Source organism: Malaya genurostris, chromosome 2 (assembly GCF_030247185.1).
Source record: "Malaya genurostris strain Urasoe2022 chromosome 2, Malgen_1.1, whole genome shotgun sequence".
NCBI classification, from domain to species: Eukaryota; Metazoa; Arthropoda; class Insecta; order Diptera; family Culicidae; genus Malaya; species Malaya genurostris.
Window position 1 is genome coordinate 159,940,931 of NC_080571.1, and position 72,089 is coordinate 160,013,019.

The 72,089-nt window shown below is 38.6% G+C and overlaps 2 protein-coding genes and 1 pseudogene across 2 annotated transcripts; all 3 read right to left on the bottom strand.

Moving 5' to 3' along the window:
• Positions 1–15,746: 15,746 nt before the first annotated feature.
• LOC131428938 (uncharacterized) lies at positions 15,747–17,309 on the bottom strand. Its single transcript, XM_058592997.1, has one exon. The coding sequence runs from the start codon at positions 17,307–17,309 to the stop codon at positions 15,747–15,749; it is 1,563 nt and encodes a 520-aa protein (XP_058448980.1).
• Positions 17,310–29,117: 11,808 nt separating this feature from the next.
• Positions 29,118–30,818, bottom strand: LOC131430590 (uncharacterized). Its single transcript, XM_058595674.1, has 2 exons — positions 29,483–30,818; positions 29,118–29,417 (listed from the first exon to the last, which is right to left on the bottom strand). The coding sequence occupies exons 1-2, from the start codon at positions 29,997–29,999 to the stop codon at positions 29,161–29,163; spliced, it is 774 nt and encodes a 257-aa protein (XP_058451657.1). The 5' UTR covers positions 30,000–30,818; the 3' UTR covers positions 29,118–29,160.
• An 18,701-nt stretch (positions 30,819–49,519) lies between these two features.
• Positions 49,520–52,043, bottom strand: LOC131430588 (uncharacterized; annotated as a pseudogene).
• Positions 52,044–72,089: the final 20,046 nt, after the last annotated feature.

Genomic DNA, 72,089 nt, shown 5'->3' on the forward strand with positions numbered 1-72,089 from the left:
AAAAGTCTCAAATCAGTATCGTGCGGCAAGAACAGATGGGTAGAAATAGACTCGTGATCATTGTATGTGTTTCTGTTGAATTTGTTGCCGTCGATACGGGACTGTAAGTGAATACCGTAGTGGCTAAGTAGAGCGAAGCATGCTTAGTTTCGTCCAATCAATTGGACTTTCTCTTCATGTGTTTTCATATGCAGGGTAGTTTAATTGGTAAAACAATTTCCCCGGTTAGGAGTTAGCTACGGGTTCGAGTCCCGTCTCTGCGGTAATATTTTCGCGGTTTTCATTACATCATTGTGTTCACATGTCGGTTTTCCAATCTGTTTCCCCGTTAGATACTGATCATATTTATAACCGCTGGAAGTCCATGTTGGTGGAGCTTGTCTGAAAGAACATCAACGGAAACTGAATCAAATGCTGCTTTAATGTCTAAAAATACAGAGGCCATTTGTTGTTTTTGAGCGAAGGCAATTTGGATGTCAGACGAAAGTAATGCAAGGCAATCATTCGTCCCTTTAATTCTTCGGAAGCCAAACTGAGAATCTGACAACAAACCTATCGTTTCGACCCAAGTGTCGAGACGTCGTAGAATAATTTTTTCGAACAATTTTCTGATGCAGGGCAACATTGCAATGGGTCTATATTAGTTGTGATTGGAAGCTGGTTTACCCGGCTTTTGAATGGCGATAACTTCCACTTGCCTCCAGTCAGGTGGAATAATATTTTTCTCAAGATACTTGTTGAACAATACAACAAACGTCTTTTTGCGAGGTCGGGCAGATTCTTCACCAAGTTGAATTTAATTCTGTCCAACCCAGGAGTGTTATTGTTGCAAGACATGAGTGCTATGGAAAATTACATCATTGAAAAGGGGCTATCAATGGTACCATTGTTTGGAGAAGACTCCCTAATAACGCTATGCGTAGGAACAGAATCTGGACAAACTTTCCTCGCAAAATCAAATATCTATCGGTTCGAGTATTCCTCGCTCTCATTTCCTACGTTACGATTCCTCATTCGTCTGGCCGTATTCCAAAGAGTGCTCATTGAGGTTTCTCTTGACAAACCTTCGACAAAATGTCTATAAAAGCTACATTTCTTGGCCGAAGTATGCTCTTACACATGGTTTCTAAAACCAAGAAATTTTCAAAATTCCTCCTCCTCGTTTTGAAAACGTCTTGAAAGTATTTTGTTTCGCGTGTTTAGTATCTGAGCATTCTTTGTCCCACCAAGGGTTTGGAGGCCTTCTGTTAGACGATGGACCGAGAAATCGTTTGATTTGTGCTTGTTCTGCGGCCTCCAGAATCGAACAAACGAGGAAGTCATATTCTTCAAGTGGGGGGAGCTCTTCCATTGAATTTAAGATACTTTGGAATTTAATCCAGTCAATATTTTTTGTCAAATCATATGGAATATTAACTGAGTTAACAATGCCTTTGTTACTGCTTATTGAGAGGATGATTGGTGAATGATCGCTACCGTGCAATTCAGGAAATACTTTCCAGGTGCAATCTAGTCGAATTGAAGTCGAGCAAAGAGATAAATCTAATGCACTTGGACGTGCAGGAGGTCTTGGAATCCGTGTCATGCTACTCATATTCAATACTGTCATGTTGAAATTGTCACAAATATTATATATTTAAGATGATCTGCTATCATTGTAAACGAAACCCCACATCATTCCGTGCGAATTGAAATCTCCTTAAATCAAACGTAGAGGAGGAAAGGCTTCGACAATGTCATTAAGTTGTCGCTGTCCAACTTGAGCTCTTGGAGGAATATATACCGAAGCAATGCAAATGCCCTTTCCTTTAATATTTATTTGACAAGCAACATCTTCTATACTAGAAGTCGAAGGAATGTTTAGTGTATAAAAGGAATAACATTTCTTAATTCCTAAAAGCACTCCACCATACGGGGAGTCTCTATCAAGACGTTTAATGTTAAAGTCATTAAAATTTAAGGCTGTGTTTGATGTAAGCCATGTTTCGCACAAAGCAAATACATCACATTTTTTACTATGCAACAAAACTTTAAATGAATCAAGTTTTGGCATGATGCTTCGACAATTCCACTGCAGGACAGTGATTGAATCATTTGTGGTGGATGATAAATTATCCATCAAAACATACACACCCTGAGACAATTGGCCATTGAGCTGATAACTGCTTCAAAAAAGTTTTAGCTATTGGAAGGAATGCCGTTATGAGGGTCAGAAATGGTTAGAGGTTCAGAAATGGTGAATGCTGCGAAAATCCATTCTAAAATTTCCGAAAACTTCAGTAATCCTGATGGTGGCTGTGAAACGGACCCAACTGGATTATTGTCTTTTCTTGTGCTAGTTGCTGGATTGGTTTATGAATTTGACAAACCAGGAGGCACAGTTTTGGTTGTAAATTTGGCTTTTTATATTTAACACGGGGGTCTTTTTTAGAAGGTGTAATTTAAGGTGTTTTCTTTTGGTATTTTATGGTTTGGTAATCTCCTCTTAACGGACCCTTGAGGATTGACAAACGAGGTATCTTCACTATTTCCGTGAGAGTCAGATTCCTCTGGCTCCGCAAGATTTGAAAAACCGTTTTCTATTTCGAGTGGGGGGACATCAATAATTGTTTTTAGCATTTCAGCATATGTGCGCTTAGACCGTGTTTTTAAAGAAAGCTTCAATTTGCCCTCACGCATCTTAAATGCAGCGCATACTGAAAGATCATCATTCGGACTCTCCCCACAATAAACACATTTTTCAATATATTTATCGCAAAGATTATCCTTATGAGGCCCTTGACATTTTATACATTTCGACTTATTACTACAGTAAGTAGCTGTGTGGCCAAAATTTTTGCAGTTCGTGCAATTCATAACATTTGGTATGAAAAGCCGAACAGGAAGGCGAACTCTATCAATGTGGACATTGCTAGGCAAGGCAGATCCAGCGAATGTTAAGGATGCTGAGTACAATGCCTTTTACTCGAGTATCCTTACTCCCTCAAGCATAGAGGGAGCAACGTCCAACTCCATGCTCAAGCAACTCTTTAACCGAAAGACCCGCTTCGGTGAAAACACCGTCTATTTCAAGATCTTTCGAAGGAATATATACGCGATATTCGCGGATAAATAATTCACAAACAACAATCTCGTTAGCCTGCTTTAAGGAATCGACTACAACGCGGATCTTGTCTTTATGGACTCTTACTACCTCTTTGGTGGCGGTAAATCGTGATGTCAATTCTTTCGCTATATGAAATAAATTCAATGCCTTCATTTTACGCCGAAAATAGACTATCCATGGGCCCGCAGAAGTTTCATTGTAAAACTTCATTCTATGCGAGTTAGGAACTGTTAAATTTTCGCCTGGTGGCAGAGATGGATCTCCTGAATTCTCATCCATTAGATCATCCATTACTTAAATATGTTTAAATTGATCTCAAGTGAATTATATAAACGAGAATATAGAAAGAAGTGAAATAAAATAAAATTAAAGATGTACCTGTTAGTCGCTTTCTGCTTTTCACAGGTACTCAGCGGGAAGCTCGCTCCAACTATTTCAAATTTTCTGTCTTCTATCTCCGTTGCTCTGCCGCCGTGGTCTTCGCTGAGCTAGGTGTGTACGCTGCCTGTATATTTGGCCTTAGATACTGCGTTGCAGATCTTGTTGACAATTAAGTTTGATGCTTCTTGTGTAGCACCACACGATAATGTTTCGTTTTGTCATGAATACGACTTGCTTTACTATGGGGCGCCTTTTCAAAATTTACCCTCTGAGAGAGTGATAAGTTTTTGATCGTGAACATCTCATGTTATATCTAATGAATCAACATAATTCTTGCTACACGCCATAGGAAATATGATCACAATTTTATAATAAAATTTTCAGTTCTGTGACATACTCTCAAATAGTTCAAAATTAAACTTTTCTGAAATGTTTGGTATAAACGAGTATCAAAGAAGATGATTCATAAGGCGCGTTTGCCTTTCTCGTATTTTGAAAGCTCATAGCTCAGTGATCTGAAGAAAGATTTATATAATCTAACTACCAATAGAATCGAACATTTTTAACTTGAACGTGTATTGCAACAACATTGAAGTTTTTCAATACTACTTTATTCAAAGACCTGTTTGATTTAACCCATGAAAGCACCAGCCAATCAGAACGCGTGATGTCTGAATCTATACAAGAGCCTTCATATAAAAGTTGAGTGGTTCATTTTACCTACCATTTGCTGAGCAACTGTTCCCGAAACAAGACACACGAGAGCAACATCGAGGACCTGTCGTCTCACTGTTTCCCGATCTGAATGCACGAGACACCGTCAGCACAATGACACCGAAAATCTGTAGAAAGGCAGCCAAAAAGTCCAGCAAGGCCCATTGCTGAAACAAGACACACACGAAAACCATATCAGATCTCAATATTTCCTACCAAAAGATTCATCAAGATGGAAGCTAAATTAATTTGCACCGTCACTAACACATTCAATTACGAACGGCAATGCGAAAGCGAAAGTGATGATTTTGAACACATTTTTATACTATTTTACAAATATGCCGTGCGAAACAGAGTTGAACAAATTGAACAAATGAAAGAGATGAACAAATGTTTCCACTTGATTTGCGCATTCTACTTTCCAGGCGTATCAGAACTGGCTAAACTTAAGCAATCCTAAATATTTCTTTATCACAGTGATGTGGTCGTCCTGAAATGGACGGGGTTTTCAACTCCTCATCGTTACGGATGGTCAGCTGCAGATGGCGAGGGATGATTTTCGTTTTCTTGTTGTCACGGGCAGCATTACCGGCCAATTCCAACACTTCGGCAGCCAAGTACTCCATCACTGCCGCCAGATAGACCGATGCACCGGCACCGACACGCTCTGCGTAGTTTCCCTTCCGGAGCAGACCCTGGATTTTGCCAACTGGGAACTGCAGACCAGCACGGTACGAGCGGGACTTTGCCTTGCCCTTAACTCTACCTCCTGTGTGCGTGCTTCTGCGTGAAAATTCCACAAGATGCTGTTAACAGCTCGACAGCCAATTCAGTATTACTGGCTGCTGCTATACTAACTCTCTCTTTTATATCGTTTCACTGTTTCCCGTTCTGCCTACTAGAAAGGAATTCTAACAAAGGGGACGTCCCTACACCGTTACCAGTAGCAGGTATAAAATAAAATGTGATGTGAGAATTAGCGTCATTTAAGTTAAAGCAGCTACTCTGAACGTACGAGATACCGTCAGCTAGATGGCACCGAAAACTGGAAAAAAGGCAGATTTGTACCGTAACTAACACATTCAATTACGAACGGCAATGCGAAAGTGAATGTGATGATGTTGAACACATCTTTATACTAGTATGGGGTCGTGTGAAAATATGCCATGCGATACAGGGTTGCCATATATACAGGTTAATCTGTATTCTATTTATACATACATATATGCACAGATTAATCTGTATTATTATTATTATCATTATTATTACTATTATTATTATTATTTAAATGACTTGCATACCGTAGATCGTCGATACATTTCAGACCAGGCCATTGCAATTGTTTCGTACTGAAATTTCGAGAAGAATCAGATATCTTCGAACTTCATAGCTTCAATAAAAATAAACTACAAATTTGTCGTACCTAGCCTCCTATATTGGCAAAATAAAAAGGAATTGTTTCAAGTTTGGAATATATAGTTGTAGAATAGTAGCTGTTTATTGTAACTAATCTGTACTTTAATGTAGGTGCATCGCTTCAAACTCTATTAGTGAAAAAGGGGAAAGCTTGCACAATTCATACAATCAATCAACTAACTGATAGTCGGAAATGTGATGGGAGCGGGCCAGTTTTTTCGTATTCACGACATCGAGTTATATCTGACATTACCCACTCGCCTTTTTTCCACCGCAACCGGTACTATACACCATACGAACTGATACCTGGTGGTTGTTTTTGCGGCTTTGCGCTGATGCGCCCTAGCACCTCTGTGCCTTAGCACCTCTGTGCCTTAGCACCTCTGTGCCTTAGCACCTCTGTGCCTTAGCACCTCTGTGCCTTTGCATTCCTTCGTCTCCGCACCTTTGTGTCTGAGCACTTCTATGAGTTCGCACCTCTGTGTCTCTCCATCTCTGTGCGTATGAATGGGATGGCCTTCTTCGATTGCTTTCAAGTCGGAAACGCCCCGTATATTGGCAGTACACCAGCCTTTGCTGCGTTTGCAATTGGCGCAGGCGGGGTTTGTTTACCTGCAGCTAAAGTTGGCTTGACTCGGTGATAGCCGTTAACTGACAAGCCAGTAACACAACCTATCTGCTTGAACGCTTTTTACTGAATCCGTTGAGAGTTTTGCTCCGTACAAGTCTCCTCGAAAGGATGGAGTTTTCCCAGTGTTACTGCAGAAATGGTATGAACATTTCAAACATGTTTTGAAGAAAATACTTACTTTTAGTCTTGCGACAGGATATATTCCAAGAGCCTGGCAGGAAATAATTGTCAAATTTATTCCCAAAGGCGGTCGCGAAACTTATGAGGAAACGAAGAGTTTCAGGCCTATCGGTCTTAGCTCATTTCTTCTTAAAACAGTGGAATGCATAGTCGATCACTATATCAGGAATGTTAGTATGGGCGTGCATCCGCTACATGGAATGCAACATGCTTACCAGCGTGGAAAGTCCACTACAACCCTGTTACATGATGCTGTGTACAACATTTGAAAAGCTTTCTCACAGAAGCAATCTTGCTTGGGAGTTTTCTTAGATATTGAAGGCGCCTTGGATAACGTGTCTTTCAATTCAATTCTGGATGCAGCCCGTGGTCATGGCATACCTTCAAGTATCACAAATTGGATACACGCAATGCTCAGTAATCGACTTCTTTGTTCATCGCTTCGGCAAGCGGAGATTAGAAAGCTGAATGTCTGTGGTTGTCCTCAAGGTGGTGTACTATCCTCACTTTTATGGTACCTAGTCGCTGATGATCTGTTAAGGAAACTTAATAACCTTGGATTTCCGACTTATGGTTTTGCCAACGATTATCATATATTGATGACCGGTATAAGCATCAACACTCTCTTTGATTTAATGCAGCAAGTCCTGCGATCTGTTGAACAATGGTGTTGTCAGGTTGGATTATCTGTAAACCCGGGCAAAGCATCAATGCTGCTTTTCACATCGTAGGATAATCACAGGAGCTCGTCCGTTACAGTTCTTCGGCTCAGAGGTCACTGCGGTCGATCAAGTTAAATACGTCGGGGTTATTCTTGATTCAAAACTGAATTGGTCTGCTCACATTGACTCCAGGATTAAAAGAGCTGGCATGGCTTCCGGCCAATGCAGATGAGCTTTTGGAAAATCATGGGGACTCAAACCCAAATACATTCATTGGATTTACACAACTATTGTTAGACCAATTTTAGCATATGGATGTCTTGTATGGTGGCAGAAAAGAGAAGTCGCGACAGTTCAGTCAAAGCTAAATCATCTCCAGAGGATGGTCCTAATGGCGATGACAGGAGCATTCACGACAACTCCTACTGCTGCTCTAGAGGCGCTACTGTGCATTAAACCACCACATGTGTTCCTAAAACAAGAAGCATTATCTTGTGCCTACCGTCTAAAGGTTACAGGGCTATGGAACAGTAACCCATTAGATTATGCTACCAGCCACACTCACTTGTGGTCTCAAATGGTTACGTGGGATGAGTATTTACTCGTTCCTAGTGACCTAGCTCTCACATGCAGTTTTCCTTTCAAAACATTCAATGTGAGCTATCCTCTTCGTGAGGAATGGTTGTCTGGTTGTCTGGAACGACAACTTGATGAACACATAGTTTGTTATACGGACGGTTATCTGTTGAATGGTGGTGCTGATATCTACTGTCGTGAAACGAGGCTGGAGCAGTCTCATTCACTTGGTAAATACTGTGCTGTATTCAAAGCAGAAATCTACGCGATTCGGTGTGGAGTACAATCGACACTTCAGCAGAGGATCTGTGGTAAACGAATTTATTTTTGTTCCGACAGTCAGGCAGCCTTAAAACACTCAGTTTGAATGACACACGGTCAAATCTAGTGATCGCATGTCGAATTTAAATTGAAGACCTCAGCATTTCAAATGCTGTTCACTTCTTATGGGTACCCGGCCATTCTGGTATTACTGGAAATGAATCGGCTGATGAGTTGGCTAGAGCTGGTGCAACGAATGATTTTGTTGGTCCTGAACCAGCTTTACCACTTTCAACTAGTTGGATAAAGTACAAGATTCGTTCTTGGGCTGCATCCAAACATGCCAGCTACTGGCGCAGTTTGCAAACTTGTGCTCAGACAAGAGCATTTCTAACAAATTTAAATCTGAAAATGTCAAAGTGTCTGCTGCATTTCTCCTAGCATCATTGCAGTATTCTGGTCAGAGTTCTAACTGGACATTGCAAACTCAATTATCACATGGCTACTATTAAACGTGTTGAGTATTATTCGTGTGATATTTGCGAATGCGATTACGGTACTTCATATCATGTGAAATGTAACTGTCCTGCATTGACGCCACTGCGTATCCGAGTTTTTGGTTCTCCATACATGGTTGAGTCTGTGTATGCGGAGCTAAAATTAAAGGATATTCTCTCGTTTCTCACCCAATGTGGTAAGGAGTTCTAGTCAAAAGGGTTCATCGTTCTTCCTGGAGTAAATGAATCCTTTCTGTATACACCTTAAATAGGGTTTAGCAGATTGTTTGGCATCCTTTAGGGGGTACCGAATTTACTTCTGCTCGTACATACTGCGAATCGTTCTGCATTCTTCCAGAAGTGCAGAATGATGTCGCTTTTGTAAGATCTCTAAATCCTCTTGGGGGTTGGAGGTTTTATTAACTGCAGACTGTTCAGGACCTCGTAGAGGTTCAGAATTTACTTCTGCTTCCACTAAATGTGATCCCCAGCAAATTGTTCAGCGTCTCTTAGGGGTGCAGAATTTACTTCTGCTTTTATGTGTTTTTGTGTCGTTAATTTTTCCCATCCTCCTAGTCCAACCCTTATCATTTCCTTTCAATCCTTCCCTCTTATATATCGGGAAAACGATGCTAAAAACAAATTGATGGCAAGGCACAAATCTCCAAATATAAAGGGGAACGTGCCATTTGAGCCAATTTGTTCGGATTCCTGATTCTCCCTTGGGGCGTGACGTCTTTTATGGACAGCCCCAAATACGAAAAGAGAAAAATATAATCTAAAGCAAAACATCTGATTTTTTGAGTAACACCCCAAGTTGCTCTTTAATAATAGCTGTAACACTAAAACCGTTGCAGATACTACTATGGTGTCCTCAGCAAAGCTGCTCGATATAAGTTTATCTACAATTTTGCCGAAGAATGCAGTCCTCTATCTCAATACATCCGAAAAAGTTCACAGTTTTGGATCACATTAATTATAAGAGCCACCCTAATACCATGTACATAGACATATGGCTTATCTTCACTGATCATTTGTTTTGAAGACATCATAGCTCTAAAGTATAAGGTTAAGCCACAAATGTTTTTGTTCACTCAGTGAACTTTACAGCGCAAGCCATCACGGAAATTCTTCTGATTTAAAACTGACACATTATTTACCTTTATTATTTATTATTATGCACTGTTTGAGATCAAAAACTTAACTAACTCTACATCGGAATGTGCGCGCTTTTTATACTTGAAAAGAAAGATGCTACAAAAGGCGCGCAGCTTGTTCTAGAAAAAATTGACGCTACAAAACGGCGCACTGCTTATTCTAGAAACAATTGACGCTAAAAAACGACGCGCTGCTTTCGCGCTACCGATCAGTTGTCTGTGGCAAGGCTGCCAAAACCTCAACGATCACAGTAGGCACAGGGGGTATACATCATTTTCACCTTTTCCTCGAGACGTCAAGTTTAGCTTAAACATCCTCTCCCCGAGAAGTACTAGTATTTTACTGGAAACATTCTGAGCCGTAGAATTGTCAAGTATTGGAAGTAACGCAAGCTTGTGAATTGGACGTCATAAAATTCCTGATTTGGTGCGAACATCAGCCACTCGTACTAGTCCATCTTCAGCTGGGAAAACCTTCGCTATCCGTCCAAGTTTCCATAACAGTGGGGGTAGGTTATCTTCCATAATCACAACCACCATCCCCGGTTGAATGTTGTCCATCCTTTTTGTCCATTTGGTTCTAGTTTGCAACTCTGACAAGTATTCTCGCGACCAACGTTTCCAGAAATCTTGTCGGAGTTGTTGCACGTATTGACAACGAGAAAGCATGTTAATTGGTATATTTTCATACTTTGGCTCTGCAATCGATGTTAATGGACGATCGATCATGAAGTGTCCTGGAGTAAGTGGCTCAAGATCGGTTGGATCATCGGAATGAGTATAAAGAGGCCGGGAATACAGAACCGCTTCGATTTGACAGAGAAGCGTACTGAATTCGATGATTTTTTGGTTCAATGGATTTCGAGTTGATAGAAGTTGCAATTTTTCGCTGTAGTGTTATAAGCCTAATAATAGTGTTAAACTACCGCAAACTTTCAGTTTTTCCACTGCGTTTAGTGTGATAACGCCTATTTTGCATTCGAGTCATATTTCTATCGATTTGCTGGACATATAGTGCGATATTGTTGAATAAATTATTCGTTGGTACTCAGAAGACAGCAGTTCTTGTTACGCTTGTCAAGGTTGCTACCACTCACACACTCGAGCGAGTATTTATTTGACATCTATCGTACGCCGCAACCAACACAATGGTTAAGAACAAATGTGATGCCGTCGTTTGTTTTGGTTCTTCTAGTACCCGAGGTACCAAAATAGTTTGCCGTTTCTGCTTTAAAATTTTCCACGGCAAGTGCGTCAATTTAAACAACTCGCTAGCTAATCCATTCGAGAATGTGCTGGAATTTTTTGGTTATGCACACGCCGTCTCACTTTCAGCCACCTGGTTGGGATGACTGGGTGGAAGTAGGTTCAGATGTCCTTTTCCTGATTTGCGCTGATCCGGCTCTGAGCGTAAAGCCAACCCTCGCATGGCCTCACTGCACCGCATAGGTAACCATGGGATCATGATAGCGACTACTTTCGGCTGGGTTTGACGGTAGCCATAAGGGGGACCCATATAAAATGAGTTTTACATCGACAACATCGGCGTCGAGTAAGGAGGTAAACCCTTTTGCAAGAGGGGGTTTGAGGAGGTCTCCATCCAGAACAAGTGCGAGAGAGGAGAGTGAGGCGGTAGCTGAGGAGACGAGCGACAGTAATGTCCATGTCAAACCAGTGGACCAGCCTGAGTACCAGGAGCAAACTAAGGAAGTAGTCAAGCCGAGTATGACAGCGGTCATACAACAACTCGACGCGATTATTGAATTCGCGCAGGAGAAATCCAACATCAACAAGGAGCTAAAGCTGAACTTGCTGAAGCTACGCAAGGCCGTGAACGTAGCTAAAAGGGACCAAGAGGCGTTGATAGCGCGGATAGAGGGTGGCGGAAAGTCGGAGAAGTGTTCTCAAACAGAACCCTTAACCTTCGATACCGATAAAAAACAGGATGCGGTCGACTATGCGCTCCGGCTCACGATTGAGCGGAATAAACAGCGCCGAAAACGCGCCAGGGATTCTCCTGGAAGTAAACGCCTGACTCCCAAGACCAAAAGGAGTAAAGACCATGGCGGAAATGATGGGGCGAAGGAACGTGGTGAGGGGCTCAACCCAAACCTCGGCACTCGACCCCCGGTTCCGAGTCAAGTAATCGAACCCGACGAGAATCCATGGGTGAAGGCCAAGAAGAAAAAGGTCCCAAAAGAGGCCGGGCCCATTCTCGCGAGGAAGGCTAGGGACAAAGGTGAGGCTCTGTTGGTTAAGGCCGACAAAGAAAAGTACGCCGATGTGCTCAAGGCCATGCAGATTAAGGCAAAGCTAGCCGAGCTTGGCAAAGAAGTTCGCAGCATCCGTCGTACGAAGACGGGAGAGATGCTGCTCGAGTTTAAAAAGGGAGCTCAGGTGGGCGGAACGGAGCTTGTTGCGCTTGCCCAACAAGTCCTGGGCGCTACGGCCGAAGTTAGAGCCCTGCGTAACGAGGTTGCCCTCCAATGCAAACGGTTGGATGAAATCGCCACCGCAGAAGAACTGGCTTTGGCCATCAAGGAGCAAAGAGGTGCGGACGTCCCACAGGAATCCATCCGTTTGAGAAAAGGACCGCAGGGCACCAAGATAGCTACATTTAAGCTATCGGCCACGGATGCTAATAAGGTCCTCAAAGTGGGCAGGCTAAAGGTCGGACGGTCGGTATGCCCAGTGACCGCTTACCAAGTGGAGGGAGTAAAACAGCATACAAGTAGTACAGCTGAACCTAAATCACTGTGCAGCTGGCCAGCAATTGCTGCACCAGTCAGTGACGGAATGGGGCATTGATGTCGCGATTCTCTCGGATCCCTATCACACACCGGTAGATAACGGGAACTGGGTGTCGGACGAATCCAAGACGGTGGCGATCTTGACGACTGGTCGATACCCAGTGCAAGAGGTGGTGAAAACACAAGCGGAGGGAGTAGCCATAGCTAAAGTAAACGGAGTTTACTATTGTAGCTGCTACGCTTCACCGAGATGGTCAATAGACCAGTTCACTCGGATGGTCGACATGTTGACCGCAGACCTGGTGGGTCGGAAGCCGGTGGTGATAGCCGGAGACTTCAACGCCTGGGCAACGGCTTGGGGCAGCCGCTTCACCAATAGGAGAGGACAGACGTTACTGGAGGCCCTCGCCAAGTTGGACGTCGTGTTAGCGAATGATGGACTGAAAAGTACCTTCCAGCGGAACGGAGTCGAGTCGTTTATCGACCTGACTTTCTGTAGTCCCGGCCTAGCAGGAGATCTCAATTGGAGAGTTGATGGTGGCTACACTCATAGCGACCATCTAGCCATTCGCTACACGATCGGCCAATTGGGGAGAAACACAAGGAGGAGGAATACTCCCAAAACTCTAGCGTGGAAGGTGGCTAACTTCGACCGCGAAACGTTTTGCGCTGCCCTTGAATTAGAGGAGCACAACACGAACCTGAGAGGGGACGAGTTGGTCACTATCTTGTCACGGGCGTGTGACGCGACGATGCCTAGAAAGGCTCAACCGAGGACCAACAGACCACCGGTCTCCTGGTGGAACGAGCAAATTGCACGCCTTCGCGCGTCCTGTCTCAAGACTAGAAGAAGGATGCAAAATGCTCGATCAGCGGAGATGAGGATGGAGAGGAACACGGCGTTCAAAACGGCGAAGTTAGCACTAAACAAGGCCATCAGCGCAAGCAAAAGAACCTGTTTCGACCAGCTATGTGAGGGAGCCAACTCCAACCCATGGGGCGATGCCTACAGGATGGTAATGGCCAAAACGAGAGGGGCGCTAGCACCCCCTGAACGTAGTCCGGCGAGGTTGAAGGAAATCATAACGGTTCTCTTCCCCTACCACGACACGTCCCCCTGGCAGCCAGCTCCGCTACCAGCGAACGAAGTTGAAAAGGTGACGAACGAGGAGTTGCTCACTGCAGCGAGATCGCTCGATACAAAGAAAGCCCCGGGGCCAGACGATATCCCGAACGTGGCTCTAAAGGCGGCTATAATGACAAAACCGGACATGTTCAGGGAGGTCATACAGAGATGTCTGGACAAGCGTATGTTCCCAAACATTTGGAAAAGGCAAAGGTTGGTACTATTACCGAAACCTGGGAAACCCCCAGGGGATCCATCGGCGTATAGACCAATCTGTCTGATCGACACTGTGGGTGAATCTCCCGTGAAAGATTTGGGTATCATTCTTGATTCCAAGCTGGACTTCAAAAGTCACATCGATTATGTGATTTCGAAGGCCTCTAAGCTCTTGGGTTTCGTCTTTCGTGTTACCAAGAGCTTTACTAATGTATACTGTCTTAAGGCATTATATTGTGCTCTTATCCGTTCGACGCTAGTATATGCAGCTGTTGTCTGGGCACCTCACTATCAAATCGACATTGCACGCATCGAAACTATCCATCGTAAATTTGTTAGATTCGCTCTGCGCAATTTACCTTGGAGGGATCCCACTAATCTTCCTAGCTACAAAGATCGTTGTAAGCTTATTGACCTGGATCTGCTATCTGTTCATAGGAATGTCTCCAAAGCCGTTTTTGTTGCTGATTTATTACAATCACGTATCGATTGTCCCGAACTTCTGCAGTTGATTAATCTGGACATTCATCGACGTAATCTACGCTCTCATCGTTTCTTGAGTTTACCCATTGCACGAACAAATTATGGTTACAATGAACCATTTTCCAGTATGTGCAGGACATTCAATAGCTGCTCCAATGTTTTCGACTTTCATCTATCCCGAAATATGATCAAACAATTGTTTCATTGCCACTTGTCAGATTAATTTTGGATCAGGTTTTGTCTGTAACCGTTTGTATTTTTGTTCAACCTAGTGATGGTTGAACAAAAATACAAAAATTTCTCCCATCACCGTTGGAAACTACTAAGATTCGCTCGAGGATATTAACCCTTCCGCTCCCCTTCTCATTTTCTTCGTATTCTTTATTTCTATTGGAAACTAATCAGATTCGCTTGCAAATACTAACCCGGTCGCACTTCCTTCTTTCCTCCGTCTTCCACCATCTTTTCGATTACTAATTAGATCTACTTGCCGATTCTAACCCCGTCTTTCTCTCCGTCTTCCACCATCTTTTCGACCACTAATTAGATCTACAAGCCGATTCTAACCCCGTCTTTCTCTCCGTCTTCCACTATCTTTTCGACCACTAATTAGATCTAAATGCCGATTCTAACCCCGTTGTTCGACCATGCTTACTTTCCACCCCCTCCACCTACCTTCATCGTCCATTTACCTATCCCCTTTTCTCCGCCAGTTGAAGCAAGAACACTATTGCTGCCCTGTAGTGCTTGGTGTCATCAAATAGATATAGGGTTATAGGTGTAGTTTTAATTATAAGTTTTTATTGTTAGTGTTAAACCTTATTGTATCTGTTGGATCATTGTAATCTGTTGATACGAAAAATGTGGAGGTTTTATGCCTGCTGGAGAGAGAGATTGCCAAGTTTCATCTCCATCAGGCTTTTCCCTGCTCTCAAAAAAAAAAAAAAATAAACAAAAGAAATGGTAAGTGATGTTGTTCGACATATCTTTCTAAGAATCGTTTTCGCACTATTTACGCCTGCCTCCCAAATTCCACCCATATGTGGAGAACTTGGTGGAATCATTTTCCAATTAATGTTTCTTGACTGTCAAAACTCAAAAAGTGTGCTCTCCGTAAATTCTTGCTTGAACATTTGGTACAACTCGTGCAATTGGTTTTTAGCTCCAATAAAATTACTCCCATTATTGGAGAATATGTCCTCTGGAACTCCTCGTCGAGATACAAAACGGTGCAAGGCTGCAATGATCGAATCAGTTGATAAGCTTTCAACTGCCTCGAAGTGTATTCCTTTCGTCACCATGCATACAAAAACACACATATATGTATATCCCTTTACTGTGGTTCCCTTTCGCCCTTGCTGCTTCAGAAGAAAGGATCCGGCATAATCAAGACCAACCATTTGAAATGCTGGCGCTCTTTCACCACGACTCACTGGAGGATCTCCCAATAATTGGCCTTGGATAATTGGACGCGTTTTGAAACATTGCACGCAGTCTCGAGTAATTTTTCGTATTGCAGAACGACCCTTTAGTATCCAAAATTCACGCCTACAAATTGCCAGTAAAGCCGTAGGTCCAACGTGCAGGTGTTCACGGTGAAAGGCAACAATCATCTTTAAACTCTTCATGCTGAATAACTCGAACAATCACCTTCATGGACTCTTTCATTTCCGAATAGAAGGAAATCGTTGTAGTGTACGACATGACGGAGATTTCTGTTGAACATACGCGAGAATCCTCTGTAACAACCTTGAAATGTTTTATTTCAGGAATTTGATCATCACGTAGCATAGTTGGCACCTCCATTTCATACTTTCGTGTGCCAGGCGAATCATTGCATTCAAAAACTTCCTTGAAATGACCAAGCTGTACATACTCCTCTATAAACTCGAAGTATTGCTGTTTCAATTCGGGATCCTGGTTCAATCTTTTTTCTAATGCGTAAAACCTCCGTAGCGCCAAAGATCTTGAATCACCAAGCTCGTCGAAGGTTTCTTTGAGTGGTAGCTGGACCACATATCTTTCAGAATTAATTCGCCGATAAATATTCAAAAAATGCTTTTCGCATTCCTCATCACATGAATAGTTTGCCTTATTGGAAATCTCCTCTACTTCCCAAAAACGACGAATAAGCTGATCCAAGTCATCCAACGTTACGGCATGAGAGTGTAACACAGGATCGGAATATGTATCACCTCCATAGTTGCCTCCTAATACCCAAAAAAATTGAGTCTCCTTCAGAATAGGAAGATTTTCAGCCAACGATATCTCTCCTGGTAGAAGTAGTTTGAGGAACCACTGACTTCCGATCAACATGTCAACTTTGCCACTATGATGAAAAGTCGGATCGGCAAGTTGGATACCTACCGGAAGCACCCAATCACTTACATCGAAACTTGTTGTGGGCAAATCAACTGTCACGTTGTCTGTAATCAAACACTGAATACTCGCCCTAAAATCGGAATAGTTGGAACGAATACGAACTACGCTGCAGGTTGATAAATGACTCTTTGTACTGTTAACACCCTTAACCGTGACATTCAACGGAAATTGTTCCAAGCCTAATGTATCTATCATAGAACGTGAAATAAGGTTAGCTTGTGATCCACTGTCCAATAAAATTAGGCATGGGTAAGGTTTGTAGTTTTTAACCATGATCTCTACGACGGCTGTTAGAAGCAACACCTGCTGCATTGGAAGTGTACTGGAGCAGCTAGCTGTTGTGAGTTGTGTTTGAGTATCTGACCTTGGTTCGCTATTTACTAGTCTTGGGGTATTGGAATCGATTTCACCCGATGGTTTTTTGTCCTCTGCTGCTGACGGTGGTACTCTTTCCTCGACGTGAAGAAGACTGTGATGCCTTTTCTTACATTTGTAACACGTTTTATCGGATGGACATTCTCTGCTGATGTGACCCTTTCTAAGGCAATTGAAACACGTGTTTCGTTCTCTAACCTTGCTCAATCTTTGCTGTAAGGAGAGGGCCCTAAACTCTGGGCAAGTATAATTTTGGTGTCCCTTGCCACAAAAGTCACATTTGTACTCGTGATCCGATGAAGTAGTGGTTACATGAGACTTGGCTGAGGATGATTTAGTTGCAATATTCGGTTGCTTGCCTGAGCTTGAGCTTGTTTTGGATTGATAGCTTCGCATCTCTCCAAAAAGAAGCAGAAACTTTAAAGTCATATCATATACTGGGAGTTCTCCGTGCCTTATGGTTGCCTCCCAGCGTCTTCGCGTTTCTTTATCCAAAGCCGCGGCAAGTAAATGGATAACAATTTCTTCTGACACTCCTATGAATGGTTGTTCTAAGAACTTCAAACTTTCAACGTGCCTTGTGCATTCGTCTATCAGTTTCCTCAGCTCGGTATGACTTTCTCTGGAAATTTTACTTAAATGCAATAGTCCATGTATATGAGTGTCAACGCATGACGTTTGTTCTCGTATCTCTCTTTTAATATTTCCCAGGCGTGAGCATAATTACCTTCGTTTATAGTTTTTGTATCAATTAAACCTGCTGCACTACCCACCAACGCCTTGTCCAAATGATACAACTTAACAGCTGGTGGATCGGGGCCCTTATCAACTAGGTCCATGAACATTGCCTTAAATTTGGGCCAGCTTTCGTATCTTCCGTCAAAGATCGGAATCGGCATTCTTAGAGGTTGATGAATGACCCTTGGCATGGACGAATTTTGCTGAATACTGGTTAGCTGCAGTTTCTTGCTCCTCCAGCAAGATTGAAACCTTATCGCACAAATCATCAAACACTTCAAAATGCTGATCGTGAGTGCCTATACTCTCGGCGGATGCCAGCTCCAAGATTTTCTACTGTAAATCTTCATATTTATTTTGGGCAGATTCCAGTCTCCTCTTGCAAACCTTTATTTGTGCTGAATTAAGGACTATTCCCTCTTCTTCTTCTTCTGGTTATATGGCACTTAGAATTTTGGTAACTTTACCTTTTGCCATCCCACAGCGATGGATGAGGACCATTGCTCGAAGCCTTTCTTGTAATTTCACCTTTTTCTTCTGCCTTTTGCTCACGGGAGTGGATGAATTTGATGCTAGCTGCCCAAGTGCAGCCCTAGCGTCAACAATTTTCGTTGGATTCTGCAGCCTTCCAGCAGAACCGGGTAGGTATTTCAAGCCTTATACTTGAAACTGTAGAAAGGTGCCAAATTATCTCTGTACTGCAATTTCTTCTTCAAAGACGATTGTATTCACTTTCTTTCTAGATTCTTCCACAGTTACTGTTAATTTCAAAGATCCGGTTCGAAGGATAAATTTTATGTTCACTGAGTGGACTTTACAGCCCAAGCCATCACGGAAATTCTTCTGAATTAAAGCTGACAAATTATTCACCTTTAATATTTATTATTATGCACTGTTTGAGATCAAAAACTTAACTAACTCTACATCGGAATGTGCGCGCTTTTTATACTTGAAAAGAAAGATGCTACAAAAGGCGCGCAGCTTATTCTAGAAAAAATCGACGCTACAAAACGGCGCACTGCTTATTCTAGAAACAATTGACACTAAAAAACGACGCGCTGCTTTCGCGCTACCGATCAGTTGTCTGTGGCAAGGCTGCCAAAACCTCAACGATCACAGTAGGCACAGGGGGTATACATCATTTTTCACCATTTCCCCGAGACGTCAAGTTATGCTTAAACAGTTTTTGTCCCCCTAAATTGTGGATCGGGACCACTGTGCAATGCAATTTAACTCGGAAATAATAAAATTCCCGATCTTTTACCTATTTTTTGAGATTCTACGGCAAACCTAAAACAAAATCAGAATTTTAGTATTTATCAATTGCGTTTGGGTTGTGCATAAAAATTGTTTAGATCGTTTGTCCAATACAAGAATATAACTATTTTTAGTGTTTTAGGTTAATTTTGTTTATAATAAATTTCCAACTAAAATAATAAAAAAATATTTGTCATAAAATTTAATGGTTTTAATTTTCTTTTGTTTGTCAAATTTTCCCAATAATAGAAATTCTCTGTATTTGTACCGAATTTCTTGAGCTTCTTTGAACGGATATATAATTTTGGTCATCAATACATTGTTTCTTGTAATGATTCCAATATTTTGAATAAAAAAAATGTACATGTCATCGCATTAATTTTTGAGTTATATACAAACATGTAAAAAAAATCAAAAATTCATAAATATTTATAAATTCATCGATTTCTTAATGTTTTCTTTTGATTGTGCAGGAATGGTAGTTGAGCGAAAATTGTAGCTGGTATCACTAGCAATCGAATAATGTATAAAAATATATAGGTCATCGCTTAGAATTTCGAGATATTTACGATCATTGTAAAAAGTCTTACATTTTTTTAGGTCATCTATCTACAGTTTTCATTATAACTTTGGGTGCATTTTATTTCTGGAAGTAATACCTTTGCAATGGTGAACCAATTTAGAAGATCGGTTGACTAACAACAAAGTTATGACTCTGTAAAGTTATAATTTCTCAATATCCGATTCGCGATGCAGGTGCCGCATGAATGCAGATAGGGCACATTTTGAGCTTGCAAAAAAATTTGGAACGGGAAAAATCAGATTTTCATTAGTTTTTCCGCGACGAAGTCTAAAAATATCTGTGTGTGTCTGTGCACTTTTAGAAGATATTTGTACGCGCTCAATTTTCTCAGAGATGGCTGAACCGATTTTAACAAACTTAGGCTCGTTTAAAACCTACTGTCGGGCCATTGATCAAGTTCATATATCAAATAGCTGTGACTTTTGGTTCCGGAGATATGATTGTATAAGTGTCGCAACCGACAAAAAGCGTTGTATTTGAACGCGCTCAATTTTCTCAGAGATGGCTGAACCGATTTTAACAAACTTGGGCTCATTTGTAAGCTACTATCGGGCCATTGATCAAGTTTAAATATCAAATGGCTGTGAATTTTGGTTCCAGAGATATGATGGTATAAGTGACGTAACCGACAAAACACGTCCATTTTTACCGCTATTATTTTGGAACCACCTCTAATTTCGTAAAGCGCTATTGTTCAAAAGTTTAAGTTTAATCTCGAAAAATGTCCTCATGCAAAATTTAAGCTAAATCGGACATGCGTAACGGGTGCTGCCCGGCGGTTAAGGTTTGAAAATTTTCGATCTTGAGAAAGCACCATAGGGGGAAGTACTTGAAATTTCCGAAATCGAAAATTTTTTCTGATGCCAAAAATCTTAAAATTGCATGAAACTTCGAGATTTTTTGTTTTCTCAAAAATAAATTTTTTTTTCGTCGACTTTCGATGAATAGTTTCATGCAATTCTAAGATTTTTGGCATCAAAATTATATTTTCGATTTCGTTGTCTTTATGAAATGATAAAGAAGTTTCATGTAAGAAAGATAAAGACAAGCAAGAATGTCTCGAACTGGGACATTGGATAGTCTACCTTGGGTACGCAAGGAATTTAATAGTTGAGATCTGACATCACGATACTCCACGCATGTCCAAACGGCATGATCAATATCGCGATAGCTTTGGCCACAAGCACAATGGTTAGTTTCGGAAAGTCCAATTCGAGCGAAACAATTTGGATGTCAGACGAAAGTAATGCAAGGTAATCATTCGTCCCTTTAATTCTTCGGAAGCCAAACTGAGTATCTGACAACAAACCTTTCGTCTCGACCCAAGTGTCGAGACGTCGAAGAATAAATTTTTCGAGCAATTTTCTGATGCAGGACAACATTGCAATGGGTCTATATGAGTTGTCATTGGAAGCTGGTTTCCCCGGCTTTTGAATGGCGATAACTTTCACTTGCCTCCAGTCAGGTGGAACAATATTTTGCTCAAGAAACTTGTTGAACAATACAACACACGTCTTTTTGCGAGGTCGGGCAGATTCACCAAGTTGAATTTAATTTTGTCCAACCCAGGAGCGTTATTGTTACACGACATGCGTGCTATGGAAAATTCCATCATTTAAAAGGGGATATCAATGGTACTCCCTAATAACGCTATGCGTAGAAACAGAATCTGGACAAACTTTCCTCGCAAAATCAAATATCCATCGGTTCGAGTATTCCTCACTCTCATTTCCTACGTTACGATTCCTCATTCGTCTGGACGTATTCCAAAGAGTGCTCATTGAGGTTTCTCTTGACAAACCTTCCCCAAAATGTCTCCAGTAGCTCCTTTTCTTGAATTGGTTTCTAAAACCTTGAATTTTTTAAAATTCTGAGGAGTTCCTCCTCCTCGTTTTGAAAACGTCTTGAAAGCATTTTGTTTCGCGTGTTTAGCATCTGAGCACTCTTTGTCCCACTAAGGGTTTGGAGGCCTTCTGTTAGACGATGAACCGAGAAATCGTTTGGTTTGTACTTGTTCTGCGGCCTCCAGAATCGAACAAACGAGGAAGTCATATTCTTCAAGTGGGGGGAGCTCTTCCATTGAATTTAGGATACTTGACATATTACTTTGGAGTTTAATCCAGTCAAAATGTTTTGTCAAATCATATGGAATATTAACTGAATTAGCAATTCCTTTGTTACTGCTTTTTGAGAGGATGATTGGTGAATGATCGCTACCGTGTAAATCAGGAAATACTTTCCAGGTGCAATCTAGTCGAATTGAAGTCGAGCAAAGAGATAAATCTAATGCACTTGAACGTGCAGGAGGTCTTGGAATCCGTGTCATGCTACCCATATTCAATACTGTCATGTTGAAATTGTCACAAATATTATAAATTAAAGATGATCTGCTATCATTGTAAACGGAACCCCACATCATTCCGTGCGAATTGAAATCTCCTTAAATCAAACGTAGAGGAGGGAGGGCTCAATGTCATTAAGCTGTCGCTGTCCAACTTGAGCTCTTGGAGGAATATATACCGAAGCAATGCAAATGTCCTTTCCTTTAATGTTTATTTGACAAGCAACAACTTCTATACTAGAAGTCGAAGGAATGTTTAATCTATAAAAGGAATTACATTTCTTAATTCCTAAAAGCACATACGGGGAGTCTTTATCGAGACGTATAACGTTAAAGTCATTAAAATTTAAGGCTATGTTTGATGTAAGGCATGTTTCGCACAAAGCAAATACATCACATTTTTTACTATGCAACGAAACTTTAAATGAATCAATTTTTGGCATGATGCTTCGACAATTTCACTGCAGGACAGTGATTGAATCATTTGCGGCGGATGATAAATTATCCATCAAAAGATACACACCCTGAGACAATTGGCAATTGAGCTGATAACTGCTTCAAAAAAGTTTTAGCTATTGGAAGGAATGCCGTTATGAGGGTCTTTAGAGGTTCAGAAATGTTGAATGCTGCGAAAATCCATTCTACAATTTCCGAAAACTTCAGTGATCCTGATGGTGGCTGTGAAACGGAGCCTACTGGATTATTGTCTTTTCTTGTGCTAGCTTCTGGATTGGTTTGTGAATTTAACAAACCAGGAGGCACAGTTTTTGGTTTTAAATTTGGATTTTTAGATTTAACACGAGGATCTTTTTTTGTAGGAGTAGTTCTAGTTGTCTTTTTTAGAATTTTGTAGTTTGTTAATCTGCTCTTAACGGACACTTGAGGACTGACAAACGAGGTATCTTCACTATTTCCGTGAGAGTCAGATTCCTTCGGCTCCGCAAGATTTGAAAACCCGTTTTCGGTTTCAAAGGTGAGACATAAATGATCGTTTTGAGCATTTCTGCATATGTGCGCTTAGACCGTGCTTTTAAAGAAAGCTTCATTTTATCCTTACACAACTGAAATGCAGCGTATACTGAAAGATTATCATGAGGGCTCTCCCCACAATAAACACATTTTTCAATATCTTTATCGCAAAGATTATCCTTATGAGGCCCTTGACATTTCATGCATTTCAACTTATTACTACAGTTGTGTGGCCAAAATTTTTGCAGTTCGTGCAATTCATAACATTTGGTATGAAAAACCGAACAGTATTCGAACGCTATCGATGTGAACATGGCTAGACAAGGCAGATTCAGCGAATGTTACTCGAAACGAATCTGAAGGTCGATAAGTTTTGTTTCTTTCTTCGAAAGATGCTGAGTACAATTGCTTGCACTCGAGTATCCTTACTCCCTCAAGCATAGAGTTTTTAAAACGTTCAACTCCATGCTCAAGCAACTCTTTAACCGAAAGACCCGCTTCGGTGATAACACCGTCTATTTCAAGGTCTTTCGAAGGAATATATACGCGATATTCGCGGGTAAATAATTCACAAACATTAATCTCGTTAGCATGCTTTAAGGAATCGACTACAACGCGGATCTTGTCTTTATGGACTCTTACTATCTCTTTGGTAACGGGAAATCGTGATGTCAATTCTTTAGATATATAAAATAAATTTAATGCCTTCATTTTACGCCGAAAATAGACTATCCATGGACCCGCAGAAGTTTCATTGTGAAACTTTGTTCTATGCGAGTTAGGAACCGTTAAATTTTCGCCTGGTGGCAGAGATGGATCTCCTGAATTCTCATCCATTAGATCATCAATTACATAAATATGTTTAAATTGATCTCAAGTGAATTATATAAACGAGAGTATACTTTGAAGTCAAATAAAATAAAATTAAAGATCTACCTGTTAGTCGCTTTCTGCTTTCCACAGGTTTTCGGCGTGAAGCTCGCTCCAGCTATTTCTATTTTTTTGTCTTCTATCTCCGTTGCTCTGCCGTCGTGGTCTTCGCTGAGCTAGGTGTGTACGCTGCCTGTACTTGGCCTAAGATACAGCGTTGTAGCTCTTATTGACGATTACTGTACACCATACGAACTGATACCCGGTGGTTGTCTCTGCGGCTTTGCGCTGATGCGCCCTAGCACCTCTGTGCCTTAGCACCTATTGGCTGTACAAAAGTCTTTGCTGCGTTTGCAATTGGCGCAAGCGGGTTTTGTTTACCTGCTGCTAAAGTTGCCTTGACTCGGTGATAACCGTTAACTCACAAGTCGGTAACACAACCTGTTTTTCTTGAGACTGTTATGAATGAAGAGAAAGGCATTATCACACCACTATATGGATTAAGAAGGGTTTTTTTTCATATGTTTTCTCTCACTATATATCTTCTCTGACAATGTAACCTATTGCACTATTTCCCCTCTGATATCATGTTCCCGATCTTGGCTGCCATCAATTTCACCTTATTTTGCTATTATTTTTATTATTATTTTTAGCCTATCATTATTCGTTAGTTCGTGTAGAACATTGTAATCTTGATGTAATCAGATATACCATATACCATTCGACTCAGTTTGTCGAATACGCAAAATGTCGGTATGTGTATATATGTTGATTATTGTTGTTCTTTATTGTGGAGCAAGGAAAAGCCCAGTGTAGCTATTTTAGCTAAAACATTCTCTCTAACAGGCATAAAACCTCCTCCATAAAACGTTTTGCATCAACAGAATACAATGATCCAAATGATACATTATACATAATAACATAAAACTAAAACTTAGAAATTATGCAATGACGAGAGAAAACTAATACTAAATACACTATTCTAGTTACTAAAATTTATTAGTAAGGAAATCTATCAAGACTGATAACTGAGAAACAGCTTTTTTAGAACATTACGAGAATGATGAAGGTCAAGTACATTGGAAAAATTATTAAATAGGTGGCCCACACTAGTCAAAGATTCGTAATAATCGTAGTAAGTTCTAGATGAGGGTATTCTAAGAAATGAGTGGAAACGAAGAGTACCACGTTGAATATCTAAGTGTACCTGTGTACCTGTAGAGGATCTGAACAGTCTATACGAGCTTGTAGGAAATCAGCGACATCAATGATCTTACGGACGTGACGTCGAACAGAGAGAAAATATAGGCCAATTAGCTTGCAACCTTTGTTACTCGGTAGGTTTAATGAGTCTTTCCACGGAAGACGACGAAGTGCAAAACGGACGAATTTGCGTTGGATTGATTCAAGGCGTTGAATGTCTCGAAGGTAAAAAGATGACGACAGATACATACTCTAGAGTCGAGCGTATCAAGCTACAGTAAATGGCTTTCAGATAGTAAATATCGTCAAAACTCTTGGAAATACGAAAAATGAAACCAAGAAGCCTAGAAGCTTTTGAAATAATTAAATTTTCTGTGCTCCTTAAAAGTTAATTTCATTTGCAAAAATTTACAGTCTTCAATGTTTCCAATAACGTTGAACAGCTTAAAATCATCCGCAAAAGATAACTGATTGCATTCTATCGAGAAATTTAAATCATTTAGATAAATTAAGAAGAGGCACACCAGAGCTGACGGTGAAATGTGAAGTCTTGCAATCACCAATCTTCACTATCATTTCATGGCCGCTCAAGGACGAGTGTAAGCAGTCAAGGATAGAGCCAGTTAATCCGAGTAATTAAAGTATGGAAATCAAAATTTGATAATTAATCTTGTAGAAAGCAGCGGAAAAGTCGGTGTAGATAGAATCAACTTACCGACGAGCTTGTAACGTACGTATGATGAAAGACGTGTAAGATAGGTACTACTTTTGTTGACGTTGATCGCTTAGGCATGAAGCAATGTTTGGTCTCTGACAGGCGCGTATACAGGGGGGTGTTTTAGGGGTTCAAACCCCCTCCGAAACTCAAAAAAGTATGATATTATGTAAACTCTTTTTTTCAAATAAGTAAAAAATAAAATGAATAATTTTTCAACAAACGACTTCACAATAAAAAAATTTCAAATAATTATATAAAAAGTTCCATTTGTATGGAAATTGATCAACATGTTCTGAAACACCCCCCGAAATTTTTTTCTGGGTACGCGCCTGGTCTCTGATATATAAGCTGAGCAGTTGTGAGTAATGAAATCGAGAACGATAATTTCAAACAACTTAGACACAGCATATAAAACTGCTACTCCACGGTAATTAGATACAACGTTTTTGCTTCCTCTTTTATAAATAGGCAAGACATATGACTTTTTCCATATATCAGGAAAAGAGCCAAACTGTAGAGATGAATTGAACAATAACGATAATAGAGATAAATTATTTAAGCACTTCTTTATCATAATGGATGGAATTCCATCTGGTCCAGCACTCGATGAAATTTTAAACAGGCTGATCTGACAGTGTAAGGTGTGATGATAGAGTGCCGACCTATTGTAGAACGAATGGGGACATTTTTGGCAGCTTCAGAGACTTGTTGAAAGGTTAAGTGCTCAGCAGAAAAACACTACTGAAGTGCTCACGAAATAAGTAGCAGATGTCGAGTGTGGTGAATTCTTCAGCATCGTTGAGTCTCATAATCAAGGATGCAAACTGCCTCCCATTTTTTATTACCGTAGTCTGCTTACCCACATCTACATTTTTTATTTTTCTTACTGTACCGTCTTGATGCATCCAAACTAAAATTCTATTACAGTAGGCGTGCGATGCAGTATCGCGTTAAAAACTACGGCTGGAACCACAGCCGTTCGAAGTAGGTAGAAATTATATTTTCCCACATTTTGCTGCCTCCTTGTTCGCGCTACTGTACCACAAAAAAAAAGTAGCTCGTGGCGGTAGAAAAATGTACTTTGCCGTTGTAGAAAAATGTACATGAGTGCGATAGAAAATGTACTTTACGGTAGGCGCTGCACATTGCCTATTTCGTTCATTATTTTGAAGATGACTTTCACGTATTCGTACGTGTGACTAGTCAATGAATGCTTTAAGGGCTTGTTGGTTGGACAAGTAAACTGAACTCGGCTATACCGGTTACCGTTTTCCTATTCGGGAAGCCTAAAAAGTAATGGTTACAAAAGATTTCAAATGAAACTAACATCGATATCTTTGATGTGGTTAGATCGCTTCTCGCAGTCTTCGAATCAAATAGAAGGGCCCTTCGTTCGGAAATAATAATTTAATCGTTCTCCGGTGTGAAATAATTTTAACCGTTATATAGGGTAACAAAGGTATTTTGGCCACTTCATATATTTTCGCCCACCTAACAAACTTTATCGATTTTATCGAATTTAATTGATGTGAAGTAACTCATGTTACATAAATTTGAAGGTAAACACATTAAATTACCTATTGCGGAAGGGTTTTTCAAAGATATTACAACATTTGATGGATGTTTATTCAAAGTGGGCCAAAATAAAATCATTCCTAAAGTGGGCCAAAATACCTCTGTTACCCTAAATGAAGATAAAAAAATAACAATTTTTTTGGTATTTAGATCAAATCAAAGTTTTTAGATTGAGTGAAAAATTTCCATTTTCCGCATTTCGAAATGTTTTGATTGAATGTAAAAATTGTGATTCTGCACTTCGAACGAGTGATGTTTTTTTGTATGGAAAGCTCGAACTTCATCGAAATACACAATAGGAATGATTATTTGTTTATTTGATCGATTACGCAGAGAACAGGATTCAGCATATTATGAAGTAATACGATAGTCTATGATTTTTTCATCCAGTTTAGATATATTTAAGTAGTATTATATTTTATATCACAGTGCAGTGTCATCATTCCTGTTCTATAATTGAGGAATTGTCACTGATAAAAGATCATTGTTTAGTTTTACAACTAAAATATTCTCAAGCATAGAATCAGAAAGATTTGTTCTGTGTTCGGAAAGAACTAGTGCTACACTGAAATGAAAATCTTATTTATATTCATTAGATTTGTCATATGAATCATATGAAGAATATAATTCATAGAAATTATATGGAAACTTATAATCTTTATTTAATGTGTACGTCAAATCTAAATGGACGTTATCATAATGAAAGTTAAAAAAATATCCCATATAATTTATATGAAAATCCGATAAAAGTCGTGAATAGTTGTGTCCTCGATAGTCATCAACTGCTCCAGACCATTTTTTTCAGGAAGTTTCGCATCTCAATGTAATTTTAAATCGCTGACAAGACAGCTCATCCAACTTCGTTCAAGGATATGCGTTAACGGACCATGAAATATATATCCGGTACATTTCATTACTCTATCTGTCTAGTAAGATTCATTGTTTTATTTTCAGTCTCGAGATCTCACTTCTCTTTCGCAAATATCATGAGGTGCTCCCTTACCGAATGGAATACTAGTATAGCTTGAATCCTCAAAGAAAAGTAGTAGTTGGCAATTATCTGCTATTCGTATATATATATATATATATATATATATATATATATATATATATATATATATATATATATATATATATATATATATATATATATATATATATATATATATATATATATATATATATATATATATATATATATATATATATATATATATATATATATATATATATATATATATATATATATATATATATATATATATATATATATATATTGAATATAATATGCGCTTCATAAATTGTTCCAATGTATGTTGTGCGGATATCTAGTAATGGTTATAAGACGCGCCAATAAATTTGACTCAGACTGGAAATTTCATTCGTTATATGGAAATCCTGTAAAAATAACGTTAAGAAGAGTTTTATGTTTCATAAGATTATCTCATATACTTGACATGATGTTGAACACATCTTGTAACTATGATTGGAAATGCTAATAGTGCAAAATCATTAGAATATCATATAATGTGAAAAAGAAAATTTAGCTCAGTGTAACGCACTAAACGCTCGTTCCACTGATACCTGTGTGGACGGCACAGACAAAACGCATAATGCAACATTTGCTAAATCCGGCTGAGACGATATACGATTAACCCAGTACTTCCAATCATCAAAGCTATAACTTTGATGCGGTTCTAAATCCATGTATATATGTATATATATATATATATATATATATATATATATATATATATATATATATATATATATATATATATATATATATATATATATATATATATATATATATATATATATATATATATATATATATATATATATATATATATATATATATATATATATATATATATATATATATATATATATATATATATATATATATATATATATATATATATATATATATATATTGTTACCCTTGTCTCTAGTTTATCCTCCACAGTCAGAATATTTGAATTCAAATAATTTAATCTGGGATCCAACACATACATGCTTTGAAAACCATACTAGTTTTCAAACCACTTAATCTGACGGTTAAAGCAGATACTAATTTTGTTGTTAATGCATTGGACGCTATCTTTTTAACTTCCATAATGGCCTTCAGCCACTGAATATAGAAGCAAGATAAGCTGACATGCTTCGACTGCATTTCTTTAGTGCACCTAAAAATGGGTTCGAATGCCTCAACATAATGACATATGAATTCCCAATGTGAATCAAGATCTATAAGTTTCAAGAATTCAGTTATATAAGGTAGTCAATTACTCATTACATTCAATATAACTCACCAAGTACGTTGTATGAACTTCCCATTTCCCTATAAAAAAGCTCATGTGTCTTGAAATGTTCAAGCATAATGTAAACTCCTCCCCATCTGGTCCGAGAGAATAGTGGTGGCAATGGAGTTTTATGTATTTCGAAGGAGCTTTTATATATTATTTGCCGGCAAGTTACGGCTACTTTAGCAATTTCACGTATGCTAGAATCGTACGTTTTAACAACGTCGTGCACTGCCAACTGCATTGTATGCACTGCACAACGTACCAAACTAATTTCTTTCTCGTACTCTAACATAGACTGATCAGATAATACATCATCTGCATCTGCTTCTTCATCTATGAACGCAACCGCATCTTTCTGCATCTCCCGAACAGCGGCAATCATATTAGCACCGTTGTCACAAGTAACACTAAATAGTTGTTCTTGTGCGACTCCGTACATCTTCAGTACATCATCGATTTTTGACTTTAGGAATTTACCAGTCTGGCGACATTTAACTTCCATCATGGCTACAAAACAAATCATTTATATGCTTATACTACTTTGGCCAAATCAAAATAGCCTTACCTAGGGTTCTAATAATCACAGTATCATCTTTATTATATTGCGCATTTATGCCCACTACATGACGGCCATATCGGGACGCAGAGTCGACTTTAATGCATATTAATCGACCTTGCATTTCAGCTGCAATTTTTTCCCTAATATTTACTGCGCATTGTTCAATATGGCGGGAGATATTGTCTCGATTGATTTTAAATTTATGTGCTTCGCAAATTGGATCTAGCAGTTCTCGAAAACCTTCCCATTCAACGGCGCATAGAGGCAAGTGATGAAGTGATACCATTTTTACCAAAGATTCAACCACAGCTTGTCTGTCGAGTGCTATTGATGTTTTAAGAATTTTCCTTTTCTTTTCTGGTGCATATCCTTGCTTCAGTAGTCCGTATTCATGAGCCTTTTCCGGATGCACATTTCGTAAATGCTTAACAAAATTTCCGGGATCATAACTCCTTTTTAATTTTTTGTGCGTACAGTTTCGAGTAGAATCGATGTTACAAATTATAAAATCACCTTCACACTTATAACAATCATTGGCTATGCCCCGATAAAAACGCTTTATTTTCGATGAATCAGTCATTTTTCACGATCACGAATCGATTTGGAAAAAATAGGATTTCAGGAACAACAACGTTCACTGTTAATGAAGGGAAAAAATTGACAAGTCGACGTAACCATTTCATAAGGTCACAAAAGTAAATTGTTTCTCTTTGTTTACTTTTTCATCTGCTAAAATCTAATCAGTACGTTTCAACGCAGCAAAGCATTGAATTCTTCATTTAAAAAGGGTCTTGAAAACAAATAATTCATTACACCATTCGGGTAGATTATCAAGCATATCAAACGATGAACTATTTAAATAAAATATAATCTGGTCTTGAGAAATACAAAAAAATCGTCAACATATAATGTTTATATGTTAAATAATAATCATTTGTTAACGTTCAACGTAAACACGTGCGCTACCATTTTGAGCGAACAATGTAAAGTACAGCGGTAGAATACTTTTTTTCGACGGCGGTAGAAAGCTATATTACATTTTTAAAAGCGGCGGTAGCTTTGAGCAAATGTATCGCCCAGCCTACTGTAGAGTGCTGTAAACCTAAGAAAGAGTAGAATGAAGCAGAACAAAATATATTTTTACCTACACCGTTCTCATCGTCGCTGGTACACTCTCTAGAATAAATGTATCTACCAATGTAGCAGGCGGTAGCACTTTGAATGTGTAGAATGTAGGGAAAGAAATGTATTTTACCGGTACCGTTCGCATCACTGCTCATGATGGTAGGTAGTCCTGTCTCCTTTCTTTGTTCGTTAACGTAGTTCTGGATTTTTATGTTGATTTTGAGATTGTTCTGAATGCGGCGATGAAATACAGTATAAAGGGATTTATTCAGACGATTGTATCTATTGTTGAGATGTACGTAATACGCTCTGATAGTGAACAATGGACGCTTAGTAAGCTTTCTGAATGCCGAACGTTTTGCAGATTTATAGTACAGAGATGAATTAGACCATGGTGGATAAGTTGGCTGACGGAGTACTTTTTAGGAGTGAAGCGATAGCATAGGATACGATATGCGTCCATAACAAGACAGTCAAATTATAGTTTCTATCGGTTAACAAAGAGTTTCAATTCAAGTTAGAGAAAAACTCATTCATGGGTTTTGGTGATGCCGACAGATTTTAACGAGAGGATCAGCAACAACTGATACAGAACACAAGTGGGATAGCGCTTGGCTAGCAGAAAAGAGATCTAACATACGATTATTACAGTTGTAGTGGTTGTTTAATTGAACTAGACCCGCAATATTGGAGTTTTGAGGTGCTCTGGGTTAGTGTAGAACATGCAACATCAGGATATAAGAAATTGTGTGTACATGTAACATTTTTCGCTCTCACTTTTCTCGAAGAATGGGAACCGATTTTCATGAACTTAGATGTAAATGAAAAGTCTTGTAGCTCTAAACGAGGTTCGTGATTATTTTTTTCGAATCCGATTTCATGTTCTGGAATTTCAGAATATGTAAAAAAAATTACTTTTTTTTAAATATTTTTCATTGTTCGTGTATCCTGGCGATCGGACGTGCAAGTGTCGGTCTCCGCTTTTCGTCGCGTCTGCAATCTTCACGAGTGTTTAGTATGTCGGCGACAGTGCCGACTCATCAAAGTGCAAGCGTGCTAGCCACCACGCGTATCGAGTGGAATAGCAACAAATTGAATAAAAGCTAGGTCACGCAGCTACCACTCATACAAGTAGTGACAGTAAGAAAACTAAGCCAAACCTACATCCGAGAAACCAAAACCAAAATGGGAGGCCCAGAGCCCCGAACCCTCAATAATTTCCCCCCCTTACCCCCATCCACTGCCTTCCCCGCATACATGCAAAAAGGTGACGAAATAGATACTCACATGCTACTCTTACGCCCCACAATCAACGATAACCAAACAAACACGCCCCCCCCCCCCAACCCCTTCCTTATCCAAAAAATTATTCAACAGACTACAACAAATTCCTAAGTGCAACGAAAACGGTGCGAGGAACACAATACATATTACAAACAACGTCCATTCACGTATACACAAGACTGAGGACTCTCCAAAGAATCGGAAATAATTACCCGGTCGAGGTCATACCACACCCGACCCTTAATAGAGTTCAGGGTGTAATCTACGACGTCGACACTATTAACCTCTCTGAGGCAGAACTGCTCACCGAACTAAAAGCTCAAAATATTATTGACGTTCGGAGAATTACTAAGACTGTTAATGGAACACTCACCAACACCCCGCTACTCATTCTGTCATTCGCCGGTATCAAACTATCGGAGAAAATCTTCATCGGGTTAATCCGCACCGAAGTAAGGCAGTACTATCCCGCTCCATTGCAATGTTACCGATGTGGCCACTTCGGTCACGGCAGCAAGGCATGCAATCAGAAAGAGATCTGCTTAAACTGCAGCGAGGAACACGAGAACTCTCGCGAAAACCCATGCAGATAGAGCAGCAGATGTCCAAATTGCAACGAAAACCACCCCGCTCGATACAAAAAATGTCCGAATTACATCACCGAAATGAAAATAGTGAAAACTACAATCGACAATAACTTCACCTATGCGGAAGCTAGGGAACTACACAAGCAAAAACAGCAAACCTTCGTTAATGTAGCAAGCAACGAGGCAAATGAGTGGCGTGAAAAATCAGAAAAATTGGAAAGACTTCGAGGAACTCAAAAACCAATATCGCTCAAAGATCACACAACTGGTCAATAGCAAAGACACTCTAATAAAAAGACTGAAACAAGAGCTACAAGAAAGCCAAAAAATTAACATGCAGATTCTTGCTGAGATGGCCGAACTAAAGAAACATATTACTGGAAACTACACCCAGTCATAAAGCACATGGACACATCCCAAGGACAACACCCGGAAAACTAAACACAATTCCGACGATGAACTCCCCACCTCGAAAAAGTAACGGCCAACTACGGAAACCTATTTACAGAGATAACCCCAATTATCAAAACATCGAAGAAACAACCTCAACAAAGAGCAGACAACCATAGAGGAAACTCCCCAATCCAATCACCACGAGCAAAAAAAAAACAGAATACAAGCAGAGCCAACGACAATTTTTCACCCCCTCCTGGAATGGAGGAGATAGAAACTGATAATTCCTCAGATATCGACCTAACAATCGAATAAAAGGACAATAAAATGACATTAAGATATTAACCCCTCCAACAAAAGACATGCACCGAGATCAACTAACTCTACAAAAAAAAAAATAATCCAAAACCGAACAACACTCGCATCACAATGAAACACTAATGGACTACGAAACTCTCTAGGTGACCTACAAATATCAATCAATCATACCAATCCTGACAGATCTGATCGTTGTTGCTAGACAGATCACATACCCTTTTAAAGTAACGGTCGTCTCGATTTTTCTATCACAAAACATTTCCAATTTAAACCACAAATTTCGCAAACAAATCGAAGAAATTCATCCCCCATTTCTCTTCCTGGTCGATGTTAACGCCCACCAACAACCAACGAGGGAACCAAATAATCGAAACAATCGAAGATCACAACGCAATAATACTAAACGACGGCAGAATTACCTTCACTCGCGGGAACTAAGAATCAGCAAACGACATCTCCATAGCTTCATCGTCAGTAGCCAGATTATGCTCTTGGGAGGTCCTCGACAAGCCTGCCAACAGTGACCATTTTCCCATTACCATTTCCCATAACCAACACCCACCCGACACGACTGAATACGAACGCCTCGTATCAATCAACATAGAATCTAACAGGGAGTACAACGCCACAGAGCTCGGCCTAATAATGAACCAAGCCGCCCACGAAACCATACCTAAAACAGGCAAAAAGGCTGCGAAGCGAGCCATCCACGGTGGTGCTCCGAGGTGGCCGACGCCATCAAAGCCTGCCGTAAGGCACTGCGGGTACTACAAAAAACCGAAATTAATAACCCAACCCGACAGGACAAGGAACAGATATTCAGAACTAAAAAAAACCAAGCCAGGAAAGCAATTCGAGAAGCAAAAGAGGCAAGCTTTGTCCGATTCTTAGAAGGAATCTCAACCCACTCCAACACAACCCAACTTTGAAGCAGGGTCAACACCCTAAACGGCAAGCGCCGCCACACCGGCTTCACCCTCAACACTAACGGCACCACCACAATAGACCCCTCCATAATGGTAGGGGAAATGGGCACCCACTTTGCCTCATTATCAGCCAACAATGCCTTACATCCTGTCTTCCTAGCAAAGAAAGCTAAACTTGAACTCATCAAAACTACCTTTCCGCCCGACACCGGACAACAGTTCAACTAACCATTTTCTGGCTCCGAACTCCAACATGCACTAGCTACCCACTCATACAGCATCTCCCACCCGACGCTAAAAAAGCACTACTCAAGTGTTATAACACAATATGGGAGCGCGGGGAACTACCTGATTACTGGAAAAGTGCCTTAGTCGTCCCTATCCCCAAAAAATGCGAGAGAAACAAAACCGTAAAAGACTTCCGTCCCATCAGTCTTCTCCCATGTATTGGTAAAATTATGGAAAGAATGGTAATCCGCCGCCTGTCAGCTTATTTAGAGACTAACAAACTGCTCGACCAAAGCCAATTCGTTTTCCGCCAAGGCCAACTAACAGGAACCCACCTGGGAACGCTTGATCAGATTTTACGCGATGCAAAAGACCAAAACCATCATGACGACATAGCCATCTTAGACATAGCCAAAACCTATAATACAGTATGGCGAGAAGGCATACTGCGCACGCTACTTAAAGAAGGAATCACCGGCAACATGGGTGCATTACGAGCGAACTGATCCCGATTGTATGCGGGTAATAAAAACAGCGGTGCTCCAATTCCAATAAGAGTGGTCTTCAAAGACGAAGCCATTAGAGAAACAGTTCTAGACAAGAAGCAGGAACATAGCCCTCTGATCGCTACTACTGTTGACAAATCCTTCAAGACTAATGGAACTGAAATGAAAGTGGCAGTTCGTGAGGAGCTGTCAACTGCGTCTTTGGAACTGTTAAAAAACATGCGAGAATCTCAAAAATTATTAAATATTAAGTATGTATGGCCTGGTCGTGGAGGAGTTATATTAGTAAAAAAGGATGACCATTCTAAATTGGAAAAAAATCGAAATAAAATAGATCTTGATCGTGTTATACATTTTTACCGATTCACACAATTGACGTCTCCTTCCCCAGATCAAGTACCACTCAAGCATAAAAGAACTTAATTTAGCTATTATATTGATGTTACATGTGTTGTTATTTGTTTCTCGTTTAAATGGATAATACGACCACCAAAACTTTTTTTTCACGAAAATATAAGATTTTGCAATGGAATGTAAGAGGTATTAACGAAATTTCAAAATTTGATTATATATTAATTGATATTGACAATTTTAAAACTCCTATAGATGTTATAGTAATCGGAGAAACATGGTTGAAAGATGAAAATTGTGCTCTCTATAAAATACCGCAATATAAAGCCTTTTATGCTTGTAGAGAACATTCTAGTGGAGGCCTAGCAATATATGTCAAGCAAGATATTGAGCAAAGCAAAGTCTTGGCATTACATTCCTTCCGTGGAATTTGGCCTTTCTGTTTCAACAGACTTCGCAGCAGATTCTTAGCGTACAGAATCATTGCATGGCTAGTACTATGGATCCTATTGACACTAAGAACCTTCCAGGTCGGGGCTCGAACATACGACAGCTGGCTTGTAAGACCAGCGCCCTATGCATTGAACCGTCAACCCGGGACCACAAGATATTGAACATAAGAACTACTCGCCCGATGGATTTCACCATATAAACATCGAGCTTTGTATCAAAGGACACCTTTATAATATTCATGGTGTGAATCGTCCTCCTTGCTTTGATTTTAACGAATTTTCCGTTTACCTAGAAAGCTTGATGTGTTCAATTCAACCATACATACGTGTTTTATTGTAGGTGATATAAATGTTCCTATAAATCTCATTCATAACAACATTGTGACAAGATATAAGGCTCTGCTAGAATCATATGACTTTTCGTGTACAAATTGTTTTACTACAAGACCAATTAGCGACAATATACTTGACCATATTATTTGTAAACTTGACGACGTTAATCGTATTCGCAACGACACAATATTTTATGAACTAAGTGACCACTCTCAAATCTTAACAACTTCCAAAATACTGGCTGATAAAGAACCTATGACGTTAACGAAAAAATTCATAAACTGTCGTCAGGTAAATCTTGATTTTTCCAATTTTATTAGTAGTATTGATGTCATTGAGGACGCTGAAACAGTTCTTCAATCTATAGTTTTCTACTCGAACAACATACAAGAATAATAACTAAAACAGTCACAGTAAAAGGTAATCATTGCCCATGGATGACCATTGATTTATTGACACTAGTGAAAATAAAATGCAATTACCTCAAACGTATTAGGGCAAGCCCCCACGATCAGCATCTCAAACAAATGCTATCACATATCTCTAAAAAGGTCGATTCCATGAAAAAGGCGAATAAAAAAAATTATCACGAAAACCTTCTCATTAACGTACCTCATTCGAAATTTTGGACAAATCTTAAATCTACGTTCGGACTAACAAAAGAAAAGTATAAGATACGCTTGATTGATAGGGGCAACAACATTAATGACAACAAGGAAGTTTGTGATATTTTCAACAAATTCTTTTCAAATATCGGTAACGAATTAGCTAAAGCTATTCCTGTAAACTCGTCTTTTTGTACAATAAGTAACGTTCGCCGTATTTGTGATTCTATTTTGCTACGTCCCTCATCTGTAAATAAAGTGATACTGTTAATACAAGGTTTGGATAATAAGCAGAGTAACGGCCCTGATAACATCTCTGTCAGTGTACTAAAACATAATTCATTTGCATTCGCTAAAATACTCTCTCAGTGCTTTAACGTTATTATTCAGACCGGTTACTACCCTGATTGCCTCAAGGTGGCTAAAGTCATTCCTGTGTTCAAATCGGGTGACCGTTGTGATTGTAATAATTACCGTCCTATATCTACATTGTCCATATTCAACATAATATTTGAAAACCTTCTAGTCACAAGACTTATCGAATTCCTATGTAAGCATAATTTCCTCCTTAAATTCCAACATGGCTTCAGACAAGGTTCTAGCACCCAAACCGCTGTAATTGAATTAGTTGACGAAATTATAAACGAGATCGATAGTAATAATATAGTTGGTGCATTATTTTTAGACCTTAAAAAAGCTTTTGACACATTACATCATAGTATACTTTTGGACAAACTGGATTGCTATGGGATCAGGGGCATTGCTAATTCAATTATCCGTAGTTACTTGACTAATAGAAAACAATTTGTATCCATCGAAAGTGACAGCAGCAACCTTGCTCCAATAAACATTGGTGTTCCACAGGAAGTAATATTGGACCGCTATTGTTTCTTTTATATATTAATGATATAGGTAATTTACATCTTAAAGGAACTCCACGACTATTCGCCGACAACACAGCTCTGTTCTATCCTGACAGTAACATCAATGCTATTATTAACTCAATAGAAAGTGTTTTAAGAACTCTTGATCAATATTTCAATGCGAACTTATTATCATCAAATGCCACAAAGACTAAGTATATGATTTTCCGTTCCAAAAGGAAAATTATACCAACGCATAATCATCCCCAACTCGGACACAATATTATTGAAAAAGCAGACTATTTCAAGTATCTGGGCATATATTTCGACCCCACATTAATCTGGGCTCACCACATAAAGTTTGTTGCCAAGCACGTGGCGTCGTACTGCGGTATTTTATGGAGAGTCAAGTCCTTTGTTCCCCAGCGTGTTCTGTTAAATTTTTATTTTGCTTACATCCATTCACAGCTCAACTACTTGGTATCGGTGTGGGGGCGAGCCGCTCGTTCTTATCTGAAGAAACTCCACGGAAAACCCTCCAATCAAAAAATAAGGATCTCGCAATTTTTGATTTTTGCAGTTGTTGTTTTAACTAATAATTACTTGATTCAACCAATTTGCTATTTGATTTGCACATATTAAAGTAGTTGAAAAATATGTTGTTTTTCATGCTGTCTTATGTCAAAAACAGCACAAAGCAAAACAAAAATCGCAATGGAAAATCAACCATTACTTTAGTTGAAATTCAAACACGTTTCTTAAACATTTTCATGCAAACGAAATTCGATTATTATACGTTTGTAAAACTCGTGAAGAGTAACTTTTGAATGATAGTAAATTAATGTTTATCATAACACTAGTTGTCAGAATATTAACGTGATGATAAATTATCTACATCTTTACTGCTCTGTTGTTACAAGAAGAAACGATTGATATAAAGTAGGGCTATGCACAGAACGTGTTTAACCAAAACTAGAACACAGTGAATTGTATGCATTTGAATTTTGGTCTTAAAATCAACTTGATTCTCCATCGTGAAATGCATGCTAATGAATGAGCATCATATTATCTTCAAGTAATGTACAAAAATTGTATGAACAAAGTGATTAAATTGAAAATGTTTAATATTCTTTCATATAATAAAAAATGTAAGTTTTAATGGCTCAAAAAATAAAAATCAGTGCATTCGGTTCGACTTTTTGTGCGTAAGTAATATAGTGGTCACAATTAGAAAGTTTCATTGACACAAGCACTACTAGAAGTCAGTACATTAAAAACAAAAATATAAATGGTTTCAATGAAAAGTTCATTTAATATAAAACAAGGGCTGAGAAGGGTTTTATCATACCGATAGATGGAAGTTAATATCTTAACATACCGAATTTCCATTTAAAAAATCATAACGTATATCAATAAGGAATATTTTATTATCATTCAAAATCAATAATTTTGCTTAAGTTGAAATAACTAATCGTAATATCTAAACCAACTAAAACCGATTTATTTTTCAACAAACATAACTGTTAAATCAAAAACAAGGTTGGTTGTTGTAACTAAAATCTTTATTGGAATTGAAAGGTGTTTGTCTTGACTAACTGACAGCATCTTTTTTTTCAACCAAAAAATTTGTTATTTCAACCATCGTTTATGTTGATCGAAAAACAAAAATGACAGTTCAGAAAAAATAACAATCGATTAGTTGTACCAAATTTTAACCAATCAAATTCAGAAAAACAACTAATATTTTGGTTGTTTCACGATCGTGAGGGGTTCCGTGTCCAAACTCTACAAAACAGATGCCTAAAAATCTTTTTCAATAAACCCTTACTATTCTCGAGTCTATTGTTATACTCTGACAGAAACCATAATGTTTTACCAATAACATACTTATGTGATGCCCAAACGTTGCTGTTCATCCATGATAATTTGTATAACTCCACAGTACACCATAACCTACAGTTCCCAACTATATCCCATTCTAGAACAACACGCCGTAGTAACAATTTGTTTCGTGTTCGAGTAGCTACAAGCCTTGGTCAAAGACGGATCCTTTTTGTTGGTCCAACTAAATATAAGGCACTTCCGCCTGATATACGAGGAATAAGCAATCGTGCCACATTTGCGGCTAGACTAAAGTACCATTTTAAGCACAGACTGAGCGAGATGTTTCTTTTTTCCGCTGAGACTAGTTGCGTCCACTACCAGGGGGCTTTAAATTGAAGCTTTTTGGTGTGGGGGAGTATGGTGGGCAAAAAAAGAAAAAAAATCTGGAATTCAAAAGACAGGAATTTTTCATTTTAATCCACAAACATTTTCTGCATCAGACTTTCTAGGAAGTAAATTTACCAACAGGAGCTTGAGCACCTAGAACATCGTTGAAAATTTTAACATTGTTGCTACCATTGATTCAATTCAGTCTGACATGTTCACTCCATAATGCCAAAAAACAATAGAATGGTAAAAAGGATGGGTTTCTACAAGGACAATCCCCAGAAAACAAACGAGGGTTCTCAAAGGCTAAACCAAGAAAGTGTAAAACTCGAGGAAAAACCATTATTGCTACAGATTCGCAAATACGGGTAAACAAAGTCATTTCATACATGATACTAAACAAATCTGATATGTATTTATATAAGAAAAAGAGGCATGTTAAAACATATAAAATAAATATTTTTCATATATTTCTATATATTTTTAAGCTCTCCTTGAAGGTTATTCAATTATCTCCAAGGGGTGGTTCAAGTATCCTCATGCATGGAGACATGTAAAAAGCTGCTATTTATGTCAAAAAGCGAATTTACATTTATTGATTACATTGAATATAGAAACGCGAGGTTTGTTTTGATTAATCATAGGTGAAACATATTTTACCCCAAATAGTTTAAAAGATATATCAATTAACCAAAACAAGTGGTTCAAGTAGCCCCACTCTCTCCTACCGATGCGTACCGATTTTGCATCATTTTGAGTGACAGATTGAAAGTTTGGATACTCATTGCCCTATAATTTCGGAACCGGAAGTCGGATCCGGATGAAATTGCACAGTATCTTAAGAGATAATAATAGCTTTAATTTGCATCATGATTTGTGAAAATCGGTTTAACAGTTGCTGAGAAATCGCAAACCGGGTACTAGTAGTTCCAAAGTAGATTCATATATCGTCCAACTAACAAGGTATTTAATAAAAAAGTAAATTTTATAAAAATGTCTACCTCGTTTCGCCATCGCTTGTGAAAAAATCCTCATGAAATTGGAAATTTTTAAAAATCTCAATTTTTCGACGACTTTTTGAAGAATCTCAAAACCTTTCATTTCTTAGTTTGTAAAAATCGGTTGAGAAATTGAAGACAATATTGAATGTGCATTTTCTCACAGATTTGCACATACTGCGTTGTATTTCCGGAACTGGAAGTCGGATCAAGATATTATTCAATAGCGATCTATGGGACTATAAGACCATTCATTTGAATCTAAGTTTGTAAAAATCGGTTCCGCCATCTCTGAGAAAAGTGAGTGACATTTTTTAATTTTTTTGGTGCATATCACCCTGTAATTCCAGAACCGGAAGTCGGATCGGGATAAAATTCAATATCGATGTATGGGACCATAAAACCTTTCATTTGAATCTGAGTTTGTGAAAATTCGAGAGAATATCCTTTAATTTTTGCTCAGCATACATAGACCCAACCATGTATGGAGAACTAAAAACCCGGATACGTAGTTGCGTCAATGCGGGACAGTTGCATATCAGATGATATAAAGTACCGTAATCGCATTCACACAAATCACACCAATAATACTCAGCACGCCGAATAGTAGCCAAGTGATAATTGAGTTTCCAATGTCCAGTCAGAGCTCTGACTAGAATACTGCATTGATGCTTGGAAAAATGCAGTAGACATCTTGACATTTTCATATTCAATTCTGGTGGAAATGTTTTTGTCTGAGCGCAAGTTTTCAAGTTTCGACAGTTGCTGGCATGTTTGGATGCAGCCCAAGAACGAATCTTGTGCATTATCCAACTAGTTTAAAGTGGTAAAGCTGGTTCCGGACCAACGAAAGCATTCGTTGCACCAAGTCTAGCCAACTCATCAGCCCATTCATTTCCAGTAATGCCAGAATGGCAGGGTACCCATAAGAAGTAAACAGCATTTGAGATGCTCAGGTCTTTAATTTGAGTTCGACATGCGATCACTAAATTCGACCGTGAATCATTCGAACTGAGTGCTCTTAAAGCTGCCTGACTGTCGGAACAAAAATAAATTCGTTTACCACAGATTCTCGGCTGAAGTGCCGATTGTATTCCACACAGAATCGCGTAGGTTTCTGCTTGGAACACAGTACAGTATCTACCAAGTGAATGAGACTGCTCTTGCCTCATTTCACAATAGTAGACACCAGCACCAACAGGACCATTCAACAGAGACCCGTCCGTATAACAAACTATGTGTTCATCAAGTTGTCGTTCCATTATGCTTCTTGTTTTAGGAACACATGTAGTGGTTTAATGCACAGTAGCGCCTCTAGAGCAGCAGTAGGAGTAGTCGTGAATGATCATGTCATCGCCATTAGGACCATCCTTTGGAGATGATTTAGCTTTGACTGAACTGTCGCAACTTCTCCTATTTGACACTATACAAGACATCCATATGCTAGAATTGGTCTAACAATAGTTGTGTAGATCCAATGAATGTATCTGGGTTTAAGTTCCCATGATTTTCCAAAAGCTCGTCTGAATTGGCGGAAAGCCATGCAAGCTCTTTTAATCCTGAAGTCAATGTGAGCAGACCAATTCAGTTTTTAATCAAGAATAACCCCGACGTATTTAACTTGATCAACCACATACTACAAAGAAATAAGAGCTGCGCACACATGCCCACAGATCTGCTTCGATTGACTTAAAAACTTGACAAAACATTCTCGAAATGTTTCATTATAACAAAATACAAAAGAAAAAATAGAATGCAAGAATTATTTTCAAATTTTGCACACACTTTCTACATATAAAAAACCAGACCCCAAAATGGTCGTTTTGCCGTGAAAAATCGTACTTTTGAATTTAAACAACCACCAAAAATTCAAAAAATTATTAAAAAATTAAACAGAAACCTTGGGGTTTAAAAAACTACAAGGATCAGCCCCATGGGGTTGTTCGAGCCGTTGATGTGGAACAAGGCAACCAAAATTTCTAATGATCTACAATCTAAAAGTTCAATCAATCCGAACCAACACCGAACATCATTTGTCTTGATTTGCATTTGTTTTATGACCGACGAAATTACACCATTATCCCAAATATATGTAATATTATCTTTATACATACTTGCGATTTCGATAATTAAACTTCTCTTCGCCAAGCTTGTGTTCTAGTTTTTCATCCAAGCAGTTTTTAGCGTAAAGTTTCTCTACCATTCTGCGATTTCGGTTGAAGCGATAAACTATTTCTCATTATCAATCGAGTTCATCTAATATAAATTAGAAATTAATCTTAAGCACTCAAAATTTATCCACAGGTAGTTGTCAATTTCTCATGGGGAAACGACATAACATGGAATTTCATCCGAGCTTGCATGACACAAGATCAAAGCATACCAATTAAGGGCTAAGGCCAGTGTGTTTTAGGGCGTTTTAAAGGGCTATTTTCACGCTTCAAATCTGATTTTTGCAGAAACGGTGAATAATATAAAAAAAACCAACAGACAATCTCTTAGAAATTCAGTTTAAATTATTCTGTGAAAATTTCAGAATGATTGGTTGACTTTAGCGGTCGGGAAAGTCTTTTTTCTGAAGAAAGAATTGCATAGCTGAAAACGGCAAATTTCAACTTGTTCATTGAATATCTCGCCTTCAAAAGCATGGATCAAAAATCTATCCTGACAATGTCTAGATAATTTAGTTTAGATGCGATTAGTGCATAAAAACATATATTTTGTCGCGATAAAAATTAAGTGAATGTTATTTTTGTAATGGTAAGTACGTTTCTATGGCGGCACCATTTCTGCCTGGTAACGTAACGAAACATGAGAGAGAAATAAAATCGGCTCATCAAGGTTGCCAAACAAGCGGTAGCTTTATTGGATTTTATGTGATGTAGTCAAACTTGTAACCGAAAATATCAAAACTTTCTTGGCCACCCGGCCACATCGAGAGTCATTTTACACATTTACGAGAGAGCATGAAGAGAAATGTAATACGCACAGCGAGCGACACGGTTTTACGCTAACAACTGGCATCAGCCCTTAAAGCTTCAAATCGTTTTATGGCACGTTTTTGTCTTGCTGTCTAGTAACAACCTACCTTCAGTATGCTAGGATTAGGACTGAAACGTTAGCTTTAATTTCGCTTCTATTTATATATTCGCGCGCTTCCAACAGCTTCGCTTTTGCATCGATTGACCACTCAGAGCGATGCTCTCTCTTTGATACATCGCTTACTCCTTCAAAACCGTCGACTATGACAGGGAAATCCGGTATGCTGGAGATTTTTTGCAGACAAAATAGGACACTGCTAGCTATTAATCAACATTTCAATGATATACAATTCAAAATACATGGCTATGAACATTCAAATCAATACGTAGAAATATTTCCTACCAAATGATGAAATAATATTAATAATTAATACAAAACAGACTGAGCTGTAAGTGTTTAAAACCTGACCACATTTCTACGTGTAGTTTTTCTTGAGTTTCTGATTTGCACCCTCTAATAAAGATGTGTTCTACATCAAAATTCCTGCTTTAACTATGATGCTTTGATTTGCTCACTTCTGATTAGTCTGCACTGAGATACAGTGGACACCGCAAATCATGATTTTTATGAAGCGTCCTCAAAAATGCCTCTTCACCAACTTATTTCTGAAAAATTTTCCACTGAAAAATTACAAAATGTTCTCCGAATGTTGCTTTTTATTACACAAATTTTTTTGAATTTATTTGGTTGGACGATAGTTGTTAGCCGTACTTGTGGGTTCTTCCGCGAAGGAAAGAAGAAACACCACGCTAACTGTTAGAATTGCGCCTTTTTATATTTTGTGGACTTGTAGTTTGATCAAGGAGTACTACATTCAGTACACTAGTCACAATTGCCAAGTTGCACTTCTAAATGCGCTTTCGGATAGTGCAAAGGTTGGTTTCGGATAAATAACACTGACCGTCATAGACTTAGACTGATACTGCCTTTATTATGTTAAAATTAAGGGTTTATATAAAAGTTTCACTTTATCTAGTACTCCTAGTTTTCCTATCTAAAGTGAGATAGAAAAACTAAATCTGTAGACGATCATACATCTACATTCATATTTTGGCTCTACCGAACATCGTGACCAAATACGATATTGCGTCCCTTTTCTAATCATTGACCTGCCTATGGAACCTGCCGAGCTATTTCGCTCGCCTTCTTTGTTTAGGGTCTGAGTAGAGCAATAAAAATATCAGGCACTGAGTCCTAACAGCGTGCCGTTCATACAATCTAATCCTCTTGAGAGAAACAAAATACGTTATATACAAACGATGTTTATTCGGGACTAGCCAACCTATTCAAATATTATCTCATTGCAATGCTATATTTGACCTGTATTTATGAGTCAAAGGTCTTTTTATTTTCGCTTGGAGTATGTTTACTCTTCGTCTATGCTGTATAATTTTATCTGTTGTACAGTTCTGAATATTCAACTAAAAATGCTCATGCGCGTCTTTGTAGACAAAATTGAAGAAATGGGCGCGTAACGAATGAATTGAAATTGCGTGATTTAACTGTAACGATCACGGTCGTTACATTGTGACCCATCGTAAATCTATAAGATTTACCTAATTTATATACAACTCTTCTAATCACGTCTTGCTGGACCTAAGGGCCGTACTAAAGTTGGTTGAAGGTTCGACATCTCTATTTCAGGGTTTCTAATAGTGCGATCTCTGTTTCTGAACAAAATTTTTCTAAATCCGAGTTGTCGAGTGATTATTCCAATAATTATACATGCGCTTAATAGACACATTATTAAAAGTATCTGACTATGCTTAGAAGTAGTATAATCCTCTTCAGTTTCAAGATCATCATAATCTTTAGAGGGATCTAGTTTTGGTAACCAAGATACATTATTAAGTTTCTTCCGAATTTGTCTGATTTATAACTTCAAATAAATGCTCAAAATTTGCTTTCGGTTTAAAAAACGTAACCAATTTTTTACTGATTCCTGTTATGCTAGCATACATTAATGATTCTCTGCCTTGAATTCTACAGTCAGAGTCCATCGTAATTATTGCTGCTTCAAACGGCGGGGAAAATACTGAATTTTTACAGTGCATTATAATTTGCTTCAAATCGTCAGTGTAATATAAAATCGAGTTTGGCTCTGATAATCGTATTAATTTAGAATACGGCGTTTTCAAGTAAGTTTGTTTACATTTTTTTTCTGATTGTGTATGCGTAAGCATAGCCGATATACAATCTGGAGTGCTCTTTATTTCTTCTTGAGATGATAAAAAGTAACTCCCATTTAATTTTGATGCCGTTGTAAACTTATAAAAGTATTCTTATTATGGAAATTTATGGAAATAACTGGTTATTCTACAGTAATAATACTATGATTCCGTGAATGAGGAACTGCAATTATCTTAAATGATTCAAACTCTTCTCGACCAACAATTATACTTAGCATTATTACGAGAATATTTTCTGTAACTACTTTTATCTGAGAAAGGGATTTTTTCTTTAGCGTTCACTTTTTTAAAACAATTTTGTTTATATACTAACTATGTTGCGCAGCAACAGCTATATTGAGAAAGAGGTAGAGCCTCGTGTGCTCTACCATTTTACGCATCATTTCTGCTGATATTACAAAAAGATATAACCTGGCTGCTGTTGGTGCTAAGCGTGGCGTGATGCGCCGTGTTTTCGCGCTAACTTGACTATTTTCCCTGATTACTGATCTGAGCTTTACTGTTTTCCTGACGATTCCCCCTCTGCTGGGAAGTCGTCCCCGACTTCCTTTATCCTGAACTGCTGCGGGATGAATTTTGGTTGTTTAATTTCCTTGTTGCTATCTTGCGTTAACTGTAGAATTGTGGAGTCTGAAGGTTTCTTTGTAGTTGTAGTTTCCATGCTACTTTGCCTTGTTAAGGATGACATAACTATTCGTGCGATTAACACTGTCAAGAGAACTAGTATCATCGTTGATAATGTTCCAAATGAGAGCCAACTAAAGAGATGTAATTTCCAATGTATGTTGTCTGTAGTTAAATTCAGGTGCTCTAAGTGGCTTCGGTGTTCTAGATTCATTGCCTGTAAATAATGTAATGGCATTTCATTTATGATTTTTGAGGCAGTTACCGTAAGTCCTGTCGTTGTCATATAGTTTCGGAGACAAGTCCACGTTGCTGTTAGCGTATTCTTCTTCGTTCAACTTGATGTTACAACCGGAGAATTGAATCAGGTACGACCCTGAAGTTTTCTCCCGTGGCCTGTACAGTTTGATGTTAGGGTGACGTTTTTGGCGCTGACTATGATGTTTGCGTTGTCTATTTTCTTTACGATGTTTTCTCCATATACTTTTTCCATGACGCATTGAGCAGGTTCTCCGTTGACTATCTGTTGAATGAATTTTCCCAACGGTTCTAGCTGTGGATTATTGCAAATATATTCGTTCCTGTATTTTGTGCATGGGGTGTTCCAGTGTTCTATTCTGAATATCATCTTGAATGCTAATTATAGAATTAATTGTTGCAGTGATATTCCTTAGTCTAACATCTAGTGCACTGTTAATTTTGACTTGATCATTGTTCTGATCGATAATTGAGTTCATTGTACTATTTATTATCTTCAAATCCTCTGCATCTGGACTACCCGATACGTATTTCCAGGCGCGTCCTAAGCTTTCCCACCGTTTTTCCCTAGATGGTCTCAATCTTTCAAACATGGAGTGAAGTTTTCTTGATTTTATTTTCATTATTGGACTCAGGATGTGGTTATTCGAAATTTTACTCTGGGTTAGGCTATTTAGGTTCTGGATGGTATCTGCGAGTAAGCTAAGGTTTACATGATGGCCAATTCTAAGGTAGCTATTGCTAATCCGAGCTATACCTATCGGAATTATTACTAGTGGGTTTTGACCTACATCGTGTATTCGTACGTCTGCGTTTGCTGTCGTTATCAGTAGACATAATCTGAAATGAAGTAATGTTTTATATCCTTTTTACGTCTTTATTGTGTATTTTAATATCACGTGAGTCAGTTATGGTTTTGTCGGTCTGATTTACGAATTCTACCTGTCTATATCGTTGGCCATAGGGGCTTGGTTTGGCTTTTCCTTTCACCACAACTGGGTTTGTTAATATTTTATAGTCATTCTGGTCGATTAGTGGTAGTCTGTTATTGTGTTTGTCTGCTATATATTGAATGTTGTCTTTGGCCGTTTGAATGTTTTTCTGTGAAGCGCATGTGCCGAATATAATTTCTCGCGGCTTTAAGTTTGTCGTGCTATGGGTTGAGTCATTATACAAGGAAGTGACCAGTGCTAATCCCTCGTATAAAGTGAGGTCTTCAGCCTTACGTTTATTTGCGAGGTACATTTCCAACAGGGTACTGTGCAATCTCTCCACTATACCGTTACTATTAATCGTACTAGCAAAGTGCTGCGAAACGCCCTGTTTGCTTAGAAATTCTCTAAATCGAGGATTTCTAAACCCTGATGCCTGTGATGTGATTATTTTGGCATACCAAAGGTCTTGAAATATTCGATCAAGGTACTTGCCAATTCTTCTGTCGTTTCATTTGAAATTTGAAATATTTGTGCGAATTTCGAGAAGGAGTCTACAATGGTCAGGAATTTATGTCGGTCTTTCACGTAGACATCTATATAAATATTTTCAAACGGTTTTACGTAGCTCCTTCTTGAAATCGGAATTTTGAAGGGTTTACGTTCGTACTTGCCGTATCTGCATTCTTCGCAGTTCCTAATAAATGTTTTAATTTTACTCAACATCCCGGGGAAGAAGGCAAATTTTCGGGCTTCTTCATACGTTAATTTATAATTTCGATGGTTGAAGCTGTGAACTCTTCGTATGCATTCTTTCTGATCCGATCCTAAAATTATAACTGGCAAAAGAATATTAGAAAATTGGAATTTTATGTTTTTCTTGAAGTCTGTTTTAAGAATTTCGTCACATATTCTGATTATCTCAATTTGGGCGAATATACAATACTGCCTCGACCTTCTGGGGGTTGGGTTTCACTACCTCCGTCGTGACGGTGTGACCTAGGAATTCAACTTCCTTGCGGAGGAATTCCGATTTGTCACACTGCGCTTTCAGGTTGGCATCACGCAGGGTCTGTAGTACCATCGTGATATCTTTCAAGTGCTCCTTCAATGATGTAGAGAATATAATAATGTCGTCCATGTAGACAAAGCATCTAATTCCCAAGTGTTTTCTAAGGACTGAATCCATCAGTCTTTGAAAAGTGGCCGGAGCATTTTTCAGACCAAATGGCATTCTTACAAATTCGAATTTACCATGATCTATGTTGAATGCTGTTTTCGGCACATCATTTGGATTTACCTCTATCTGCTGGAATCCGCTGGCTAAATCTCAAACAGAAAAGTATAGCGCCTTTCCAAGGCGATCGAGTATTTCGCTTATTTCTGGTATAGGGTATCGGTCTGCAGGGGTTTTTTCATTCAACTTCCTGTAGTTCACTACTATTCGGTATTTTTTCTTTCCGGAGTTGTCCATCTTCTTTGGGACAACCCATATAGGTGAAGTCCAGGGAGATTATACCTGAATCTAGTAGTTTATGCATCTGTTCGGAAACTTCCTTTCTCAAATGGTAAGGGTATTTATACGTTCTTTGATGAATTGGCCTTTCATCATTCGTGTCAATCCGATGTTTAATTTCATGAGTAAAAGTTAACTTCTGTTTATCATCGAAGAATACGTCCCTGAAAGGTTTAAGTGCCTTCACCAGTTCATGTTCTCTTCTTTATTCAAATGGTCAGATGGAAAGTTTAATTTAACTCGCGTTTCATTCTGATTAAGGAAGAAACGTTCGTTCTCGAATGGTTGCATGTCATTAACTTTAACTTGCTTACTACTGGATAGGTGCACAGTTGCGCGGTTATCTTTGGCTGCATATAGGCCTGGTTGAAGGGTAATATTTTTGGTTAGATTTAATTCATCTTCAATAAGAAAGGTACCATTCGCGGTGGTGCATATTTCGAACATATCATTTGTTGGCTCGTGGAAGTTTACCGAGCACGGATAGTATCTCGAAAGGTGATATTTTTTATCTCCTATTACAAGTTGATGACGACTAGAATCAACTTTGGCTTTCATCATAGCTAGGTTTTCGTAGCCGATTAAGCCATCAAAAAATGCATGGAATTTGAACAAATGATACGGTAGTTTCTTATTGAAGGCTTCTGAGAAGAAATTTGTATTAATTAGTTTGTCGATAGTGGTCCTGCCGTTCTTGTTGGACACTACCGAGAGGCATTTCATTTTGATAGCTTGTTTCACATGTTCTGGGTTAATGTAAGATTTATTGGCTCCTGTAACTATGAGAATATTCAGGTAGCCTTTACTGGTTGGAACACGGTAATACGGAATAAAGTTTAGGTTTTTGTGTTTTTCACCCGAACCAGGTGAAAATTTAATTCATCACATTCAGTTTTGTCCTCTTCTTCTACGGAGGCCTCATTCTCCTCCTCCTCTGTCGGGACTGAATCTTCGGTATTATTGGCTTCGGCACGAGGTTTCGAGTGGAATGGTCGCCGGTATGCATATGCTGGGGCGTCGGGTTTCTTTGGCGGCTTATTCACGCCACTTGCACTATTTTGCTGTGCTGCATGTTTAGGTTTGTACATTGGTGTTCGTATCCCTGCGTTCTGGTTTATAACGACAGCTTGATACGCGTCTTCTAAGGTTTTAGGTTTAAAATTCCTTATAATTTATGCAGTGGTTCGTTTATACCGTCTAGGAGTTTGGTGATAGTTATCATATCCAAAATTTGAGATGAAGTATAGTGGTGCAGATGAAGGTTTGCGTTAAGTCTCGTGTTCATCTCCTTTATATCATTATAAAATCTCTGGTTGTTTCGGTCGCCTCTTCGGAGGTGAAACAAAGTGTGTAAGTTGGTAACGAAATCTCACTGATCCCCTAAATTTTCTTTTAATATGTTTATTAACTGCTGGATACTATCCGGGTTACCAATCGCGCAGATAATTGCACGTGCTTCGCCCTTCAATTTGTTCTTCATCGCTCTTAAATAATGAGCATTGAAGGTGTCGGGAGCACCCCGTTCACCTTTTACTTTAAATTCTTCGTACAGTTCATTTACTTCGTGTAACCGCGCATTTAATTCTTTTCTGCTACCGGAGTATTCCGGTAGTTGTTTGATTGGGTCACGAATATGATAAGTATTCCCAGTCCCTTGTATTAAATTCTGTAGCTCGGCAATTCGCTGCCTGAGCTGCTCAATCTCACTGTTTCTGGTTTCTGGCATAGTGTAGGGCAGATTTGTCTATTTATAGATGAGTACTTACATAAATATCATCCGGTTCCTAGTGAGCGGGTGTCTAGGATTTCTAGTAGGGATGTCGTTCGCTGTGTCCAGAGTTTCCTCGTTCTATCACCACCAGATTGTTCTATCACCACTTTATTTTACACTCACGGATCCCACTTCTGACATCAGAAAGGGATTTATTTTTAGCGTTCACTTTTTAAAAACACTTTTATTTATACAATAACTATGCTGCCGCAGCAACAGCTATATTAAGAAAGAGGTAGAGCCTCGTGTGCTCTACCGTTTTTATGCATCATTTCTGCTGATATTACAAAAAGATATAACCTGGCTGCTATTGCCACGCTTAGGCGTGATGCGCCGTGTTTTCGCGCTAACCTGACTATTTTCCTTGATTGGCCTATCTGAGCTTTACTGTTTTCCTGACGCTGAAATGTTATTGTATTCTTGTGATCCAAAACAATTAAATCATTTTGTAATGAGTGGCTAATATTTGACTGTATGTCTCTAGTTTCATTCTTTGTAAATGGATTTACTTTTAATTTTCCATATTTCAAAACAATATCGTCGATCATTTCTCTTGCTAATAGGATTAATTCTACTAACTCTAGTTGAAATTGAAATCTATCCATGGTGTCTCCTCGAGCTTCCATCTCTGAAACAGTGAAATTCAGATTCGATAGCTTCGCCTGTAGCTGAGTTGCAATTACCATGGTTTTTTCCTTATTTTTCTCGAGAGACTCTGATATACGACGGATTTTCTAGTCTTCATGCACTTGCATTGCATGAATTTCGTTTTCTATATCATTTTGCCTCCGAATACCAAATCCTTAGGAAAACCTAAAATTCCCTTACTGCACCTAGATCGACTTCCTCGTTGTATCTCCATTATTGCTTCACTGCAATAGTAATCCCGGCCCGGGTTGGTGGTTCAATGCATAGGGCGCTAGTCTTACAAGCCAGTTGTCGTATGTTCGAGCCCCGACCTGGAAGGATTCTTAGTGTCAGTAGGATCCATAGTACTAGCCATGCAATGATTCTGTACACTAAGAATCGGCTGCGAAGTCTGTTGAAACAGAAAGGCCAAATTCCACAAAAGGAATGTAATGCCAGGACTTTGGTTTACAATAGTAATTCAGAGAAGTCATCAGAATTGATTATCTCGATGTCCTCAGTTACTGATATATTGGTATATAGATATATATATATATATATATATATATATATATATATATATATATATATATATATATATATATATATATATATATATATATATATATATATATATATATATATATATATATATATATATATATATATATATATATATATATATATATATATATATATATATATTCGTCGTCCATACTCCTCTGATTATTAGCGTTGTACCAATGTGATCAGATATGATTCCTTCTTGATCAACTGGACGTATTTTAAAACTATCAACCATTGTGCCACTGATTTGATTTGCTGGATGACGTTGTTAACCCTTGTGAGATGGTGGATGGTGGATCTTCCTTTCCAGGGCCCAAACTGTTCTTCCAGTTATATATCCTGTTCATCTGAGAAATCAAGAATTCGCCTTTGTATTGACTTTTCAAACAGCTTGGATAGGGCAGAGAATAAGCTGATGGGCCGATAGCTCTTGGAAAAGGAAGGATCTTTTCCTGGTTTCAAAACTGGGATAACTTTAGCTACCTTCCACATTGGAGGGAAGTATCGTTGTGGTTACCAGTAACATAATATATTTATTTTCCACCAATTAATAGTATAAATTTTCCTTTTCTTGCTTGAAGAAAATATTTCCCATTTTGGAAATCCTTTATCATAACGTCCTTTATCCGATATCTTGCATATAGAGGTATTCACCCTTTTTTCCTCATAGTTATGTTCCGCAACGAATTTAACGTCTGTTGTGGATTCGAAAGTAGCCAGAAAATTCTATATTGGTCCGACGTTTGTTTTCTTATTGTACACGATATCTGTGTTATCAAACTCATGTTTTTCGACATCCGAATTTGAATCCGGAACGTTTTTACTATCCGTATCAAACTCGGAATTTTCTTGAAATACTTTATTGAATGAATTTGGTTTATGCTTACTGATGTTGTTATCTTCTCATCATCGTTCTTTATTATTTTAAGTTTCATCGGCGACTTTTCCTTACGTGAAATTGGTTTAGGTTTTTGTATTTCCTTTTCATCAAACTGAAACTGGTTTTCATTCAGTAAGTCTCCATTAGGCTTTTCAATTTTACTTAGAGCTTCTTGTTCCATTTCTATACGTGTTCGTACGTTATCAGATATATAGCTGGAAGTTTCATGCGGTGTTATTGATTTGCTACTTGTAGCAATTAACTCTCTTGGAGAATGCTCAAAATCGCAACTTTGATGATAGTATTTACTTTTCTGAATACCCACTCTTATTTGAGCATTTTCTGAGCAGCTCCGAGGAACCGCTTGTAATTCATTGAATTTGTTGATTACATTTTCATCACGCCATTTTCATTGCTGTTTAGTTGATAACTGTTACTTCCAGGACTTATCGCAGATTCCAATGGCTGGTCGCACAAAGTAAAATTTTTGTAAATTGATGTTTCCTCATCTTGCATCAGTAGTTGTTGTTCTTCCATGTGGTATTCCGTTTGTTTCCTAGCTACTTCAACGACGAAATATTCTGTGGAGAAATATTTATGCTTCATACCGTGCAATTCATTCTCCTTTTCATGCATCATGATTTGTCCACATTCTACGGTTTCACTGATGTTACCGTAAATCATACAACCTAATTTGGATTTTATGGCTGACGGCTCACCTTACTTCCCAATAGGTCTATCGACGGGGTTTAGTAAATGTGTATGGTTTAATCTGAACATTGCTATATCCTTTTACAGGCAGATTTCTCAGATGTTTATACCGGTTTATACAAGTTTTTCATCTAAGGATTTTTTTTTAAGTAGGGGATTTATTAGGAAGTTGCAGATTTTTAACTGTCCTAACCCCTTTCAACGCGTAGGACTTTTTCCCTTCTCCATTTATCCATCAATGGACGCGTCTATTATTGTGTTCATCCCTGGATACATTCTGTGTTCATTTCAATCGTAGCGGATCAATCATGCCTTTTAGCTGAAGTTTATCAGCAACTTGTTCATCTATTAGTGTTCTTTTCTTTCCTATTATTATTATTAATGAAGAGCATGCGTAAAAAAACTCAAAGGTATCCCAGCTGCGTCCTCCCTTTTTTAGCGTAACTGGTACGACTTGATAAAATACGTATGTTTTAACATCCATATGATGATTGGATGCTTCAATTTGTTCTTCTGGTTTCTCATATTCTTTGTCTCGATGATCTTCGTGAACAAGTGGGTGGTGAGTTTTATTACAGTCATTTTTACCGCATCTCTTCTGTTGCTTGCAATTCCTCAGTGTATGGCCAGAAGATTTAAGACAGCTAAGACACATGTGCTGCTTATACACGAACTAGATCCTTTCCCTAACATCAAGTCTCTTGAACTTTCCACAGTTCGGCAATGAATTAGTTTCTTTGCAGAAGCTACATTCTGGGTTAATTTTCTTGTGAACATTTACCCGAGATCGTTTTTCATTCGGATGAAAATTTGCATTCATCATCCTGGTTGTTGCTGCATGTGGCTTCAGCCACTTACTCAAATTCTTCAAGGTAGGGGATTTGGTATTTGATTGAAGTGTTTCTGTTCGACTTTCTTTCTTCACTCGGACGACATCCGAAAGTAGTTCTTTGTATAGGAATTCCGGTCTACCAAAATTATTTTCCAAACGCTCTATACGTTGGTACATTCTCGGAATTGAGCATTAATTGTTGCACACATCTCGTTGCGTGTCCTTCTAGTACACTTTGGAGGCGACTTAGATTTTCCAAATTTGAAAAAGCTTCGGCTTTTGTGGTGCTATCGAATATTTGTTTGAATTTGGGGCATTCCTTGGCCGAACCGTTCAATTTCGCAATGTCATTAGTGACTGTCTTTTCAAATAAATGATCCAATTATCATCTGACCGAAACTGGTTACTTAAACCAGATTCTTGTTTCGGTACCCTTGAGTTCAGTCGAAGTTGGTCGAGCTCCATTAGGTTCGTCTCGATTAATCTACATTTGATACAGGCCCATCTTTCATTAGCTGCCGGAATGACTGTAACGTTCGCACATACATTGTGGAACCACCTGTCACAATAATCACATTGTATCATGTTATCTTTGGGTTTCTTCTCCGTGCACAATCTACAATCAAAGTTAGTAATTAACTGAATTCCGGTAGCCATTTTTTGTGATTTTCTCTTTCTTCCAATAAAAGGCGCTGTTTGTTCTGGGTTGCTATACTCGCCTTCGATGGTGCTGGGCTTCTAATTTACTGTCCAGTTATTTGTTGCGAGAGTTCGCTGATGGCTGCTGCTAATTTCGATACCGATAGTTTTCCGAATTAAAAAGCGTTGCACGATCTTCAGGCATTAATAATTTTAATAAAAAACTAAAATAATAAAGCGGAAATAATACAGAATCAAGACGCGCGTGAAATCTGTTGACCTTTATTTGTTTGTTGATTCAAAATGATTTTATAACAACTGCTTAGAATATGTCAATGCAATGAATCAACTATTTTGTCTAAATTCTATTCACTCGCTTATTTTGTATCACGTAATTTCATTTATAAAACCCTGTTTTAATCCACCTAGTGGTGTAATGATGCCTTTCTCATATCAAACATACTATCATATAGATTACTGCGATTCTTGAAAGAATAACCGAAATCGGTTTGTTTGACCGTCTACTGATAAAAACTAGCAATTGGAAAAGATTTGAGGTCAATTTAGAAATTTTTTTTAGGTTTTTCCCCATTTTCAATTATGGTATACAATTTTTAACCCACTTTACCCTATATTTCCGGATCCGGAAGTCGGATCCGCATGAAATTCAGGAATTATGGGACCACAGGACCTTTCATTTGAATCTAAGTTTGTGATAATCGGTCGCGCCATCTATGAGAAAAGTTAGAACACATATTTCCTATTTTTTGCACATTTTACCCCATAACTCCCGAACCGGAAGTCGGATCCAAATAATATTCACGAATTTTGTATGGGACTTCAAGTCCTTTCATTTGAACCTAAGTTTGTGAAAATCGGTTCAGCCATCTCCGAGAAAAGTTGGTGCAAAAAACGTTACATACACACATACGCACATACACACACAGACATTTTGCGTACTCGACGAACTGAGTCGATGGTATATGACACTCGGCCATCCGGGCCTCGATTCGAAAGTCGGTTTTCACAGTGATTGCATAACCTTTCTATATGAGAAAGGCAAAAATAGATAAGTTTTTATTCTTTACGCGATAGTATTGCAAATTAGTCTTCAGTTTCCTCGAATAAGAGCTGTGAATTTTCCGGGACTTCAATATAGGATATTGTTGAAACGTTCACTCGGGAAGTCAGTGAGTTTAGTGGTGCATCCGAGCATCTTGAAAACGGAACATACTGGGTCGCGCGCGAATAATACAAATACTGAAATTTTTACTAACACATATCCTTCTTCCGTGACACTTGTGGAGTGCGCAGTAGTATATACGGCCTCTTGTAACAACAAGTGTTGGTCTAACATCCCTTCCCATTCCTTAGACGATCTACGTTCGGGCCTGGCCGGCGCCGGTACTGATCAATGAATTCTGGGATAACCAGAAGATTTACATTGAAAGATGATTTATCCCAGGTTCGATCATCTAGACATTCCCTGTACAATTTCAGTTAATCCCGATCAGTAACGGAGTAGCAACCAGGGGTGGTCACTCAAGCTCAAGCTCAATTTTTGATGCCCAACGTCTTAGAATTGCATTGAAAACGTCGAGAATTAGTGTCATCTAAACAAATTTTTTTTTTTGAAAATATCAACTTTCTGGGACTTAAAAAAAATATCAAGTCGATATTTCCAAAAAAATTTTTTTTTTCAATTTCGAAAATTTCCTTGAACTGTTCTTGTTTCGATTTCGGGATCAGACGGGGAGAAGTAATTTTTTTGTTTGAATCACTGTCTACTAGTAATTTTCCACCTTTGCCACACAGGGTTAGTTACACAGGGTAGTCTTTATTGCATTCAGATCAGCGCGTTGCGATGAAAGAGAATTTGAAAATGTACACTTGATTCTTCAGCTTCTACTTCCTCTTCGTTGTCTTTCTACTTAGCATCGTGATTGTAAATTCTGTTAGAACGCAACGATGGATCTATTTACATTACGACACCATGTCTGTCAGATGAACTTTTGTGTCGAGTTAAAGATTGTGCTTCCGGGTATTTGTGGTATGATTTATTAAAAAGCTTGATATTTTTGTTTGAATCAGGTTGTTGCTCGAACACTGCTTTTGTGTGTGTTTTAGTTTTCCCTGCACTACATCTACACAAGAATGATAGGCATACTTGGTTGAGCGGTTTGAGCATATCTGAAATATGGTTTACTGAGTCATTTTATAAAAGCAGCCAAACATTCTTGTTCTAGAAACTGGTTTATTGCTTCCCAGTGAGTCATGTAGGTTTGATTTTACTTCGCTAAAGATTTCATGTTAACCATAATTTCTTTCGTGCGTTTGTAATAAATGTGTACAGATTCGGTCATTTTCAATGACCAGAGTTGTGTTTGGTAAGTCGCAATGTTATTGCGATCACCATAAACATTGTGTAACATATCTGCTACCTCCTCGAAGATAGTAGGGTTTCCATTTACACATATCATGTCTCGGTTTTTGCCTTCGACTTTGGTATCACCTTCTGTTCGTATACCTTCAAATATATCCGGTGCTACGTGTGGTTGGCATAAATTTAAAGCTCTTCTGGCTGTGTCTAATCAATGAGTCAATTGTTCTTATTCCCGTCGAATGCTGGAATAATCCGAATTGGAACTGTTCTAGAGAAGTCAATGCGGCGTTACTCCATTGCGGGGGCTTGCCGTTGTTGTTGTTGCAGTTGCTACTGCTGCAGTTGTAAGGTGCTATACTCCATTTGGAGAGCACCGATTCTTTGCTCCAAGCTTTTAATTTGATCAAATATGGCTTGTAAATTAATATTTTCCATTTCAGAGAACTTTACGGCTGTTACATTTGGAATTGGGTTGAATTTGGGCATAAAATTGTAGTAAAAAAATGGGAGTGACTACTCATGGTTCCTCGTTCTTGCAGGACTGAAATTCACCGCTTTAGTGTTGAAATCTTCTAGTTGGTTGACACGAGTCGCCTACGGGATAAGGGATGGCGTGCGATGATCCTCGATGTAACTTCTTAGCAAGTCAGCCAACGTTGCGTGTTTAACATTAGATTGTTAGTTTGAATTTAAATCAAAATTTGCACGTGTTGGGTTTTGTTATAATAGTAAACTTTCACTTCACTAGTTAGAAGCCGTACGTCTGCGCCACTTATGTACTTTGTTTTATTCAAGTGTTTGAAATAAAAAAAAAAACATTACAATTCAGGTTACATTTGAATTTCGCCACTCAACTCTTTTAACACTCGAATCGAACTGACTAGTTTATCTTGCCTGACTGTTCGTTAGACCTGACTAGCCAACCCTAAACTATAGTATCAGCGGCTATCCTGTCCGAACATGTCGAAGTCATCAATGCGGCGTGGTGGTTTCGACTGATGCAATTACTAATGGTTCTTGGCTGATGCAACCACGATGGCCAGATGTCAGCGGTACGATAATTAGTAACAGGGTGGCTGACATATCCACGTGTTGGATACACTGGTGTCTTACTGCTGGCGCGTTCTTTGCTGTGTCTGTGCGTACGGGCCATATACTATTCGGGTTCGTCCATCTCTCTCTCTCACTCTCTCTCTCTCTCTCTCTCTCTCTCTCTCTCTCTCTCTCTCTCTATATATATATATATATATATATATATATATATATATATATATATATATATATATATATATATATATATATATATATATATATATATATATATATATTTATATATATATATATATATATATATATATATATATATATATATATATATATATATATATATATATATATATATATATATATATATATATATATATATATATATATATATATATATATATATATAATCGGAAGTTTCAGATTCAGATAATTCACGAGATATAGACTTAAGACTCGGACGTTGAGTTGAAACTGAATCTGTGGATCCAGGCGACGACACGTATTAATTTATTAAATGATGAATACAGCAGAAATAGGTCATTAGGTGAGTGGATCCTAATTGGTAACGAGATGATACGTTCCTCTAACTGTTCAGAGGATAGAGCATCTGCAGATGTTTGTACTAATACTGGCCAAAATCAAGATGGTTGTGACAACCAAGGTGGTCCATGCCACGATAGTGAGAAATCATGTAATTGTTGCGGAGACATCCCTCTTGAGATAACATCAGCTGGATTTTCCGTGGAACGTGCGCCCAGATGCCATTGGCTGTGATCTTTGGATCTCAGAAATTCTATTTGCTTCGAACGTTCTCCAACGCGATGGACAAGCAGTGAGCCAGGCTAGGATGATTGTTGAATCAGTTCAGAAGACACTATTAGTTATAAGCTGCAAACTAGATTGAACCATTTCATAGAGGTGGCTCAGCAAAAGAACCGCAGAGAGCTCCAAACGAGGTAAACAGACGGTACCATCCTTTTTTGACTTCCCGATAGGTGCTACCTTGGACTTAGCGGTCAATAATTTTGTATGAATGCTTCCTCATGAGGAGACTGTCCGAATATAAATAGTGGCACCATATGCCTTTTCCGATGCGTCGCAAAAGCCATGCAATTCCAAGGAAACAGCAAGTGATGTCGATACAACCCATCGAGGAATTTTCATTAACGAAAGAGCGTGAAGATCATTGCGAAATTCCAACCATTTGCGCTGACGGGAGTCACTGAGCGAGTCATCCCAGTTACTACCTTCTCACCAAAGTTCTTGCATAAACAGTTTGGCTTGAACGACCATAGGACCAACTAGTCCCAACGGATCGAAAAGACGTGCGGTATCCGGTAAAACCACTCGTTTAGTAATTGGTAGCTGGTTGCTGTGTTTCGGAGCTTCAAACAGAAACATATCTGTCAGTATATCCCACTGCAGTTCTAGTGTTTTTGGTAAGTGAAAATCGAAGACTGTTCGTTCGTCTCTAAGTGAAACCGGCAGATTGCATTACTTGTGTTAATTGTTTGTAGAGTTCATGACCTTCTTCTGCGCTATCGACACCAGTGAGCATGTCGTTCATGTAGAAGTCACGTCTAATGGCATTTGCTGCAGCGGGAAAACCTTCCGAGCTAATTTCTGCCAGTTTTTGAAGGGTCTTTGTAGCAAGATAAGGTGCTGATGAGGTGCCGTAGGTAACGGTTGTGAGCTGGTAGCTACGAATAGGTTGCATAGGGGAGTCTCTCCATAAAATTCCCTGCAGTGGTTGATCAGCATCACAAACGAGAATTTGACGGTACATCTTCTCAATGTCAGAGATGATAGCAAATTGAGGCAGACGAAATCTTAATACAATTGCGAATAGGTCATCTTGCACGAGTGGACCCACCAACAGCGAGTCATTTAAAGACACTCCTGTGTCCGTAGCGCATGAAGCATCGAAGACGACGCGAAGTTTCGTGGTGATACTATCTGGTCGAACGACGCAATGATGAGGTAAATAATAGGTTGGAGAATTCAATTTAGCTTCAGCAGAGTCATCAATCAGTTTCATGTGTCCGAGATAGGCGTACTCGTTGATGAAGGCTGAATAGGCTGATGATTAGCAATTTTTTTGGAGTTACCTAATCTTGAAATCATCGAGTTTCGCTTTGGCAATGCTACGACGAATCGGCCGGAAGGATCCCGTGTAGTTGTTTTAGCGAAATGTTCCTCACACGTGGACTCCTCTACTGATAGATTGCTCATTATTTGGCAAGATTCAATCTCCCAAAAACGAGATAATTGTTCTTCTATGGACGATGTTGCACAAATATGCACAAGGTTAATAGTCGATGATGAAGCAGATAGGCAAGCCCTTCCCGATACCACCCATCCTAGAACGGTGTTCTGCAACACTGGTAGGTTTTTATTTGCGCTTCCCGCAAAATATCATAAAAGCTCTCCACTCCGAATATCAGGTCAATAGGACCGCGCTGATTGAATGAAGGATCGGCCAGTACGATTTCTGAAGGCCAATCAATTTGAACTCCATCAACTGTTTGAAAAGGTAGCTCCGTTGTAATCATGGAAAGAACGTGGAATTTCCGACATGCCTCAAAATCAGTACTATGAGACTGAAGGCGGCTGGTAAACGACTGGACAATGCACAATTCAGGCCCCAATGTGGTTCTTAGCCTCCTGTCCAGTAACTCCTATTCCTATCTCCCCGCGGTGCCGGCTGGGGTACGAGCAACCATAGGAAAGATCGGGTAACCAACCCCGGTGGGACCTTGGTCGTATGCTGACATGGAAGGGGGGGGGCTTGCCTTCTCTTTACAGAGAGCGAGCCTACCCGAGCGTCTGTTCCCCATGTTGGGGCGGCTCGAAACAGCGTCTGTTCTCCAGGTTAGGAGCGACTGATTACCGTCCTTTTGTCAGTGTGCGACTCTAAACAGTGCTGACACGATGGCCCTCCGGCGAGACAGGAGGTTGGTGCGGGCCTAACAAGCCGCCCGGAAAACATATGTTACGAATGATCAAGAAGGAAATACGACTCGGAATAATCGGCAAAGACCTACGCAACGAACAAAGGACTACGATTGGAAGCTTGGCACATGGAACTGCAAATCGTTTGGCTTCCCAGGATACGACCGAATTCTGCATGATGAGCTTCAAATCCGCGGCTTCGATGTCGTAGCACTGCAGGAACTTTGTTGGACGGGACAGAAGGTGTGGAAAAGTGGGCATCGAGCGGCTACCTTTTACCAGAGCTGTGGCACAACCAACGCTCTAGGAACGGGATTCGTAGTGTTGGGCAAGATGCGCCAGCGCGTAATTGGGTGGCAGCCAATCAGTGATAGAATGTGCGTATTGAAAATCAAGGGCCGTTTCTTCAATTACAGCATCATCAACGTGCACTGCCCACATGAGACGAGACCCGATGACGAGAAGGTAGCAATGTACAGGCCCGTGATCGACCTGGAAAGCCTGCACGCGGTAACAAACGACAACGGTCAACGATGCGCAAACTTTGCAGCCTCCCGAGGAATGGTAGTTCGAAGCACCTTCTTCCCCCGCAAAGATATCCGCAAAGCCACCTGGAGATCACCTCATCAACATACGGAAAATCAAATCGACCACGTTCTCATCGACGGGCGATTCTTCTCCGACGTCATCAATGTCCGCACTTACCGCAGTGCCAACATTGATTCTGACCACTACCTTGTCGCGGTTTGTATGCGCTCAAAACTATCGACGGTGCACAATACTCGTCGCACAGGAACACCGGGACTCAATATCAAGCAGCTACGTAGCATTCGTACTGCAGAGGAATACGCGCAACAACTGGAGTTAGAGCTACCAACGGAAGAGCAGCTTGGCGCGGCGACTCTTGAAAACGGCTGGAGGAACATAAGGTCCGCCGTTAGTAGCACTGCTGCAACCGTTCTAGGTACGAGGTTATCGAATCGAGGAAATGATTGGTTTGACGGCGAATATCAGCAGTTGGTAGAAGAGAAGAATGCAGCAAGGGCGAGGATGCTGCAACACCGCAGTAGAGCGAAAGAGGAACGATACAGACAGGCACGGAACAGACAGAACACTGTTTTCCGGAGGAAAAAGCGCCACCAGGAAGACCAAGATCGCGAAGCGATGGAACAGCAGTACCGCGTAAATGACACACGGAAGTTCTATGATGATGGTCCCACCTCATACCCCTACAAAGGTGTGAGCAGAACGAGTTATCTAAATGATAATTAATATTTTTGCACATATCTTAACCAGTAAACAAAAGAAAACGATCTGATTAATCTAGCAGGTATTGATTCTTCTTCAAAAGAACGACTGACCACAAAATAACATTCAAATATTTCGGATTTACTATCCAGGGTTAATCAAGAAAATTTCCAACCCGGGAAGATCCTTGATCACATCAGGAATCGAACCCGATATCTTTACCAGTATCAGACAGTAACTCACCTGGCCCTTCCCGCCGGACCAGTTCATCGCTACACACATCAGCTACGATGGAGTAACGAGACTGCGGATGAGCAGAGCCAAGCCCAATTCCATCAACAACTGTCGATCCCAATTAATCTCCCGAATCAATTCCTTAAATTATTAATCAAACTTTGCGATCAAGGTCAAGAGCAAACTTAACACACTGAATGCTAAGGCTCTTCGGCCAGTCCTGTTCGCTTTCTAAATAGTCACTACCTGCTTTGCGCGCGAGGCTCAAACGTTTGTAGACTGCTCATTATTTTTAACTCTCAAACAAACTAAAAATCCATCATCATCATACCGAACATAGTAACTTAATTCGTCTCACAATAATATATATGAACAAAAAGAAAAAGAAAATACAATCTTCGTAATACGTAAAAAATAAAAAATCTAAAAATTTTGAACTAACTAACTAAATATTTGCTTACAAAGCGGACTTTATGTGTGAAATACATAACCTTTTGAACTCCACCAATGTCGCTGCGCGTTTGATTTCTCTTGGCATCGAATTGAAAAAACTTATTCCCTTGTACAACAATGAGTTTTGCGATCTGGCTAACAGAAAGCTTGGTGTTCTAGCATCAGATGCGTTTCTAGTATTGTACCTATGCAAATCAGTTCCTCTGCAATTCGATCACACAAATATCGAGGCAGCATGCCGTTTAATATCTTGAAAATAAATACCATGGTTAAGTAGTAAATTCTCTGTTTCACTGAAAGCCATTGTAATGCGTTCAGTAGAAAACCTGACGAGGTATATCTACTACATTTTAGAATTAATCGCATGATTTTATTTTGCAGTCGCTGTAATCTCAAGATTTGTGTGTTATTAGCAAGAAACAGAATGGATGGGCAAAAGTCAATGTGTGGTGAAATGACTGTTTTATACAAAAGAATCTTACTATGGGTCGTTAAGTCATTTTTCAAACGACATAACACACCATACTTTTTGGCAATTTTCTTGATGACGTTATTGATATGAGATTTGAATGTTAACTTTTCATCAATTATGACTCCAAGATACTTCATTTCTCTAACGCGATCAATAGTTTCACCATCAATTTCCACATTGGCGTCATGACCGGTGCTAACAGAAGAAATAACCATATATTTAGTTTTCGCGACGTTTAGTTTCAGTTGCTTAAATTTTAACCATCGAACCAGCGAACTTAGATCCTCGTTTAAATGTGCAACAGCTTCATTGAAATCTTTAGCCGTAATGAACAGAACAGTATCATCAGCAAACAAATTTACATCACAGAAACGTAAAACTCGCTTCATATCATTAATATACATAATAAATAGAATAGGATCTAACACACTTCCCTGAGGCACACCAAGTGAATTACCGAGGGAACTAGACACTACATCGTTAAAAACAGTCTTTTGAGATCTACCACATAAATAGTTTTCAAACCATTCATGTGCCATTCCCCCAATGCCAAAACGCCGTAATGTCTGCAACAATAAAGGTCTTGAAATTGTTTCAAAGGCTCTCTTCAGATCCAAGAACACAGCAAAGATACTCTCCTTGGCTTCGATTTTGTTCTTCCATTTTGCCAATACTAGGTTCAAAGCGGTTTCACAAGAGTGACCCTTACGATATCCCGATTGTTCCGGTATTAGCAAACTGTTAGAGTTCAAATAGTTAATCAGCTGATCTTTAACAACAAGTTCCCGAATTTTTTCCAGTGTGTGCAGCATGTTAATGGGACGGTACTCCTCGGCTTTATCCGTTCCAGTAACCTTGGGGATAGGAACCATCAGAGATTCTTTCCACACTTTTGGTACGTGCCCCGTGTACAACGATTCATTTACCAAATCCAGTAGATCGTGTCCGATAACATGAAAGCAATCCTGTATCACTTTTGAGTTTACATTGTCAATACCAGTTGATTTTCCCAAATTGAAACAAATATTTTTCAATTGTTCAAAAGTGATTGGTTGAAATTCATCAAGTCTACAATAGTTATTCATCGGCTGTGTTATTTCAACAGGTTCCCCTACCAATTCAATACTTTGATTGATCTGCTGAACACTATTTATGAAATAACTGTTGAACTTTTCAGATACAATTTGTTCTGTGTGCTCTTCTATACCGTTAAAAGTTATGGTTTTCGATGCACTATGTGTAGGCTTGATCAACTGTTTGTGAATTTTCCATAACTCTCTGCTGTTTTGATGATTTTGATTGATCTTCCTCTGTATGTATTCATATCTAGTCTTCTTCAGGGCCCGTGAATAAATATTTCGTGCTTGTGTATATCTACTCCAGTGACTATCATTGTTAGTTCTACAGAATCTCTTGTACTGCTTATCCCTCTCCCGTTTTAACCGTAAGAGGTCTATTGAGTACCAACTACTCGAGCTGTTCAAACTAACATACTTTTCAGTTACTAATTCATTAGTACACTTTTTTAATATGTCAGTAAGAATAGATGCCCTGTGATCCAAATTTCCAGTCAACTGTGTACAACCCAAGCTTCTTGATACAAGTCGAGATAGGGTTTGCTTTGAATAGTTTTTCCAACACTTGATTTTCACCGTATCTTCCTCATTTCTAGAGCTACTCATTACGGAAATTGCAATTGTTTCATGATCTGAAATCTTGCAATCGGATTCCACATTTGAATAAACACCGTCGAAATTGGAATACACGTGATCTATCAATGTTTACTGTATCTCGAAATTCTTGTAAATTCATTCACAGTTTGCTTCAAATTGAAGAATTCTGCTAACTGTTTCAATTGAGTCGAACCTTGATCACTGAGCCAATCGATATTAAAATCTCCAGTGATAATATTTAGTTTACCAAAATCTACGAAATTCTCCCACCAGTTTTCTAGAATTTCCAAAAACTGGCGATCGCTTGAACTTGGAGAGTGGTAAACAACTCCATAATTTCCCATCTGCATGCCTCTTTCAACTGATATACCCAAGAACCAATTATTTCCAACTGCTTCGTTTGATTGAATGCTGAATTTAATTGATTCTCTGGCGTAAATTGCAACTCCACCCGTGTGCCTGGAATGGGACAAACAAAAAGCAACAGTGTAACCCGGAACACTGAACTGATCGAAAGCGTCAGAATCAACAATATGTGTTTCTGAGAGAAAAACCAATGAAGGATGTCTATCCTCTATAAGATGACACAATGCGACATAATTAGAAGACAAACCGGCCATGTTCAAATACAAAATATCTGAATGCCTCTCACTGATTAGTTGCTATTCCATTGACATAATGTTGTTCTTTTTCGTTTCAAGCAATCTCAGATATACAGGACACTGCTTACTAAATGCTGGATGGTGCATGTCTAAATTCAATTTCCTTTCTTTGTTCATTTTCAGACAATTAACGCATTTGAATTCAGTTGAAGAACACTCAGATGTTCTATGTGCGGAATTACATTTGGAACAATTTTCACTGTTTAAACATTCGGTGCTCTTGTGACCAAACTCACCACACCTGAAACAGCGCAATACGTTAAACGACTCGAAAACCGAGCACCTATCCCAGCCGACGCAAACCTTGCCGGCTGCTATCAAGCTGGAATAAGTATTCTTATTAACCTCAATTATAACACTATATTTGTTATATTTGAAGCATGGATTCTCAAAGTCAGCAACAACTTTTACATCTTCAATCGAAATTTCCTGATTTTGACTTTTCAATAGGTCAATAAATACATCAGAGGAATATCGATCACTCATCCTCACTATTTTCAGTTTTGGTTTCCCGGGCTTGGGTATAACAGCATTGCACAGTGGTCCAGTAAGCAAAATTAGCAGGAAACAATTGTTTACGCTTTTATTATTGGGCTTAGAGATTTGAAGTCTTCGGCACATTAGTTGCAATTAATAAACTGCGTTTTTCGGCCATAGTGGTTTTAGGGTGGTTCTAAAGCAAACTATGAATTAAAAAATTATTTCAAAATCTGAATGAGATAGAACAATGCATCCTTCCACAATAATTTAGAATAATCAATTTAAGGCAACTTTGTCGAAGATATTGTTTGTGTATCTTAAACCGTTTTTACATTAGAACGGTGTACATATGCTAAGTTTGGGTGGTTCTTAAAAAAACAGTTTTTATTCAATAACTTTTTCATTTGAATTTTCTCAATAAAGTAATGCTCTAAGAAATTCAGGAGCCTAAAAAGGCGCAACTTTTGGTGGAAGAAGATTTTTTTTATACTACCTGGTTCAATAGTTATGATAGATTTTAACAAAAAAATACGCCTTTTTTAAATAACGGTTTCCAAAAATGGCGCAACCCGAAAAAAAAATTTTCGATTGCATGTGATAGCTTATACATTTTTATATAATATGAGAAAAATTTGGAAAACAGTTATTTTTCTATCTCATTTAAATCAAAATTCCGTGCAAGTATTTTTGTACTTTATCATATAACATCTAGCTTAGTAACATACTAAGGAGTGTTAGAAAAAGGATATTTCATGACAAATATTTACAATCTATTCTTTGGACATTTGTCGTACATGTAATAAGATGTAACTTTTAAATTTTTTATCTTTCTCATATAGAAAAGTTCTACAATCACTGTGAAAACTGAGTTTTGAACAGAGGTCCATAGAGCCGAATATCATATACTAATCAAAAGTGTTTGTGTTTGTCACACTCAGTTTCAATGGGGATCTCAGAGAAATCTCCTAAATTTCATTTCATTTATATGCAATTACATGGTGAAAAGCGCCAACAAATCAATTTCCAAGTGTTTCTTATAAGTGGCCATGGAAAGGAAGGGAAAAAAAACTACTTAGTAAAATCTCCAAAACTCCAAAACTACTTAGTAAAATTTGAACAATATGTATATTAACGAGTATCATATTACAATATTAGATGCCGTGTATTTTCTGGAAGGAAAACTTTGTTAGTATTTTTGTTTGTTTTGTTTTTCAGAGAAATGATGGGATCGGAAGTCATTAGAAGCCTTAAGAACAGATCTTCTAAATTGACCTGCCTGTTGAATTTTCTTGTATTATTTTCCCTAAATCTTCGAATGCATTTCTTTCTCGTTTCTGCTGCTTCTTCTGAGAACATTCCAATTGGAAGAATTGCATATTGTACAATAGCGACTCCATGCACGAGTAATTTGTGTACAATTGGTGACAAAGCGTACCAACCATACAACTTGTTGTATAGCTCATGTGTACTGTTCGTATATATTCCGAAAGACACCACATCGATCTCCATTTTGCTGTTAATTAGTGATAGTATAACATAAAATCTTTCCAATAAATCATGATTCAGTCCTGTAATTTTAGCAACTATTTCTCTTCCTTCAAAAAACCGCCTGGCAACATTACCGCTGTTTGAATTTCCCCCCCTGGCCGAGGTTCACTGATTGTAGACCCAATTGTTCTCGAAGAGTCGAACGGATAGATTTTTCATGATGACTCACTGCATTATTATTCTTTGAAACATTCCACGTTGGTCGATAAGAAATCTTGAGAAGCAACTCCATAGTGCGAATATACGCATGAAGCGGAGAGAGTCCGAACTCGTATTTGGAAGGATCATCATCCGAGTCTACTGCTTCTTTTGGAAGATTAAGTTTCATTACGGATCACCGACAAATGAAGCAAGCTTGTGAAGAAGTTCCCGTCAAATCGTTAATAACTTTCGTGTATAATTAACATCAAAATGGAGATCGATGTGGTGTCTTTCGGAATATATACGAACAGTACACATGAGCTATAAAACAAGTTGTATGGTTGGTACGCTTTGTCACCAATTGTACACAAATTACTCGTGCATGGAGTCGCTATTGTACAATATGCAATTCTTCCAATTGGAATGTTCTCAGAAGAAGCAGCAGAAACGAGAAAGAAATGCATTCGAAGATTTAGGGAAAATAATACAAGAAAATTCAACAGGCAGGTCAATTTAGAAGATCTGTTCCTAAGGCTTCTAATGACTTCCGATCCCATCATTTCTCTGAAAAACAAAACAAACAAAAATACTAACAAAGTTTTCCTTCCAGAAAATACACGGCATCTAATATTGTAATATGATACTCGTTAATATACATATTGTTCAAATTAATTTTACTAAGTAGTTTTGGAGTTTTGGAGATTTTACTAAGTAGTTTTTTTTCCCTTCCTTTCCATGGCCACTTATAAGAAACACTTGGAAATTGATTTGTTGGCGCTTTTCACCATGTAATTGCATATAAATGAAATGAAATTTAGGAGATTTCTCTGAGATCCCCATTGAAACTGAGTGTGACAAACACAAACACTTTTGATTAGTATATGATATTCGGCTCTATGGACCTCTGTTCAAAACTCAGTTTTCACAGTGATTGTAAAACTTTTCTTTATGAGAAAGATAAAAAATTTAAAAGTTACATCTTATTACACGTACGACAAATGTCCAAAGAATAGATTGTAAATATTTGTCATGAAATATCCTTTTTCTAACACTCCTTAGTATGTTACTAAGCTAGATATTATATGATAAAGTACAAAAATACTTGCACGGAATTTTGATTTAAATGAGATAGAAAAATAACTGTTTTCCAAATTTTTCTTATATTATATGAAAATGTATAAGCTATCACATGCAATCGAAAATTTTTTTTTCGGGTTGCGCCATTTTTGGAAACCGTTATTTAAAAAAGGCGTATTTTTTTGTTAAAATCTATCATAACTATTGAACAAGGTAGTATAAAAAAAAATCTTCTTCCACCAAAAGTTGCGCCTTTTTAGGTTCCTGAATTTCTTAGAACATTACTTTATTGAGAAAATTCAAATGAAAAAGTTATTGAATAAAAACTGTTTTTTTAAGAACCACCCAAACTTAGGATATGTAAACCGTTCTAATGTTAAAACGGTTAAAGATACACAACCAATATCTTCGACAAAGTTGCCTTAAATTGATTATTCTAAATTATTGTGGAAGGATGCATTGTTCTATCTCATCCAGATTTTGAAATAATTTTTTAATTCATAGTTTGCTTTAGAACCACCCTAAAACCACTATGGCCGAAAAACGCAGTTTATTAATTGCAACTAATGTGCCGAAGACTTCAAATCTCTAAGCCCAATAATAAAAGCGTAAACAATTGTTTCCTGCTAATTTTGCTTCCTGGACCACTGTGCATTGTATTCAGTTCCTAAATTACTTTCAATGTTTTCTTTCACTGATTGAATGTCCTCTCCTGCTGCGCACTCAACAATAATCGAGCCATCTTTACCATTTTTAAAAATTACTAATTTTATGTGTTCTTGGATCTAACCTACCCTTCAAAACCTTTCTCGTGTCATCGCTCGTTTGCGAAGACTCGACAGGTTTGATCATAATAACCGAGCGAGTCTTACGATTTCTATTACTTTTCGTTCTTTTTCTAGAAAATTTCCCATATAGAACGTCCGCGTATGACTTTTTGTTGTTTCTATCAAATACTTCGTCGTTACCTTCAATGACAATATTATTATCAAGCGGTTCATCATCAGTATTTGAAATAATTTTTCTCTTTCGTCTGGGATTTCCATCCGACTCCGAATGAGTCTTCCTATTTGCAACAATTTTCTTTCTATCCATTACAACCAAATCATTATTATCTTGCTGATTATTCAAAATCAACAAACTTTTCAAATCGTCCAACTCTCTGGCCACACTGTTTACTAAGCAGGCCATTTTGCTCTCCAGAGCATCATTGGAAGATCTGATCAGTCTATGAAAAGGTAAACCGCTCACGTAAAGGCTACACGCCACAGGCCGAAATGTGCAGAGATACCAGTCGTAACCTTTACACGAACGAACGTGAGGTGATCGACAAGTGGAAACAGTACTATGACGAGCATCTGAATGGCGAAGCACAAAATACAGAGAATGGTACAGGAATCAATCTGGGTGCACGCTCAGCCGACTACAGATTCCCAGCCCCTGATCTGTCGGAGATAATTGAGGAGATCGGCAAGCTGAGGAACAACAAAGCCGCGGGCAATGACCAGTTGCCAGGCGAGCTGCTCAAACATGGAGGAGAAGCACTGGCTAGAGCGCTACACTGAATGATTTCTAGGATTGGGGAGGAGGAGATTCTACCGCAGGAATGGATGGATGGAGTGGTATGTCCCGTCTACAAAAAGGGCGATAAGCTAGATTGTTGCAATGACCGCGCAATCACATTGCTGAACACTGCCTACAAGGTACTCTCCCAAATCGTTTGCCGTCGTCTATCACCAATTGCTAAGGAATTCGTAGGGCCGTACCAAGCGGGATTTACTGGAGCTCGCGCCACTACGGATCACATATTCGCGATAAGACAAGTACTCCAGAAGTGTCGTGAATACAACGTACCCACGCATCACCTATTCATTGACTTCAAGGCGGCATACGACACAATCGATCGAGAACAGCTA

Bases quoted from the DNA above. Each gene is read 5' to 3' on its own strand.
- LOC131428938 (XM_058592997.1), bottom strand. From the start codon at position 17,309: ATGCGAAGCTATCAATCCAAAACAAGCTCAAGCTCAGGCAAGCAACCG.
- LOC131430590 (XM_058595674.1), bottom strand. From the start codon at position 29,999: ATGATTTGTTTTGTAGCCATGATGGAAGTTAAATGTCGCCAGACTGGT. The intron at 29,418-29,482 runs GTGAGTTATATT...TGAAACTTATAG, and splicing joins AAGTTCATACAACGTACTTG to ATCTTGATTCACATTGGGAA.